The sequence below is a fragment of the Ochlerotatus camptorhynchus genome, unplaced genomic scaffold, assembly GCF_037179485.1.
Source record: "Ochlerotatus camptorhynchus isolate MF236.1 unplaced genomic scaffold, CSIRO-AGI_Acam_v1.1 ptg000108l, whole genome shotgun sequence".
Lineage (NCBI taxonomy): Eukaryota > Metazoa > Arthropoda > Insecta > Diptera > Culicidae > Ochlerotatus > Ochlerotatus camptorhynchus.
Genome location: NW_027040598.1, coordinates 450,576 through 508,747, shown reverse-complemented (window position 1 = coordinate 508,747; position 58,172 = coordinate 450,576). Strand labels below are relative to the sequence as shown.

The window sequence follows — 58,172 nt, the reverse complement described above, 5'->3', positions numbered from 1 at the left end:
TCGCGAATGAAATCGTCAAACGGTGCGGATCCATCCATGAGTGGTTTGGCGATTTCCATCGGGACGAGAATGGTCATATTGAAGAGGCAATTTTCAACCAGCCCAGCCAGATGGTAATGCTCACAGGACGCGTCGAAATCGTTGCGAGGAAGAATCTGAGCGATGCTCAAGCCATTCTGGGCGAGTTCGTCACTCAGTGCGACGTAGTAGGCGTTTAACAGAGTGGTCAGATGTTTGGCGCGAAACTCACTCACGCTGCCCAATGAGATCACAGTGAAAACGTCCAACGCCGGTGGTGCGTAGCGCGAGAGTTGAAAGTCCAATAGCATTCCAGCGGTCGGGATCGGTTGACGGCCTGTACGATTAGAAACTAGCAGATAGGAGGTGTCAATTTACAAGAATATAAGTATCAATCAAATCGGACAGCAGATCCGCCATCATGAATCGATAATTTTCACAAGTGTCCCACGCTTTTATGCCCATATCTGAAATGCAATTTTCCATCAAATTTTCAAACGAAACAGGAACGGGACATTCCTTGCAGCTCGACACCAGGTCAGCCGGAAGCAGCGTCAGATGCCGAAACAGAATACTATCAATCAGGCCGGCCAGTTTGTACTCCTCGCAGGATTCCCGGTAGTGATCCCCGGGAAAAACCCCATCCACATCAATTTGGAGCCACTCCAACTCACTGCGCAGAAACTCGTAGTACAATTTTGATAACCGATCCATGTAGACGGCCCGAAAGGCCCGGGTCGTGGTGGTGTTCAACAGGGACATCACATCGTACGCCGGCGGGGAGTACCTGGCAATTTGGAAATCTATCATGACGCAACTCCACGGCTCTTGGCACTCGTGGAAGGGGGTGTTCTCAAAGTTGAACGGATTTGGCCGCACGATGTCGGAACGCTTGCGACGACGCTTCTCACCGTTAGCAACACTCAGTAGCTGTTGTTGTTGCTGCTGCGGCTGACCGTCAGCACCGCTCTCGCCTGCTGCTGCATGTGAGAGAGAGAAAAGAGTGGTGCTATTATCAAAACCTCTACTGTAGTGGCAAACAGAAAAGCACATTTGTTAGGTTTTCGCTTTATAGTAATGCGCTGGTTAACACTGACTGCACACAACAAAAAGTGAAACATGGATGCAATTCTAATAACATTTATTATTTAATGAGTACCAAACATTAAAGTTATCAAAAATGGTGCAATCAACCACATGAAATAGGTTGAAATGGGTTGATAAAGGTGAATACCCATAAACGCATAACAGTCCCATGTGATTTTTTGGAAAAAATGAGGTATCCATTGTTGACTACCTGTACTTTACAATCGGTTTATAAGATTTGTTATTCATGTACAAAGATGCTATAATCTATACTTACGAATGTATCCTTGGAAAATTACAAACTTTGGGCACGTGTAGTTTATCACGTTGTTTTGCGACTGTCAACAAACGCAGATCGCCGTGGCCGAGAGCCGAGATAAGAGAGTCTGTTAGACAAAGAGCGCTCATCTTAGGGTGATTACAGTAGATTTATCATCACCGGGCGAAGCGATAATATACGATGAATAACAATGCACATTTCATGGAAAAATACTAATGCCGCGGATACACTTGGATGACAAGCGATGAGCGTGAGCATTATTTGTATAATAATTATGAGCACTATACAACAACTATGCAAAAACGATACACTTCCATCGAAATAAGTTGCTGCATCTTGATTGTGACTGGAATAATTTGCACACAAGTAACCACAATTGTTCAGTACCAAGTGTGCTGCTAGGGGATGTGCTCATAATTTACAATGCTCATGTTCATAGTTTCTCATACAAGTGTATTCACGGTATAACTATCTCAGAAGCAGAATAGTATAAATATTTTCTGGGTTTTTATGGCTGTACGCTTGACATGTCACTTTGTTAAGAAAAGCGAGATTTTCGACGAAGTTCAAACTAAAAAATATGTCGAATGCAAGAATGGCGAAAATGGCCTGACGTTGACATTCATTTCATAGTCGTGGTCAAAGTATATTAAAAGCTACAAAACAAAGTCGATAGGAACACAAAATATGAATATTTAATTCTATTCTTCTGAAAACCAAAAGTCACCCTTCTACCGAATCTATTTTTTCTGCCTTCAAACGTATGACGAAGTGAATCCAATGACGTTTAAATGTGTTTGGGACACAATTGAAACTCGTATGACGGATTTGGAATCAAGTGTGTGAGATTGTTATCAGTATCTCAACAATGTGTGACTGTTTATTCAGGGGGGGCGTCTTTATCTAAGGTCCAGGATAAAATCGCTTTGCTGCTATGAGATGCACGCACGCTTAGTAGATAGAAAGAACAGTGTTGGCAAAATCACCAATCAAATTATATTTTTCCGCTCTCATACGCTCTCAATATCACGCGTGATATTTGAACAAAATATCATGCTTGATATTGATTTTACAAGCTCCTTCGATATTGCGAGACTGTTCACAACGTGCACAAATCAAGCGGAGAGTTGACTAGACACAAAAATGATTCGTTCTCTTAGAAAGAGAAAGAATAGTTTGCTATCTCTTCTTACTGTTCACCGATGGCAGACACGAAGTGACTGCTGCCAGTCGTTATGGAAGTTTCGGTTACGTTCGGGTGTAAAGCAAAAACCATTAAGGGGAAGTTTACCGGCCCGAAAATAAAAAATATTTTCGGTACCTTTATACTTTTCTAAAAATATTGAGAAAAATTATCAAAAATCCAAGAAAATCAGTTTCTTCCTTAGATTTTTGTCAATAATTACATGTAAACATAATTTTTTCTATCTCATCATGAAAAAAATGCACTCTCAGCAAAACATAAAAGTCGATGTTTTGTGGTTTTTTGAGTCCAACTTTACGTCATAATGACTTGTAAAAATTGTTTTTGCACGTGAATTTACTTTGAAAAATTAGAAAAAATGTGATGTTCTTAGATTTTTGATACCTTTTTCCAATATTTTTAGAAAAATCAAAACGTAATTATTTTTTCGGAGCGGTGAGATTTCCCTTAAACTCAATCTCACAGTTTGGTGAGATTTGCAGATGCTGAGTTTCGTTACCTCGATATTCCGAGCTGCGATATCACAGCTTGTAAAATTGTGTTACTCTTTAAAATCTTGAGCATAATAAAGTTAAAAAAAATATGCAGTTAATAACTGCCGGTAGTCACAAAAAAATTGCCGATACACGGTAAACATTTTTTCCGAAGGCTTGGCAAAAAATTTCAACTGTGATAAATTTTGCTTTGCCAATCTCATGGCAATTGAAGGTTTTACCGAGATGCTTGCCGAAGGTTCGGCTATTGGATTCTCAGCAATCTTTTTTGACAAGCTCTGCGAAAAAAATTAAGTGTGTGCACACTCAATCTAGCTCGATAAAATCTCCAACAGCTGATTGTCTCGGCATTTACTTTTGTTGATATCTCTGCAAAAATCTAATTTGTTAGCTGAGTCTCGACAATTGTTTTGCTGAATCTCAGCAAAATAAATTGCAGAACTACTCGACTGTTGAAATGTTGGCAAACAAAATTAAGTGTGTAGATTCTTGTAGGGTATCTAGTAGTTTTTTCGGAAATCATAAGTCACCATCTTGAATTCCAAAATGACATTGGACATCGATATTCGGTTTCCGCTCGTCTTCCCATGCCGTTAAAGAAGTTCACTGCCACAATGGGGTCATGCAGTAAGAGAATGTTCAACTAAATTCTAGGTAGAGCCGGAATTAGAGCGTAACAGCCTTTGTAAATAATGACTTCTATCGATGATTTCTAGGCACTCAAGGCACGCCTACGCAAACCAATAGGACCTTTGTCTTTCCCTACCCGATGGTGTGGTTGATTTGCGTTGGCGAGCCTTAACTTTCTAGAGATCATCGAAAGAAGTCATTGTTTACAAAAGCTGTTACGCCCTAATTCCAGCTCTATCTAGAATTGTCCACTAACAGAGAGTTAAGATAGACAGCACAGAACAGAAGTGGATGTGTGAAATATTAATTAGTGTATCGAAAAGTGGGAGAACAATTTTGTTCATCAAGCGATGCTTCTGGATGCGCTTCACACCATCAAAGCATCTTGGATACAACATGTTCACTAACGCCACATTTTGAAAACAATAGTGCAAAGAATTATACGCTCTGCGGTTCCACCATCTGGAATGTCTTGATTTCTCGAATAACTTTGCCGAAGACAGCAGATTTCTAGATGGTCTGAGTTTGGGAAGGAATTCCGAACTATCTGGAACTGACCATACATAAGGCATTGGCCCCCCTGAAGAACTTTACCATAGACGGAATCTTTGTAGACGGTCAGGATTTTGAGCTATAGGGATGCACATGTACGTGATATACATGTAGGGGAAAGTGAGCCAATTTCACCAATGGGGCAATGGGCAACCCGCTTAAAAATCAATTCATTGGACATATTTTTCAAAAAAAAAACAATCTGTTGCAGGCTTCATGCTTGAAGCCTAGTTGAACTATTCATTTAACATATTAGTGTAAACATATTAGTGTAAAAAATACTCTTCTCTAATGCGAATATTTTTTCATACGGTGTTACCATTACAACGTCATCCCATCTATCTGTGAAAATCGCCGAATTCTGCGTATTAAAGATATATAGAGATTAAAATTGAGCATAGTACATCATGGCGCTTAGAAAAATCGAGGGTAATTCGAGATTGGCGTATTATCCTCGATGGAGCTTATAAGAGTAATTTAGGGCGAATTTGACACCAGTGGAGAGTTGGTAAGAGCGACATACTTTGGAGAGATTACGAAATTTATGGACATCCAACCAGATAACTCAACGCACCAAATCCGAATTTTCAATTCAAACGTTAGATCTGTGCATTTTAACGCCAGCGAGACGTGGTGTATGTTAGCGGATAACACTCAAAAGTTGCAGGTCTTCATCAACAGATGCTTGCGGTATATAATTCATGCCTGGTGGCCTCACAACTGGATATCGATGTAATCAGAAGCCGAAATCAACAGAAATTCGAGAACGCAAGTGGACGTGGGTCGGCCACACACCACGAAGTGATGGAGTGGAATCAGGCAGAACAACTCAGCAGAGGCAGACCCCCATAGCCTCATAGCAACGGAGCCTCAACAAGGAAATACAGGAAGACAACAGGTCAAGGCAAAAACGAGCAGCCTCCCAGGATGGAAGTCTTTCACTTTGGCTCTATGCACCACTAGGGGTGTGCAGTAGACTGATGCAAAATTTGAAACTTCCGCTCCACAATTTACAAATGATTCCAAGTTGGGTAGTGGTTGGCCACCGAAAATTTGAACTCATTTAATTAGAAACTGACTTAGCACAAACCATTTGAAGGAAAACCAAAGTTTTTGTTCATATCTATCTCAAAATCCATAATTTTACTATGCTTTTAATAATGATAGCTGTGCTTGTAGGAAATTTTCCCAGCTACAACTTTGTTCAATACCACTTTTCGATCAAATGTAAAAAATAAACATTATTAATTATTCAAGTATGACCTATACCTAGATATTATCCATCTCATATCTTCCCTCTCCTTGAGCATGAGCATGAGCTTGATTGACCGCCCACGGTTGCTACTCTGTTATTGCCAGACCAGCTGTAATTACACAGAGAACCAATAAACGATGCTTGGAACTAGCAATCATCCTCAATGTGTAAAAACTGGTGATCTCGAATTAGACAATACCAGCGCCAGCCGCGCCTGAACGCAGGTCAAGAAAGGAATGGGTAGGAATGTGTTGACGTGACACTCGCTTTGATGGAAGCCGAGGAGTCCTCTGCACTTCCACGAGGAATCACAGGTATGTTGGGTAAGAGGGTTGGGTTTGCAGCAGGGTTCATTTTGGTAAACGATAAGCTGAATTGATGTCCTAACGATCGTATAACGCGAAGGAGCTTGGGATTGAACCCACGGTCTTCTGCTCAGTTAGCAAAAACGTTTGCTACTAGGCAAACGAGCTCCTTTTTAATCATCGAGTTGCTGTTATTACCATGTAGTCATATTAACAAATAACACGATGGACGAATCTTGATGTGGATGGGCTTGAGATTAGACTCAGGATTCTGCTCAGTAAGCAAAAACGGTTGCTCTAAGGCCACCGAGCTCCTCATATCACATCATACCGTTACTCAAGTTGTTATAACTATTCAAACCCGGCACCGACGACAATGAAAGGTTTAGCAAAATACACGATAAACAAGCGATCTAACCATACATTTTTAATATGAAAGGACCTGGGACCACGTTTTTCTGCTCAGTAGGCAAGCCACTGCAACCGACGATCTTTCAAATCCGAAAACAAAAGACTACGAAAAAGTATTTAGGACTTGATCAAATTCCATTATCACGCGACGTTTAATGTTTCAATTTGCTCTTTACGCATTGTTCAGGCAATCATAACAAGCTATAACCGATGTGACGATTGTTTAAAGTAATATGAGTAATATGAGTATTACTGTACAAATTACAGTACATTGTAGAAGTTACCTCATTATTCTGCACCGCCATCGGTTTTTATTTCTGGATCTTGAGTTGTTTTGGTGATATAATTACTTGCGGCATACTATTTTGGGCGCCCATATAGGCGTGTACTATGTAGGGTAGCTCAACTCTCGTCGTGATGGTGGGATATAGCAGACAAATTAGAGACGAAACATTAGAGAGGAAACAAAGAGGTATTAGTATTAGTTATATCTAAACAAACAAAACGATGTCAGTCAAAATTGGATTCCTTAGCAACAAAAACAAGCAATGACACCGATAATGACCATGCATCAGAACCCTAGTCTTAACTTCTTCAACCTAGGCAATAACGAATAGAAGATTAGGAATCACATAGATGAAGACTAACTAACTCATTTTTTCCTTGTTTCAAGATCATCCTCGGTGGACAAAGCCGAGTCTTGTCACTATCAACAAGGCATAAAAAGTAACAAGGAGTAAGATGTGTTCATTGGATTACTGAAAAATCCTGTTCCCCTAGTTTGAAGTAGTAAGGACTAGGAATCGGTGGTAGATCTTACATCCCGTAACGTACCACGGAAAGGTGATCTACCCACGCTACGGGGCCATCTCATATCTTCCCTCTCCTTCGGTACAAAAGTTATTCAAGCTTTTTTTTATTATTATTAAATTATCATTCATATTTTAGTTACACCCTTAAATGCACCATATTTATGTTTATTTCAATGAGTTTACAATCAGCACATGAATTATACATAAAAAATGTAGTGTCAAACAGAAAAATTACAATCAATTGCTTTCGATATGGTTTAGTATGAATCTTTGAAGACTCTAAATCGGTACTATATGGCCGTTCCAAATTAACAACGTGACATATGGGCATCGTCTTACTTCGTTCCGTGATAATCATTTTCATTTCATTTTCATTTTCAAGCACAGAAGGGGGTCATAGGGCCAAGTCACCAGCGAAAAATCGCTGTCCATACTGCACCAGGGTAGAGGTATTAGATTTGGCATCACAGAATAATAACCACGGGGTCAAATGAATCCTGTTTACGATACCGGATAGTAAGGAAAGCTGTTGAACATAGTAACAGAGTAACAGCAATAATAGTGAAAGTTAGGAAAATAAGCAGGAAGAGATGGTTGATTTGCAATGGCTATCGACTCTGTTATATGGCCTACCGTATCAGATTCAAATTTAATGTCGTTTAATATTGCGCTTATTACTTTTATCTTTATTCTAAGCAATCTCCTTTCATACTTGTTTGTTTTAAAGTGAACTGGATGAAATGATTGTTTTATCAAAATTATGTTAAAGTTAACTACTATTCATATTTGCTAAATAATACCTAAATGTAATTTTTAATTTTATGAAGATAAGTTGCTCAGAATAGCAGCCTGTAATTCCGTACCAGAATCCGCCTCCAATTTAATGTCTTTTGTGGATTCGTAGTAGCAAAGTTGTGCTAAAAGCTAAATAGTTACCTAAAAATACTACCTAAATCGTTCACAATCAGAGCCGGGCCACTGATGAAAACCAAAACTACAACCCTGAAAAAACGAATCGATATTTTCGAAGGCGAACACAACCTATTCTTGCTAGTGATTCTGTCCAATTGTTAGGTATCCAAAGTATAGTCATTCGTAAATTTATTATTGAATATATGGATGAATTATCTATCATTGAATAACTATTATTTACGATAATTACATGAAAGAAATAACATATAAACTACAAACAAAACGTGACTACTAAAATCTCAAAAAGATATTCTCAAGTATATTTCACGCAACCAGGAATCTCAAAACCATTAGACGCTATAATGATACTCTGCACATGCTAGACACAAGAAAAGGCCAAAAAGCAAGCGTCCGACACACAAAACCCGCCAAATCCACTGGCAGTCACAATCAACGATTCTACGAATCGCGAGCGCTCACGAATCATAAAACCGCTGACTGCGACACTCTGAAAGCGAAAATGACAGGCTCTATGCGTCAAACACTCGCCCTCCAATCTCCACCCGCATCCAACAGCACAAATCTCCATTACAACATCTAACGAATTCAAAACTCCGAAAATCACTCATCTATAGCAAGTGAGTGGAAGCAACCCTGCATGCAACTATTCTTCATGATACGCTTTGTCTGTCTATCTTTCTATTAGGCCTGTGGACATGTGTTAGCTTCGAAACTTCTAACCAAACTAGGAAAATTTTGAAATTACAAAAAAAAAATATTCAAAGGTAATTACAAGCAAAATACATATTGATTATTTTACGCAAAACCGAGCAAGTAATATTAAATCTCTTGTATTGTATGCTAATGCTAATTGACTGTAACAAAAATAATATGCTTAAATAAAATAAAATATTAATAAAATGATATGCAAAATTAACTAGAAGGTCATTACTTTATTGGTGAGAAGTTTCTAATAAGCCCTCCCAGTTCCTCTGTATACAGAACAAATCTGATACTATAATCAGAATTGCTCAGTCTGCATGAAGCAGCCGATTTCATCAAGGAAGTTCTATAAACAACCAAGAATTAATCGTTTGAGGTATACTGAAGCATTAAGAAGGTGATATGTGTCACTATGGGAAATCATCATCGTTGCAAATATAAAGAAATTAAACATAACCCTTTGCTTCAGTACCGTCAACCTCCATGTCCATGGGAGGGTACTTCGTTCCGTGATAATCAAGTTCGAATTGAATATGCGTAACCTAAGTGTCCCTGCATATGATTAGTGTTCAAAAATCAAAACAATTCAAGTTTAATCATGTGCATAAAAGCAACACGTAGCACTGACCCCTACTCCAAATCTTGCCACCACCCTTCAACCCCCCCATGCTTTTCTAGTGAACGTGACGGAAAAAACGCTCCAAAAAAGCGAAGACGAACTGAAAGATATCATCTTGAATGCGATCTTTCTCAAGCCAATTGCGTCGATCAAAAGCTGCAGCATACTGCACTCGGTCGAAGATCTTAGCACCGATTCTACCGTTGTGTCTCACTCGAACCGGAACAGCAAACGGTACATCGCAACGAGGAGATGTACAACCGGATCAACGTCATCCTACTACCACCTAAGACGGAGCAGCAACAACAATGCCTTAATATTTTGCAAATCCGTCCTCACTCGCATTCAGAACTGCCGTCCTGGTTGCGTTCCTATCCTGTGGCAGTGCCACCACGAGGAGACGATTTTTTTTTTGCAAATCGGTCACGTTCAAATTTCCAATTTTTCTTGCAAGTGGGTGATTTCCCCTTTATTACCTAACAGGAGGTCTTCAAGATTCCAGGATCGCCAGAAATATGAAAATCTGACGTTATAATTATAGGCAAATCACCCACGACGCAGCTAATAAATGTTCAACTTACCCGTGCAGCAGCTTGAATCCAAATGTGAAAGGCCAATTGTCAGGAAATGTGTATGAAAAGTCATAGCCTACCTAGTTATTATCCATCTCACCATATCATACCACCGAATGGGTTGTCAAACTGTAGTTATTATTTAATGTAAAACAGCACACAAGATCAAGCCAAGTAAAAACAATTAAATGTATAGGCTAGTTTTACACATAATTTTTTTGGCGGGATAACTACTTTTTAGTTGGAATCTCGAGCAAAGTTTGAGATCAAATTTAAATCAAAATTAGCTGTTATGGTGTAATTTCTTTTTATTACTCCAGATGATCTAGTTTTATATGGATTAACGATTAACACAACAAAAATGAAATATTTTTTTTTTCTTCGGAAAACTAACGTTGCTTTCAATTAAATCAATTTGATTTTGCATTCATTACGTAACTGAATACGGGCCTGTCATAAATGGTTAGCATACATGCTTCTCATGCTGAAAGACTTGAGTTCAAATCGCACCCCGGACAAGTAACGAATGACCTAAAATGTGTTAAACAATACAAATAAACAATCACCCATATTCTCATTTTCGTTCGAACCGTATTTTCCATACAAAAAGAGGGTTTTTAGTTGAGATGAAATTAAATTAAATTTTCAACAATACGTTAACAGCAAACTTGAGGTTAAGTTGCTTTCATTTAAAAAACTCTTGACTACATAATGAAAGCACAATATGATACAACAATTGAAATCATGGTGAAGTTTTATTTTGATAGAAACAGCAAACTTTAATATCGGTTTGCATTCATTTAGAGTCGGTTAACACTTTACTCGGAATGACATCCAATTAGCGAACTTACAACTAAAAAGCACCCAAATGAGAAAGTCCCTAATGAGCGAATGATAATTGTACTCTGTCCCAGGAAAGTTGAAAAAATTATCAACGCGTGGTGCTGGGAAACTACAACCCTAAGGCTAACGAAGGAACGAAATAAACATTTTTTAAGTCTCAGTTGCCAATCTTTTTTTCCCCCAAGAACAGCCAATCACAATCGAATTTATTCTACAACAAAGCGAACATTCTGTATTCCCTTTTTTTTTCATTCAACCCAACACGTACCCATCAACGATTTGCATTATCATATCACTTATCCGATGCCGATAGTCCTCGTACCGCTCGAACCCATTCAGACTGGCTTGGACGAAAACTGCCGGCTTTCGCGATTCGTCGAACCAATCGGCACCGTTCACTATCTCGTAGCAATCCGGCGTCGGGGGCCAGTGAAAGTACATGCAACTTTCAATCAACCCCGCCAGATGGTACTCGCGGCACGATTCCAGGAATACTGCCCTTGGCAACAGATCCTCCACGTCAATCGAGTCGATTTCTGCTAGAAGGGAGCCTAACTCGTCGTAGTAAATATTTTTCCAAGCTTTGAGGTGTTTATTGCGGAACGAACTAAGCGTTGATATCATGATAAGCGACATCACATCGTACGCTGGTGGAGCTAGACGAGAAAACTGATAGTCGACGAGGATTGCATTGACGGGCACTGGAAGAGACCGGGGTTAGTTTTAAGCGTTGTGAGTGGTTATGTGGGGTGTTAGGTGGATGTATTTTACCTGGATCGCTGTTCGGTGCGGTTTTCTCCGGTTCTTCATATTTAAACATTAGATTATTGTTCCACAAATCACCATGGTTGAAAACATTCCTGTACTCTGTTGAAGGTCGGGCAAAGTCGTAAATTTTTCTAATCACTTCTGGAAACTTTTCCAGAATAAAATCTAGTTTATCGGAATTCTTGTATTTATCAATACGTTTTATCAGCTCACACAAAGCTTTGATTGCATTGTCCAGATTCGTTTTGCGGACATATTTATCGTCATCTATGTAGACATTCTCGTTCAGATGAACGGAGTAGAGTTTCATGATTGGCTGCTTGGTGCGTTCTTCCAGCACAAGAGAAGCAGCATGCAACTTGGCAACGGTTTTCAGTGCTACTTCCAAATGTGCAAAATCTAACAAACTCTTATTGTTCTCCAACATTTGATAGCCTTCCGCTTTAAGATTTTCAAAAACAAGCAGTTTTTCGCCTTTTGTAAGGTATGCCCTCGGAGCGAAAGGTTTCGTTCCTATCGTAACGTCCTGTAGTCTTGGTATAAGGTGGGTGTAGAGTTGAATTTCCTTCCTGAAACAGCCCATTTCCCGTACGTAATCTGCCAGTTTTGGCACCTGTTCTGGTAAAATTTTCAAAAAGAAGCTGAGATATTCTTCCTCCGCGTATTCTTCTTCCTCTGCCGAATAATGCACCATTTTTTCCCGCAACACCACATTCAAGAAGTAATGATCACCGAGATAACCGATAGGCTCTTCGCTTAATCGCTTCACATGATACGACAGAACTCGGAACTTCGCGTTATATTTATCGCGCTTCTCTTGAAGATAACGCTTCACAACCAACTCGACATCCTCTTCCGTGAGACCGAGCGCGACGGGATCGACCATGATAGCGGTGGTAGATTTGCTACGGGACGATAACGGTCGTGTGCCGAAACGTGTTCCTAGTACGGAAGCTGCTGCCGAACTGATAACAAGATGCCCTGGAGCTGCACCTTTTGGATAAGTCTGGAATGAGGAATGGGAGGTGGTAAATATAAAAGATAAAATACTTCAGTAGCGTCTGCTGGGGGTGGGTCAATGATAAGAAATGACAACTAGATAAGGTAACAATTGATAGGAAACTCATTCATAAATTCTACGAACCTAATCGTTCTTCAAATTACCTGGCAACATAATGTACTCATTAGAGGGTTTTCATTTATCGGTTCGTTAATCGATTAGTTGATTTTCCGAAAAAAAAATTAATGTTAAACATCATTTCAAATAATGAGACAATTTGAAAGGGACCGGGACTGAACACAAATTACGTCCCCTTCTTCTTCTTCCTCTTCGCATTTCAAGCTTATTGCTTATGGCATATTAGCTTATTGCGTGCTCTCAACTGAGTGTTCTAGATGCACTTCCACAGTTATTAATTGAGAGCTTTCGATGCTTGCTACCATTTTTGCATTGGTATAATTGTGTGGCAAGTCCAATCATACTCTATGCCCAGGGAGTCGAGAAATTTTCCAACCCGAAAAATTCCTAGACCGGACCGGGAATCAAACCCAGTCACCTCCAGCATGGTCTTGCTTTGTAGCTGCGCCTTTACCGACTGAGCTAAGGGAGGTAACTGAAATGAACACGAGAGCTAACCGGTTGGCGAAACTGCCCCACTTTCCCCTAACTATATTTAATTTAATTTAAATTTACTTTTCGTTTCGAAGGAAGAAACGGCTGCAGAAAGTTACAATTTCAAAGAAGTTTGAGCACAAACAAAACTGATTCAAACAAACATTGATACCGAAATCCTAACACGAGCGATAACTACTGTTTTCGGGTTTCAAGACTAACAGATCATCGGAATGGTCAACGGACCATTTTAAAACAGGGCGATGAGGTTTTAAACATTATTTTAACTGCTAAGCAACTTGCGCTTCACAAATTCAGCAAGATTTGAAATATCTTTGATATCGTGTGTGTGTTTTGCGTTTGGTTGGTCCGGCTTTTTCAATTGTTGGTCTTAAAACAGAAAACTTGAAAACCAATTTTTAATCCTTCTACTTCCTGACTTTCATGCTCTTACGCGAGCTTTCGACTGTGTTCTTGAAGCACTTCCACAGTGTTTAATTGAAAGCGATAAATCCTGAAATGATAAATTGTGACAATGCACTTCACTTCAAACATTTGGGAATCTCTTTTCAATTGCCACAATAATTAGGTATTTCGAAAAAAATTAAACAACCCAAATCTGTACAAAAAGCTACACGGTCATTGAGAACAACCCCAATTTGAGTTCAGTTTACTCATAATCGCCAAAAGTGTAGGAACTCAGCGATGAGTGAATTTGTCACATGTTTTTTTTTCTGTGGAAAACTTTAATGAGGAAAATTGACGAAAAATTTCACTCAGTCTAGGAGTAGTACCAATAGACTGAATGAATGCAATCTTTAATTTTCTCATATTCGGGAATTTTTTCCTGCACAAACCTGGAAAACTTGAGGCAACTTTACTCATGGCGGCTATAGCCAGTCGTTCCTGCACTTTGTGATTTATTCGTAAACTAAACTCAAATTTGAGTCGTTCTCATTGGCCGTATATACCTACACCTAAACGGGTCCTCCGCCAGTCGTTTTTAGCCGAGACACGCACTGATGGAACTGTACAAAGTGAGTTATCGCATCTACCATTGCCTCGCGCCAGCGAACCTGAAATTGAACAAACCTTGCTGCTAAATACAACACGACCGACTGTCAATGACAGCTGATAAGACGGCAACAAATTTCGTACGGAGCTGTGACATAATTACTCACCCCAAGAATGATGACCCAGAAAGGTTCCCCCGGAGAAGGAATTTCATTCGATGTGGCCTTGAATTTGCTATCACAGACCTGACGTAACCGATCCGCAGGCTCTGCCCACACAGGAGCGATATCACAGCACTACAAGGCAACCCGTGCACTCTCACTGCAACCAGCAGCTGGAAAATGGAAATCCAAGTAAATTGCTTACACCACCGATGCCTCCTCAACTCAGCGACTAACACGTTGCCGTTTGAGAGTTTATTTACCTACCTTGCAATGCACTACACGCTATCGAGAGAGCCAGTCAGCTCTCTCCGTCTTCCTTCCCCCTCTCTCGTGTTGGCACACGTGCAAATTTTCCACAAACTGAGTGATTGTTTTTCCTGATGAGAAAAACTGTGATTGCGATCGCAATGCACGATCTCTATGAACCAAACCGACCGACGACGGTGGGCACTGTTTTCGTTATGTTGTTGCTTTCGTCTACTACGAACTGAGCAAGTAGTAGAGCAACTCAATACGAAACATGACACACACAAACAAAGGACGCGCAAACGGTTTCATTCAATAAACACTGATGAGGCACTGATTGGCATGCGCAAAAAGGGAAATGCTAGTTAATAGTAAATGTATGTAGTAATTATTATGGCATACATTGCTTTATGAATTTGTATGCGTTAGGGTTGGCGGTTTGGTAATTATTAAATTATTTGCTGATTCATTGATAGGATCGATGAAACGGTGTTGAATATGATGCAATGTCAAAAATCACTGAAGTCAACCAATAAATTGGAAGTCATGCAGAGAACAAAATGGGTATCGTTGTTTGCGGATGGAATTTTAGCCGGTATTCCTTTTTTCCCAATTCCTTGCTGCCTGAACTGCGGTAGTCAGAATACTGACTGAATGATATCTTTATTACCAATCAGACTGAGATAAGAATACGACTACCATTAACCAGGTATCATAAAAAAATAATACGAGCTAAGCCTTCATCCGCAAACAACGGTAACTCTCTGTAATTCAGTAATCAGGGACCATACGTAAATTATGTCACGTGAAATTGAGGTCATATGGATCAAAAGGTTTGATGATGCAGAATTCAATAATTTTGCACGGTGAGGAACATTTTAAAATGCTTCTATTTCTGAAATAATTCGTTTAATTGATTGTATCAATGATTCTACGGGGGAGGAACAGTCAAGGGCTACTCAATAGACGTATTATATTAAATATTCTAAGTATTCCAAAATATTTTATGAAAGCAGTAGAAATAGATTTCAATATTTCTTCCCCCACAGTAACATTCAAATTAGTTGAAAGTACTTCATTTGAAAACTATAAGCATTTTAAATTTTCTCTCCCATACCGTGCCATGCAATAATATTGAAATCAAGCCTTGTTTCAAGATGGCGGGTTTTAGAGGCCTATACCCAGGGGTTGAAACGGTCGACGTTTTTTACTACACTCGCTTCGTTGTCATGCGCGACAGTCTGTTTGTATTCATACTCTCATGCGCTACCGTCGTCTCTCTTATACAACACAAACGGTAGAACAACATTCGAGCAAAAAAAATTTATCAAATAACTATCATATGATAATAACTATGTGTGATTTCGTTCTAATTCCTCAATTTGGTGTAAATTAAACCATTTCTGATCAGAAATGTTATTATTAAGACATCATTGCTTGCTATTTTCAGAATTCACACAAGCACAACATCAGCAGCTTACGAGAAAAACTAAAATACATACATTCGTGACGATCTTCGGTGACAGTGTCGTATGACAGAGCTTGTCATGACATTTTAGTTTGGTACTGTAATTTGATTGCTCGTTTTGCAAGTGTTGGAAGCAAAGGCTGTCGATTATCACAGAAAATGTGTCGATTACGGTGACCGCTTACAAGACTGGTCTTGAAAACTGAAAATAGGTTTATTCAGTATTATTTTGAAGATCAGAAACACTGCTTCACAGAATTTCACATGTCTTCAAAATTAAGACATATCTTCAAAACGAATGAGAGCTCCATTGAACTTTAGAGAAATTTAGCAAACTTTGATAAAGTTAGATGGTTTAGTTAAAACGATCGGGGAACTTAGGTGAAGTTCAGGGAATTTTCTCCAACTCCAGGGAACTTCGTAAAATGTAAATGACTTCATAGAAGTTCAATGAATATCACAAACATTCAGGAAACCTCGTATACATTCAGGGCACTTCGTAGAGCATAAAAAAGCGTCACTGGAAATCAGTAAACTTCGTTGGTGTGGTAGCTTTGAAGAAGTTTAGGGAATTTCGTAGAAACTCAGGGAACATTGTTTAACCCAGACCAGTATTTTTTCTTCTATAATCATGTTAATCTTAAATCTTTGCGAAGCCAACGATTGTTCCGTAAACCTGAAGCTGCTGAACGCCGTCAATAGGATTTGATGTGTGGAACTGCAAGCTCAATATCTCCATCTATCGGCACTTTTGCTGTACCACCTCCTAGGCAGAAGTTTTGGCTCTACCTTTCGCGTATTTCTCGTGGCGTCACAGTGGAGCAAGTACGTGAACTGGCGATGCAGAGGTTAGGAATGAATGACGTTGAGACATTCAGACTAGTCGCCAATGGTAAGAATGTCAGCAGTCTGTCATTCATTTCGTTCAAACTCGGTATGAGTCCTGAGCTGAAAGCAAAAGCTCTTTCGACTGCAACGTGGCCAAAGGGAATACTATTCCGTGAGCTCAAGGACAACAGGAATGTTACAAATTTTTGGAACCCTTCTCGAACGCCAAATGCCAATTTATCCCACAGCATGGAGTCACCCAATTACCCGGATCACCAAGACAACGCCATGAAATAATAAGTGACAAATCCCATCGCTGCACAGAGCTCGTCAACCAACCTGTTCCTGAATGGCCGGTTTCGTCATTGCCACCTCTTTGACACATGTTTCACTTGTCTCTACCGAACTTCATCCAAACTCTTTGCCAGTCCAGCAAATTCCATTTGGCTTTTCTTATCAGCCACAGTTAGGCAGCTGTACACTGGGACGCACCGAAGTTGGCTTCATGGAAGCCCTTGTACCTCCCACCACAGTCAAGCCATTCCAGCCAGCGTTCAGCAGTCGTCCCGGCCCTGCGTGTGGGAGTAGTGCAGGGGTCTTCCAACTCGACAGCATAGGCAAGTCAACTTCTGTTATCGATTCAACGACTCCTGATCCGCTCTTTGTCTTCCAGCCAATATTCGCCTGCACCATCAAGGCATCCTTCGCAAGTTGCTCAGACTCTTGAAACTATACTTGCTCCTTCAGACTTGCTGCTGTATTTTCAGAACGTCGGTGGTATCAACTGTGTCGACGATTTTCGCGTAGCTACCTCGGATCTTTGTTACGACATCATTATTCTCACGGAGACATGGTTGGATTCACGCACGCTCTCTCGTCAGGTGTTCGGCGACGATTATGAAGTTTTCCGTTGCGATAGGAATGCTGCTAATAGTCGGAAAGTTAAAGATGGAGGTGTTTTAGTGGCTAAAAATTCTAGGTTTAAAGCAAGGTTACTAGAAAATAATGCTTGGACATGCTTAGAGCCGAGGGGGACGACTCTATCTACGATGCAAAAAAGATTGTGATTCGCTAGTGTGAGATTTGTTGACCATCTAAACTTGAGATTTAGATGTGTCGCCCCCCTCGCTTAGAGCAGGTGTGGACGTTAATTAAACTGGGCGATCGTACCTTGTTTCTCTGTGCGGTTTACTTTCCTCTCGACTGTATACGGGAGCGTGACCTCATCGAAACCCATTGCCAATCGGTTTTCTCTGTTCTGGATACCGCCAAAGCAACCGATGAAGTTATTGTGTTTGGTGACTTCAATCTCCCGGGGATTTCATGAAAAAAAAAACTCACAACGGCTTCGTCTATCCTGACATGAATCACTCTGTCATCCATTCCTACGCTTCGCTCCTTTTGGACAATTACAGCTCAGCCACTCTTTCTCAAATCAACCATATTATTAACCAGAACAACCGCAGTTTGAATCTTTGTTTTGTAAGCGCCCAGGACATGGCTCCTTTCTTATGCGAGGCGCCCACTGGTGACGTTAAGTACTAAGCTGATGCATGATTTTAATATTTCACCTGCCACCGTTTCCTACGATTACCGCAACGTCGACCATGGTAGTATCGCCGAGTTACTCTCCAATTTAGATTGGGACGACTTATTGGACACCGTTGACATTGAATCCGCCGCTCAAACTATTTCCAATGTCTTGGCATATATCATTGACAGACACGTTCCGAAAAAGATTCATCATCATACGACCCATCCACCATGGCATACGAGCGAATTTCATCGACTGAAATCCAGAAAGAGAGCCGCTCTTAGGAAGTTCACCAAGCACCGCACACTATCCCTTCAAAGTCTCTATGTCAGGATCAATCACGCATACGAGTTGCGAAAAGGTGCTTTCTTCAGTATCGACGTGGATTGCAGAGACAGCTTAAGTCACGTCCCAAGCAATTTTGGAAGTTTGTCAACGAACAACGTCATGAAACTGGTCTGCCGTCGGCTATGACACATAATGGTAACTTGGCCTCATCTACGCAAGATATCTGTCAGCTGTTCTCTGAAAAATTTGCTAGTGTCTTCACGGACGAGAGACTGAGTGACGACCATGCCCGATTGGCTGCCAGTTACGTACCACTCTCTGGCCAAACCATGAGCAGAATTGACATCAATCCCGAGATGTTTTTCAGGGCTTCCTCGAAACTCAAGTCGTCGTACAATCCGGGTCCTGACGGAATTCCATCGGCGTTCCTCAAAACGCACTTGGACAGTTTGTTGTCTCCACTGCTGCACGTTTTTCAACGGTCTGTGGACGTCGGAGTTTTCCCATCCTGTTGGAAGCTAGCGCACATGTTTCCAATACATAAAAAAATGCAACAAACAGGACGTTGGCAACTACCATGGCATTACTTCGCTTAGCGCTGTTGCTAAATTGTTCGAACTCGTTGTTATGGAACCGTTACTCGCTCACTGTAAGCCGTATATTAGTATCGACCAGCATGGTTTCATGGCTGGTCGCTCCACTGCCACTAACTTGCTGTGGCTTACTTCCTACATCTCTAACAGTATGTCGGATCGTGCTCAGACGGATGTCATTTATACTGACTTATCTGCTGCCTTCGATAAATTGAATCACCGCATATCAATCGCTAAACTGGACAGGCTTGGTATCTACAGCTGCCTTTTGCAATGGTTTCAGTCATACTTCACCGATCGCTATCTTACTGTTGTCATTGGTGATCACCAGTCCCATACGTTCGCTGCCACATCCGGCATACCCCAGGGTGGTCACCTGGGACCGCTGATTTTCCTGATTTATTTCAACGACGTGAATCTGGTAATTGAGGGACCACAATTATCTTACGCAGATCACTTTAAACTCTACCTCCGAATTCACTCAATTGAAGAGTGTTGCTTCCTTCAACGTCAGCTGAATGCTTTCGCTGATTGGTGTATTCTGAATCGTATGGAGGTTAACCCGTCCAAATGCTCGGTTATCTCTTTTTCGCGCAAGAAAGAGACTATTATGTTCAAGTATGTTTTTTAGGCACTGAAATTGAGCGCGTCAGCCAAATTAAGGACCTAGGCGTGATTCTGGATACAAAACTCTCTTTCAAGCAGCACATCTCTCACGCCGTCGACAAAGCTTCCAGAATTCTAGGGTTTATCTTAAGGATTGCCAAAGACTTCACGGATATCTACTGCCTTAAATCGTTGTACTGCTCCTTGTCTCGCTCCATATTAGAATACTGCTCGGTTGTCTGGACTCCTCACTACAACAACAGTGTCGAAAGAGTTGAGTCTGTTCAGCGACGGTTCCCAAGATATGCGTAAACTGCCGTGGACGGATCCCTTCCGATTGCCTAGCTACGAAAGTCGTTTGCAACTGATCCATCTGGAGCGCCTGTCGGTCCGAAGAGATACAGCAAGGGCATTGCTAATTGCGGATATTTTGCAAGGACGCACCGATTGCCCTGTCCTCCTTGAGCAAATTGACATCAATGTTCAACCCCGAGCCCTACGGAATAATTCAATGCTGCGCCTGCCCATGCAGCGAACTAATTATAGCATGTTCGGTGCAATCGGTGGTTTACAGAGACTTTTCAATAGGGTATCCGCACTGTTTGATTTTGACCTGACTCGCCAGCTGCTTCGCCGGAGGTTTAGTTCGTTTTTTTCTAGATCAGTTTAGTTTGTTTAGTAATGTTCCTTTTTTTACGAGATGACTATCTATGTACTTATTGATGTTTTGTTTTAGTACTTTTCATGTTCAGTTTAAGTTACATCATTGGGGCAAATAACGCCTGTTGATGTTCAGTCATATAAATAAATAAATAAATGTCTTAACAGAAATTGGGAACGTTAATTATGTTTTCAATATTACTAAAATGATCCTGGTGGTCGAGGACCTGCTGTTAATTTCAGGGCTCTTCGTTGAAATTTGATGGACTTGAAATAGTTCAGGGGATTCCGTACAAGTTTAGGAAGCTTTACAGATGTTCAAGAATATTCGTTGAAGATGCTCTGAAAACTCCTGAGAAGTTTATAGATGTTCTGAGATATTGGTAGAATAAAGAGAGCTTGAAGAAATGATTATGAATCTTGGAAGAAAATCAGTTAACTTCGTAGAACTTGGGAAAATTTTCAAGAAGTTGAGGTTGTAGATATTCAAGGAAAATTTTAAAATTATAGGGAATTTGTTCAAGTTTAGCAAAGATTGGAGAAATTCAGTGAACTTTTCAGAAGTTTCGGAAACTTTGTGTGAGCAATTTAAAAATTCTTGAAGTTACGGAAACTGCGAAAAAATCGACGGACCTTTCCAAAAATTGTAGTATACTTAATCTGGTACAAATATAAAATTTAAGACAAAGTCACAAAGAACGTGAGACCCTTATCATTCACAAGTTCAAGAGAAGTTACCATGCATATAATAGCACTGATCTCGATAAGAATATCAAATTACAAGAAAACCGAGGGGGACGACTCTATCTACGATGCAGAAAAGATTGTGCTTTGCTGTGGCTAGCTGCGCGCACGCTGAGTAGACGAGTAGAAGATTGACGACGATTCTGAAGATTTCCTGCAAAAAGATGTTGCGCGATGCAAATAGATGCGAAAAATGAAAGAAGATTTTTTGAAGATTGATTCGCTAGTGTGAGATTTGTTAAGCATCTAGAATTCATATTTAGACACATCCCCCTCGAAGAAAACCATGTTTTGCAAGTGGGTACATGTAGCTCATTATTCAAGTGCATCCACCCTGGTCGAAATTCATAAGAAACTTTTTTTTTCCTATTTTCATTGCTAACGCATGTTTTGATACTACGTTCAATAACATCCGTTACGCTTTACCACTTGAAAACGAAACAGAGAAAACAACAGCTCAAATTACTACCCGCTACATTTCATGCAGTTCAATACTCACCCGACCTACATTCTATGTTGTGATTATTCATCAATATCCATAACCAACAAGTCGTGTGCGTATGTGACGCTTCTTGAAAACACACTTTTAACTAATAGCCAAATCGAAGCTGATTGGCTAACCAAATAATACAAAGTAACTCCAAGCACCTCCCACTAGAAAAATTATTGAATGGAGTTGTCAAACAATTAACAAGTTTAGAGAACTATACAGAAATTAAGGAAAAAAAAGTACAGGAAGAATTGATTGAGTTCATATGGAGCTGAGTATAAGTTCAAGAAACTTTAGGGAAGTACAGTCAACTTTCGCTCGTTCGGCTAAACCCAAAGCCCACTTAGTGAAAGGCTTTCGTTAGTTGGATTGAGCTGTCAAAGCGGAAATTTTTTTGAGGGATACACCGATTGTTTATTATCATCAGAATCGTTTAGCAGCTATCCAAATTGTTCATCCATGAGCCCCTCGAAAATGAATCAGCACTGTCAGAAATGACGTTTACGTTCGACGTAGGTGGGCTACAGCCAGGCATGGAAAATCATTTACATTCACTTCATGCATTTATTTACATTCATTTGCCTCTAACTTTTTTCATCAACAAAATTGGGTCATTGCTGTATTACTCAAAAAAGCAGTAAATCATTTTAAATGCATCCGATTGATAGTTCACGTGTAAACAACGAACAAAAAGAAGACCACAAAAATCTCCGGGCGTAATTCCGCTCTCACAAAATTTGCGAACGAAGAACCAAGGCGAACAACAAACCAAAAATCCCGAGGGTGTATTTCCACGGCGTATCACCAGTGTTGGCAGTTCAAATGGTGGAATATTCGGGGGGTAATAACATGTAAGAATTTATCAGGGCGTATGATGTTTTCTTCCCAATTTCACGGAAAAAAAAACTTGTTTTGAGTTTTAAGTAATGCATGATGATAGATTACACTAAAGGGTGTCCCACATCAAATTGCATCACGGAAAAAAAACGCTGTAGAAAATTACTTATTGACCGATCCTTTTCAAACTTTCAGACAATAAAATATAACCCACTAGTAAGCTTTTGGTATATTTATTTCATTCAAGTTCAATACAGCTCGCACCTTATGCTTAACTCCACTCATTAGGTTCTGTACAACATCTGGCTGCAGCTTCTTCTATACGGAAACCCACTTTTTCTTCATGTCTTTCTCAGATTTGACCTCCTTGGAATGCTTCCGTAGTGCCTGCTTCATAATATCCCAGTATTTTTCGATGGGCCTTAGTTCCGGTGCGTTGAGGGGGGTTCATGCTTGGGTACGAAAGTGACCCCGTTGGCTTCGTACCACTCCAGGACAACATTTGAATAGTGGCACGAAGCTAGATCCAGCCAAAAGATCGTAGGGCCCTCGTGTTGTTTCAACAGAGGAAGCAGACGCTTCTGTAGACACTCCTTGAGGTAGATCTCCCCGTTTACAGTCCCGGTAGTCACAAACGGTGCAGTCCGTTTGCCACATGAGCAGATCGCTTGCCAAATCATGTATTTCTTGGCAATCTTTGAAAGCTTCTGCTTCCTTACTTCTTCCAGAACATCGAATTTGTGCTGGGCGGTGAAGAAAAGTAGCCTCGGAAGCTGCCGGAAGTTTACCTTGACGCAAGTCTCATCATCCATGATGAGATAATGAGGCTTCGTCAGCATGTGGGTGTACAGTTTCCGGACCCGTGACTTTCCCACCGTATTTTGCCGTTGGTCACGATTTGGAACCCTCTTCACTTTGTACAGATGCAGTCTCTCCCGGCCCTTGGTTTTCTGAGCGAAAGGACAGATTCAACTTTTTGGCCACATCCCTGACCGAAGCATTGCGATTCCGCTTAAACGCTTTCACGACACGCTTGTGATCCTGATCACTAATAGAACATCCATTCTGACCGCATTTCTTCTTCTGTTCGATGCTCAGAGTTTCGTAGTAACGTTTAATCACACGACTCACCGTTGAATGCACGATTCCGAGCTGTTTTCCAATGTCAATGAGAGTTGAGGATTTTCCAGGTGCTTGCGCAAAATCAATTCGCGATGTTGCTTTTCGGGTGACGCCATTTTTTCCAACTTTCGAAAAACTGACAGCGATAAAAATACAGTGTAAACACTCTGAACTACTTCTACCCAAATTTTCAAGAGAAAATACCTAATGGGTAATTTTCGAAAACCGTTTTTTCCGTGGTGCAATTTCATGTGGGGCACCCTTTATTAACTATATGTCAAGGTAATAAAAAATCCAGAAAATGGAAAGTCGTGAAATAGGATTAATTTTTAGGTGATCAAAATTCGGAAGCGATTTTCTCGATATGGTGATTTTGGAATTCCACCCTTTTTAAATGTTAATCTGAAAATGTATCAACCGCAAAGTTTGTTTACAACAATATATTTGCACCCGGCGAATGTTCTTAGACCATTACACAACATTCACTTCACTGAGGGAAACCGTCATTTGTGTATGAGTGTGTAAAACGAAGCAAAAATGCATTCGTATGGGCATTTTTGTTATTGATCATAGCGATGACGAGTGTAGATTAGCAGTTCTCTGAATGTCGCCTGTAGGGTGCCTCAAATAGCCTAGGCACTAAATGCACGGTATTACTAAGCCGAAGACGCGGTGGGTTCGATTCCCGGGTTGGAAATTTTCTCGACTTCCCTAGGCATAGAGTATCATTGTGCTTGCCATACAATATACAACTTCATACACTGGTTGGCATAGAAAGCACCCAACTGTGGAATTGCATCTAGAACACAAAGTTAAGAGCCGGCAGCAGCGTAAAAAACCTAGAAGAAAAAGAAGCATGTTGCCTGTTCTACAGCAGTCAATAGTCATCGATAGTACGAATCACGATGATTAGTTAACGGGAATGGTTGCATCCAAGTTTCATCTGTGTACAAATCATTTGCAACTATCGACGCGTTTCGTTTACACAATAGTACAATGGTTACTACTGCTAATGAGTATTGCAATATCATCAGTGCCTCTGAATGTGAACAAATCGTGATAAATTCACTAAGTCACCGAAACATTTCCATTCGCACCTATAAGATTAGAAAGATTCCCGGACATCTTGGATTTCTTGGAGAATACTTCCAATTGGAGATTGTGGTGGAGGTATGGAACTTGATCAATTTTAATATACGTCCATTTAAATTAAAACAAACTCATTCATCTAGGAGGGCGAAACGCAATGGAGTGAACATTATTTCCTCAAATCGCTTCCCATTGCTGACACAGCGCAACGAGCCATGATGGAAGGGCTTGGATTTTTCCGGAAGGAGGTCCGGATTTATTCGGATATTCTGGTGAACTTAAACCAGCAATACTGCAGGTGGCACCCGGCTTGCTACTACACTAGGGACGATTTGATCGTAATGGAGGATATGACGCTGCGACACGGATTTAGAATGGTTCATTTCAACAATTCTTTAGAACAAGCACACATTTACGTTGCACTGCAAGCGGTTGCACGGATGCATGCTGCATCACTCAACTATGAGGTGAATCATCTCAGTGGAAGAAGATTGGATGATGTTCACAGTGAAGTGTTGTTTGAAACAACGGTTTCGCACCAAAATTCTTGGTTTCTAGCGGGGTTAAGTGTAAGGCGAATATGCATTTTTTTTTATCCAATATATTCAAGTTCTTTAGCTTTTAGGCAATCAAGGCAGTCGCCTTGAATGGGACTAGGTACTGCAAAGATCCCGACAAGAAGAAAATCATAGAAGAACAGCTAGATGCCAAGTTGGATCGCGTCTTTGAAGTAGTCAAACCGACTGATCAATTTCAGAACGTTCTGGTACATCGAGATTTGTGGCACAACAACCTTATGTTCCGGTTTGAGAAGGACCCCTTAACTGGTTCGAACAATTTGGATCGACCCAATGCCTGCGTTCTGGTAGATTTTCAAATCTGTCGCTATCTTCCACCGGTGGTCGATTTCCTTCAGGTTCTTTTCCTCACCACCAGAAGATCGCACCGAGATCAGCATTTTCAGCACTATCTCGAGTTTTACCACAGCTCGTTGACATCTGAACTTCGACGGTTCGAGCTTGATGCGGATCATATTCTCAACTGGAACCAACTGGAACGAAGTCTGCATCATTATTTGATTCTCGCACACATCTTCAGTGGAATATACCTTCAGGTGACGAACCTACCGGAGCATCTATTGGATGAGCTTCACCGGAATGATCCCGAGTTGTACAACCAGTACTGCAACGTCAACCGGGACGGATTTGTACTGAAGTGCCTACAGGAGGACGATTTCTACCGGGAAACTTTGACCGAGTGTGTTGAAGAGATGCTGGAGTATATTTTTGGATTCTGATTTAAATACAGTACTGGAAGAAAGTTTATCAACTCGTGATTTTTTCTTTCGCTTCAAAAAAGTGCAATGGGCTGTAACCAGCGAATCCAAACACATAAAGCAACCAACGATACAGACAAAACGGTTGCTACGACTACCATGACAAACTCGCTCTGTAACATAGCTCGATCGGAGTGGTAGAAGGATAATGATATATTGTTTGCCTGCTTTGTTGCAATATACACGGATGAGGACATAGCTTGCTTGCATAGCTGAATCGAGAGAAGCAGCTTGCCAACTATTTGCTAATTTTCTTCTACCGTCCCGAGTGAGCTGTGTCGCATGGGCTGCTTGTCATGTAAAAAAAAGAAGAAAATTATGTCATTATTGCTTTCCACTTCTGACATAGCGTTATCATTCGATTCGTTGATTGCTTGTCATTTTGTCATTTGGAGATATTCTTGATTCCTTGGCTGTAACTTTTCAGGATGTCTAATCTAATGTAATCTAACAAGAACACAGCCAGTTCACGAAAGCATCCTGGAAAATGATAGATATATCTCCATAATTTTTCCTGTCTATTTGGTATATGTTGCACATCAGATATGCGCAAAATATGCCAAAACTGGCCAGGGTGTTCACAGTTAAATTACATCACTTAGAAGTACTCGCCAAAAATAAGTCTCTACACCGATTGTCATGAAATTGTCAGGGAATGTAATTGTTATTGTTATTGTGCCATACTGGAGGGGGCATTGAGCCTGGTCGCAAGTGTAATGTTGATGACCAATTATACACCTTCCATGCAGCAATCAAATAGATAAAGATGAGATGGCTCTTAGATAATGACTTATGCGAGTCGATTGAAATCAGCCGAATATAAAGTAAGAGTTAAGTTGACCCTTAAAATAGAAGCGTAGATGCATAGGTAAAAGATAAGAGAAAGGTGAGGTAAAGGTGTAGAAATGGAGAATTAGATGTCGTCGAGATTGAATGTATGTTTGAATAACGTTGATCCAGATACCTATCATATAAATTTGCATATCTAGTTATGATTATTGTCAATAATACTTACATTTCGATAAAGATGATGCTACCTATTTTACCTTTTATGTGATGCTCATCATCATAGAATCCAACCTTGAATCGTAGACCAGGTCCATCAACAATACACTCGTGCCGAGAAGGGGCTCATGGTCATCTTCTTCTTCTGCAGGATCCCTCATCACCCGGAATGAAGGCTCGGTGCGGTTAGTAATATCAAACAGTGTTAAATGCAAACGAAAAAAAGATACAACCAGGATTAGTTTTTTAAAGTAATAGTTTCATCTGAATACCCAACTAACCATATCTCAGTGACATTGTCTCACTCTTAACCTACATTTAAAATTATTTTGTGATTATATGGTTACTTTGGTACTCAAATGAAATGTTGCGCAAGTACCACAAGTTCAACAACGCCCAACTATGGACAGCTCAATTTTAATACCATTTACTCTTTGAATCAGTGTACACCAACATGATAATCTGCTTAGAAACATCTAAGAATGTAAAGAGATAAAGCTCAAAAATACAGTTTTAACTGACCCTGCAAACACATGGCGCCTGCACGGTAATGTGGGCCGTCAGAATGGTTCATCGATTGCGAAGTGAAGTGCTTCTCAAACTGAAGCGATACATTTCTCATTTTTTCAACCGTAAACTTAATATTATCACCCATGTACCCGTCACGCCCGAATCCCATCCACCACACAAAATCAAATAAAAATGTTTCTGTATGGCAAACACGTCTAGACATAAACGAGAATATGGGTGTATATCTTCACTGTAACAACTACGGGTAATCATCGAAAGTACTTGCATTTTACTCAGGCACTTTTGAGCAAACTGCAATCACTCTCTCAAACTCGAAATGTGCCACGACCAAATTGGCACAACGACGCCCTATACGCTATCTGACCAAAGCGCAGTGTGAAATTGCATCTTTATCCATATCTTTATTTCACTCTATTTCTTCACCAAATCCAAATGCCCGAAATTTCTTATTAATTCAAAAGTGATTTGAGAAACGGAAGCAGTCGTTTTTCATTCATCTAGACTTGGACATTTACGGTCGTAGTTGTTAAGGCCGGCGCACAATGCATCATCTCTCTTTACCAAACTCCCCCTTTGGTAAGAGTTTGGTAAGAGTTTGGTAAGAGTTTGGTAAGAGTTTGGTAAAGAGAGATGAAAAAACCGGTTTGTACCTTCCTTAAAAGTTGTCCTAGCTCGCTATTCTAATATCTATATACAATCTTCACACTGCCGTACTCCACGGGACTATCAACTCTATGCTTTCATCTACTCCATCTATCGTATAAAAATTACCACTACAGTCTGTTATTTGAAATTAGCATCTTCAACTATGTAAATCGTTGACTACACGTAGAAGTAATACTAAAAACATATAGTCAAAGCACTTTTTCTTGCACTCACTTGCTTCCGATCGACAGCTAAACGTTCTCCGAAACTTTTTATGACACGAGAAACAGTAGATTGTTGGAGTCCCAAAATCTTTCCGATGACTCGGTGTGAAAAAAGTGGGTTGTTGAGGTGAGTGTGCAAAATTTTCTCACGCATTCGCTGTTCCTTCGACTTCATTTTCAAAAGTACTACAAATTTCTCAATGAAAGGCTAAATGTTACAGTTTTTTTTAATGATGCAATTTAACTGTGGACACCCTTTATGCAGCATTTCAGGGGCAAGATAATTCAGAAATATCGGGTCAAAGATTTAAACATGATGCTTCATAATCCAATAAATGGATGACAAGTGTACATCTCGTACCGTACGTTCCGTTGCATTGTTATTTGTAAATTATTGGTCGTTGGAAGCATCTAGTCTAAAAAGGTTAAGTGATGCTTCATTTTCCTCTAGTGGTCGGGACATTAGCACTAACTCTTGTCCTAACGCAATATGGCTTATGGTTATAGCACCGACAAACCGACAGGACACTTAATTCTGACTTATACCTGAAAATCGGAAACGACCGATTTAAATGTGCAGTGATCCGAACTGTCAAAACCATAGAATGTTTTGATCTAGATAAAAAAATAATTTGTCCAGAATAGATCAGACACAAACCAATTTATAACTTTTGCATGCGGGTTCATGGCTTCGTAAAATATTTCCCACGAACACGGAGCCAGATGTCAGTACAGTCGGAATTCGCTGGTTGGGCTTTTAATACTTGGGCTGCTTTTTAGTTGGGCCTCCGCTAGTTGGGCGGTGACCCAATTAAAAAGCAACTGGATGTCAAAATCTCTTGTCAAATTGCAGTTGACAACCAGACGTCAATTCTTTCTAGGGGTGAGCAAATGCATTTTACATTGCGTATTGTGTTTAATGAATGTTTATTTGAAATTAATACAAAAATAATTAAAATTGCACACATTACAGGTTTCGTTTTTGCCACTCAGCTTCAATCAGCTTAGTTCTCAAGGATCTGTTCATGGGACATTCCTCCCGACACTGCCTCTTCAATAATTTTTAATTTGTCCGCCAATGATAGTGTTGTGTGTTTCCGCTTGGATCCCGATCCATACTCCATTGTAGAATGCTGAAGATGAGAGCATTTATTTACATATTTAACATAACAATAAGTTCAACTTATTACATACCTGTTTTGAATACGATGTATGTAGTATTACGCAGAGTACCACGCTTCCAATGAACAAGTACCATTAATTCCGCTTTTCGTAAAATTTACACAACCACAACAAACAATGCGTGCACCCCTCAAGAAATTTCACTCTTCTGTCAGTTGGCCCAACTAACGAATCGAATTCGTTAGTTGGGCCGAGGTGGTGGCCCAACCAGCGAATTTCGACTGTAGTGTGCTTTAGTCAGAAATTTTTTTGTCGATGCTTGTTCTACGAATTTTGACAATTTTCATGTGTCCATGGTTCAACTATTCCAGAAGTTGGCATTTTTCCAAGGGGTAAGATAACTGAGAATAAAATTACAAGATCCAAAATGGCCAAATATTTGCTAAGTGTGAGTTTCGACTCACTTGCTATAAATAATATTCGGAATTATAAAATCAATAGATGTTAACCCAAGCAACCAAAAGTCAATCAGCTATTCGAAGGTTTATGAAGAGAATTCTATTCAGCTTACTTTTTAAGTAATTAACCGAACTTCCGAGTTCATATTCGATGTTTAAGCTTCTAACAAAATGCTGTTTCACTTTTAAAAAGAACTTGAAAGTTCATAAAAAGTTCGTTTAACCGTTGGAAGGAATGCTATTCAGCCCAAAAAGAAAACTTGAATGAAATCAACAATCCAAAATAGAAAACAAATATATCTATTATTTTGCTGCTTACCAAGTTCTCTTCTAATTTGTTATGAGCTACTGCGTCGTCGGAAGATAAGTGTTTACAATATGGTCAAATATTTAATTTAAATTACATGTTTTTAAATTACTTACCGCAAGTCTCGAACTCGAGTCCTACTCTTTGAAACCGAGATACATACCACTGCTCTATGTGAACGAAGTGGAATATCATATGATTTTACTCGATACGTTGATTTCATTCATAAAAATGGTTTTCTGAGTAGGCCTAGGGCTATAAATACATATTATAATATAATAATGAATAACTACTGCTCACAACTAGGCTCACTATTCATTACTAAGTAATAATAGGAATATTTAATCAATGTCACCAAGCTCTAAATTTGTGTTCATAATTTCACAGCCAAACAAAAATCAACAGTGATTATTCTTGCTGTGGCAACCGAACCTGAGGATGCACTGCTCAAGCATTAGTCAGTTTCGTACTCTCTGGAACTCCATATGACAACCGCAGACATGGCAAAATAATTTATGTTTAATTATCATTAAATTTTATTCTCTCAGTGAGTTCACATTACAACGAGAAATTGCAAGTTGAATATGTGTTTATTTTCGGATTACATACTTTTAAAAATGTATATCATTTGAGCAGAACAATTTTCTCCTGCAAACTCTTCTTTTTGAGCATCTTGAGTTCTCGGAATCGAGAGCTTCTTTCATACGACGATCCTTGTCTACATGGAAAGCGAATGCGATTTTTCGAACTCGCTGAATGAGTTCATTCGAAATTTGAACCTGCCGCCTGCATAAGTAACACCATCATAGATCTCACGCCGTGCTACGACTGAAGGCCCAAACGCAATGTGGGCGGAAGCGGAACAGAAACGGCAAGTTTGGCAATTCTTTGGTACAACCAATGTAAATATTTACCTTATTTGACAAAACCCAGGTAATCATGACAGCAGTAGGCCTCTTTTCTTCATAGCATTAAGTTCTGTTTGTACGTATAGTGTCTTGTTAATCAGCAAGAAAGTTCCACGGAACTAAATTTGAACAAGATGTGAACTTTTGAGTTTGTTTCTCAAGTAAAATCCGAACTTGAGATTCCTTGGGAAAATCATATTTTGAACTTTTAAGTAAAAACAAAAGATTGTAAAGTATATGTTTGACACATGAAACCTGTCAATTTAGCTTTCAGAGTGTCACAATCAGCGATTGTATAATTCGTGAGCGTTCACTCACAAATTTACTGGTTTTATGTATGAGACACTTGCCTTTCAATTTCTACTTGTATCTACCATCAAATATCATTATAAAGTCTGGAACGCGCAAAAATGGGTCAACTTCAAATTGGTGTATTTCTGTTAAAAATGCATAAAAAAAAAACCTGAAAGCATTTGGAAGTTGAGTGTATCTAAGATAAGAGGTGACAATACGGGGGCGAAAATGAACCACTTTTCTGTCAAACGTGAACCAGCTCCTGATTGGCCGATTTCATGTGCGTGACATAGAGATAAAGATAGATAAAGAGAGAGAGATAGAGATAGAAATAAAAGAGGAAGAAGCCAATTGTCTTCTCTTCCTCTTAGGAGTGTATATACAATGGTTGCTATGATGAGTTTTCACCGTTTGCTCTCCAGTTTTCAAAATGACGTCCAAGCAAGAGGAGTCAAAATTTTGCTCGCGCAGCAAGAAAATCCGACGTTCTCACACGCCAAGTTGGCAAAATTGCTGGATGTGGCCAAATCGACCGTGACAAAGGTTTTAGAAGTGTTCGGGGAGCGTCTGTCGACCGTCAGGAAGCCTAGAAGCGGCGGCATTCGTAATCCGGACGTAGCAGCGACGACGAAGTAGGTGGCGGTGAAATATAAGCGGAATCCTAACCTCTCCATCCGGGACGTCGCTGGCAAGCTCAATGTCTCCCATACTACTGTGCAGCGGGCCAAAAAACGAGCCATGTTGTCGACGTTTAAGAAGGTGAAGGTGGCGAACCGAGATTACAAACAAAACACGTCGGCAAAGCAGTGGTCCCGAAAGTTGTATACGAATCTGCTCACAAAGTTCGAATGTGTCGTCATGGACGACGAAACTTATGTGAAGGTGGATTTCATGCAGCTTCCGAGACACGAGCTTTATACCGCATCAGGAGAAGGGAAGGTGGCTGAAATTTTCAAAACCATTAAACTATCGAAGTTCCCGAAAAAATATCCGGCAGACCATATGCACGTGTGGTCTAAAAAGCGGCATTTTTATTACTACGGGAACCATCAATCAAGAGATCTACGTTCAGGAGTGCCTGGAAAAGCAGCTGCTACCATTCCTAAAGCAACATAATAGACCTGTGCTGTTCTGGCCGGACTTGGCGAGCTGCCACTATGGGAAAAAGGCAATTGAGTGGTACGATGCGAACAACGTGGTTGTGGTACCCAAAGACCACAACCCTCCCAACAGCCCAGAACTCCGCACTATCGAACGGTGTTGAGCCTTGGTCAAACGGAATCTAAAAAAAACTAATAAATCCATGGAAAAACGAGCAACAGTTGAAATCTAACTGGCGTTCGGAGGCGAATAAGGTCGATGAAACCACTGCGCAAAATTTAATGGAAGGGGTTAAGCGGAAGGCACGGCAGCTCGGATTTGGGAAACCAAAAGAATAAACGAGCATTTTTTCTTTAAATGTATGATTTAAACTATCAAAAGAAAAATAAGAAGATTAATTTGATATGAATTTTGACTGAAAGAAACGATTTTTCTAGTCGACCAATTTTTGCGCGTTCCAGTCTTTAACATCGAACGATTCCAAAATTCCGAAAATCCTTTTTTTATAGCAAGTGAGTGGAAGCAAGCCTGCCCATAGCAAAACATATGTTTAATCTCATGCAGATCTGAGAAGGCCGTGTCTATTTTTTTTATTTGGCTCTGTGCAAAAATTAAAACAAGGTAGATTTTTTTAATCATTACATCGGGGTGGTGAGCTAACACACTGAAAAGAAGAAGAAAATATTTTAAAAGTTGAAACATCTCGGATTGTAGTTATCCATTTCTTAATGCCACTCAAAGTGTTTTTATGTTACTTCATACGCGAAGTTCGCAAACTTGAGAGTTGGTTGAAAATGCTATCGAACATAAAGCTTTTATGTGATAATTTATTAGCTAGAGAATGGTCTTAGAAGAGGGTAGGTAGATAGCTTCTAAGACCATTCTCTAGCTAATAAATTATCACACTAAAGCTTCATGTTAGATGCTATCCAACCAACCCCCCCCCCCATTTTATAATGTTATTCAATGTTGGAAAGGTTACTTTCTGAAATGTCTAATAATATGTTGGTCATGCTACATGGGTTTTTAATTGCACCGTTAAAACTGGATTATCATATTTTATATTTTATATTCGAGAGCCCATTATTCTTTCAGCAGTGCAATTACAAACCGGCATTCTAATAGATATTTTCGTACAAAAATTTGAAATAAAAAAAAAATATTAACAGTCGTACCAACCACCATGTGACATGACCAATTGAACCATAAGAAAGGGAAACTAATATCCTTTATAGGGTAGGGAACTACTTCGGCCTAATCGCCCATTTTGGGCCTATCGATCAGAAAACATCAAATAAATCCATGATTTCAGAGTTAACAAGTCAAGTATGCGTTTGGTACGATACTTTAGTTAATAAGCTACCGAACGAAGTCAATGAGAACGCGTGGTATGAAGGTTTGCACCTATTATTCCCAAAAACAAACAAAAAACGCTCCGACCGAATCAATTTTTATCATCATCCGATAGGCCGAAGTGAATTCAGTGGCGTTTCAATGGCGTTTCAATGCGGTAGGCCGAGTTTAGAATCCGTAAGCCGAGTTTGGCGTCAAGAAGCAGTTTTAGACTTTTGACAATATCTCAACGATTGGTTTCTCTTTATCAAATCTTACGGTACGTAAGGAAAGGTAAATAAATTTGGAAGCCATCAGTGATAATAAAATTCCAACAGGTGCTAAACTGCGCTAGATTAAGAAAGACTAAAAGCGGGTTGTGCTTAATAGGCCGGAAATGGGGTTGTTAACCCTACCAAGATAAAAGCATCAGAGATCCGTTTAAAATTACCGTAGAAATTACCAACATAGCGAAAAACATGCTTTTGGTATGGTGCTCGAAAATTTGTTAAGATAGCTTAAATGAATCTGATAATAATTTAACCATTATCACTATACCTATGTACTCGTTCATATTGAGACGAGTCCCAATTTGCTTAGCATTTTTTTCCGCGAGTCAGTCTCACGCGATCAGCGTCGCACGTCGCACTCGCAATCAACTGGATTCCTGTTTGTTGCCTGCGCTGTGCTATTAACGGCGAGAGGAAATATGAGTAGCTCAAGTTGCCTCGGTCAAGGTCAAGTGAGCTACCAAAAGCTAATCAGTGCCGAAGAATGTGAACAAATTGTGCGAAAATCACTGGGATCGGGGAACGATGCCACGGTGATTGCGTACGAAATTTCTAAGATTCCCGGACATATTGGGTTCCTGGGGGAATATCTACAACTTGAAGTAACCGCAGAGGTATGATTGTCGAATGCTGATAGATAATGTTTTGATTGAATTTCCAATGTTCCAGAACGCTGGAATTCAGTCCAAGGAGCGCTACTTCCTGAAATCGCTTCCACTGTCGGACAAGAACCAACGAGCCATGATGGAAGAGATGGGCTTCTTTCGCAAGGAGGTTGGCATCTATTCAAAGATATTGACCGGGTTCGAACATAACGAAGCACCATCCAAGTGGCGACCGAACTGTTATCTCACTCGGGACGATCTGATCGTACTGGAAGATCTAAAGTGGCGTCAGGGATTCGGAATGATGCATTTTCAAACGGCACTGAAGCAACCTCACCTTCATTTGGTACTGGCGACGGTCGCCCAGATGCATGCCCTGTCTCTGAATTACGAGTACAATTGCGTCGGAGGCCAACGCTTGGACGAGCTGTATGCGGATGTGCTGTTTGAGACGTCTGTTACACGAGATAACAGCTGGTTTATGGCAGGCTTGGCTGTAAGTAAGCTTGAACCCTAATTTGCAAATGAAGACAAACATGACAACAAATTCATCACTTCAGGGTATTAAGGCAATTGCGCTGAATGGCACCAAGTACTGCGGTGATCCAGTGAAAAAGCAAATAATGGAACAGGAAATTGACGACAAACTGAACCAAATATTTGAAATAGTAAGACCGACCACGACATTTCAAAACACACTGGTTCATCGGGACATTTGGCTCAACAATTTGATGTTCCAGTTCGAGGGCGACAACCTGCAAGCACCCAAAACTTGCATCCTTCTGGACTTCCAAATCTGCCGCTATTTGCCACCGATCATCGATTTCCTGCTAACGCTCTATCTCACAACCAGGAGATCCCACCGGGACGAATTTTTCCAACATTATTTCGACTTCTACTACTGTCAACTGGCGAGCAAACTGAGACAGTTCCAGTTGGATCCGGATCGGATCCTAAGTCGGGACCAACTGCAGCGTAGCATGTGGCACTACAAAATAGTTGCACACGTTTTTGCGGGAGTTTACCTAGCTTTGACCAACCTGCCGGCGACGGTGCTGGATCGGTTGCATCAGGACGACCCGGAACTGTACCATCAGTATTGCAATGGGAATCGGGACGAGTTTCTGCTCAAGTATATCCGGGAGGATGAGTTCTACCGCGAGACGATGACGGAATGTGTGGAAGAGGCTGTTGAATTTTTATTTGGCTTTGAAGAGGATTCCGCGAGGGTGCGTGTTGATGAAGATCCGTGAGCTCAGTATGAATTTTATCGAGTTGTAATAAATGAGAATGTGAGTTGAATTTTAATCTGACGCATGTAATAAGAGCCACAGCAATTCACTAATTTATTCACAAGGAAGATTTGTGTCTTCCGTTAACAGGGGGTCGACTCAATGAAGAAAACCAAATTCCCAGATTGTCCTTGATTTTCCAGCAATTAAAAAAAAAGTCCAGGTGCAGTGCCTACCCGGTTTTGGCAACTATTACAAATCTAAGTACTAGTGCTTTCTGGATATTTTTTTTTCAAGAAATACCACATGGGTCTCAAACCCATGAAGAGTTGGTTGGTTGGTTGTCTTTATTAAGGAGATTTTCAGCCAGACGCTGGTTAATCTCCGAGTCCATGAAGAGTGGTACTGTACAATCTCAAATTGAATAAAGCATTAGATACATTTTACAGAATGCGAAAAAGACAGAAATCGCGTGTTGCCAAAAACGGGAAGGCACAAATGTTAAACAAGGTAAGCGTCTGGTAATCACCGAGATGTTACTATGATTGATAGTGACGTGTGAAGGAAACTGTGAAAATTCTACAAAAAAAAGCGTTGCTTAATCGCTAAGAGTTTTCAGAAAGTTCGAGAACCGTTTCTTACTTTGACTTACTCCATGATACGAGAAGAGGTCCTTGGTATGGAAATTTCCTCACCCTTGGATATTTTTGTCTGACTGTTTTCGAACTCAACGCTAGAGGCATAAATTCACTCAGTTCTGCTACATATTACATATGAAACACTTGTCTTTATTCCCATTATATTGTTTATCCCTTGAGTACATTTTGAGACCCAGCTTCATAAAAAAATGGTTCCGGATAATGCGCTTAACCAAACGCTGATTCGCGGCCGGATTTCTCCGACGGAAATTCGTTAGAACAGCGCTTTCATCTCAAAAATTCTGTAAGTTAATTCGATCTTAATTGCAAAAGTAGCAACATCACAATACTAAAACTTCACTGGAAAGTTTATTTTCCTAGTTAACCAGGTTTACAATGAAGGCCTAGAATACTAGCTAAAGCCACTCTATGATACCAAGACAATGCTTAAAGTCATAAAAGTGCTACTGCAAGCAATCAAAAAAAAGTAGGAGGTTGTATCCAAGACACAACCGTAGATTTGGCGTAGGATTACGTACTTGATATTAATATTCGGCGACTGAGTTAGGGAAACCACGGAAACAAAATTAAGCACTTTCCAACCAACCGGACATCATCATACACGGTGCTTAAATAACGGTGCAGCGAGACCGGGTGGAATTCGATTTTGAAATCTGTGTTAGGGAAAGCGCTTTTTGCAGGTAATCGGTGATAATTTTGATCACCATTGCAACAGTTAGACATTTGTGTAACTTTCAATATTAACCTATTGAACATTGGTAAAGTGTTCATTTAAGCAGATTCGTAGAAAAATTTCCAATCGTTTGGCTTGCTTAGAATTAAAATTCATCCGCTATTGACAGAGTTATAAGTGGGAAAAACCTGACCACTTATCGTAACGCGGTCGATTTTGATTATTTAAAATTGCACCCCCAATATGCTGCAGAAAGACGTAATCCTACGTCAAAAAAATTCATCCAAGCAAGACCATTTCTCCTAGCTAGTCAGGCTGTTAAGAACAGAAAAGAATCATGCTCTTCTTTTAACTCTTTACCATTCTTGCATTTATTCAAAAGCGCTCAAAGGACGGTTTTTTTTTGGACACAGCTGGATCGAGCAGACGCACCAATCTACTTGAAGGGTAAATTTTGTCAGACGCAATACGCAATTAGGTGTAACATCTATTAAGAGACGCACATACCCATTTAGAGCTTACATCTTGCAAAACTAACGACGTCTAGCGTCTACGAAAATGGATGTTTATCATTCATCAGGATTTTAGATACTTAGATATTTACCCCTCATCGTCGCTCTCCAACGGGGGAGTTTGGTAAAGAGAGATGATCAACCCGATTTGTACCTTCCTAAAAAAGTTGTTTTTGCTCGCTTTCTACTCTCTATATATTGTATAAAAATTACCACTTTAGTTTGTTATTTAAAATTAGCATCTTCAACTATGTAAATCGATAACTTCACGCAGAAGTAATTCAAACAAATAGTTAAAGGATAAACACGTTAGAGATTATTTATTTATTGTTTAATAATTTTTAAATAAGGTTCAATCTTCTTACACTACTTACTCTATTTTAAATCCCGCTTGCATCAGGGACCCCCGTCGTAACATCCTACCTGAAGCATGGAAGTCGAGCAGCGATAAGATGAGAGCAATAGACGGCACCGTTGAGCGACTTCAAGCGTTTCGAGTTCAAGCAGACGGTACCCGAGCAAAGTCGGTTAACAAAATGAAAGCAAATCGATATTAAAGTGTGCAGTTCCTATCATAATGAAAACTCATTTTGATTTCAAATGTTGCGACATAAGTCTGATATCATATTGTGCTTTCATTATGAAGTCAAGACGTTTTAAATGAAAGCAACTTAACTTGAAGTTCTGCTGTTTACGTCTTGTTTAAAATTTAATTGAAATTCATCTGTCGTTGAACTAATGATTATCGTTTATCTGATTTGTTTAACACATTTTAGGTCATTCGTGACTTGCCCGCGGTGAGATTGTAGCCTAAGTCTTTCAGCTTGAGAAACATGAATGGTAACCATTTACTCTAGGCCCGTATTCAGTTAAACATTATGAATGCAAAATCAGTAATCAAATTGATTTCATTGAAAGCAGGATTAGTTTTCCGTTTGCTTCAACAGTGTAAAATTTTGCTCTCATTTTTGCTGTGTTAACCGTTAAGTCAACCAAAATGAGATCAACTGGAGTATTCAAAATAAGTTACATCATAACAGCACATTTTGATTTCAATTTGATCTTCAGCTTTGCTCGGGTATCTATCGGGATACGTTTGAAGGATCACGCCACGGTAGATTCCTGAGCAGGCATGGAAAATCATTTGCATTCATTTCGTGCATTCATTTACATTCATTTGCCTCTAACTTTTTTTTTTCAACAGCATTCCGCAAAATGATGTGCAGAGCTTTTGTAGGTTTTGTTATTAGCTACAACTTTTGTTAACAAGTGAAATCCGTATCTCTTATGCATGACGAAGCAGAGCGAACAGAAGCCACTACTGTTTTTCAGTGAATGTATTTTACATTCACTGAAAAACAGTAACAAGTTCTGCCCGCTCTAGTTCATGATGCATAAGATATACAGATTTGAGTTATAAGCAAAACTTGTAGCTAATAACAAAACCTACAAAAGCTCTATACATCATTTTGCAGAATGCTGTTGAATGTAAATGAATGTATGAAATGCGTTTTCAAGGATTGGTTGTACGGGGGAACAATACAACGCTTTTAGACAGTGTGGATCTGTGAAACCCTTGTCTATTTTGGAGTTTAGAGTCCTTAAAGATGCACGTTTTCAGCTGATTCTAGTCATTCATCTGAAATTAAAAACACCGTATAAACCGTGTGACTGCTGTTCGGAGCAGGGGTTGAAACAGTTGACGTTTTTTACCACACGCGCTTCGTGCGCGACAGTCTGTTTGTATTCGTACACTCATGCTCTACCGTTGTCTCTCTTACACAACACAAACGGTAGATCAGCATTCGAGAAAAAAAAAATGCGACGAAATAGTGTCATGTTTTGAACGCTTACAACATGGTCATTTATGAATGAAATTCAATTTTAACTACACCATTTTATTCAGATGTAATGTAAGATTTGTTTGGTATAAAGATGATAGTTGTTCATCAATGGTTAACTATTGTTCAAAGTTTTCAGACTTAATCAACCAATCACGTGCTCGCTCGCTATGACTATCGAGAGAACAGAGAGACGAGTCGGTGCCACTCAATACTTATTTATTTGTTTTTCTTTGCTTTTTTACATGCATTGACTTACATCAGCAAATTGCAGAAAAAAAAGTGGAGCTGCCAATATAAATGTAAGGGAAACGCAGAAAATTTGACTGCAGTCATCGTTTGGCTGCCGCGTGCTATAAAGGGATGTTCGTTTCGTTGAACACTAAAAACGAAACTAACTCAGAAAGTGACTAACTTTTACTCAGTTTTGAGTCACTTTTACTTATTCGTATGGAGAAATTTCTAAAAGCATGATTACGCTCAGCGAGTGTTGCCAGGTCATTTTCAAAAAAAATTCCCGTAAAAATCGGTCAGTATAATCATCAGGAATTAATTCAAAGTACCAGAATGTTTATGAATTACATGTTTAAATAAATTATGCAATGTCTTGTCCCCCCGTCTCGATGAGTCTCATCGTCGCCCACTGGTCACCATAGCCGGTCGAACTCCAGACGAAACTAGAACCGCACTACCGTTAATACTGGCGACAACGCTCTGATGAGAGAACGAAACCTTACCCCCAAGCTCCTCCTCTGATCCTATCCTTCGACAATGTACCTCTCTAACCTCGAGTAAGCCGCGAGTATTCGGTCCAACTCCTACTAGACATAGAATTAAGAGAATTTTGTTACAAACAAAGAACAATGAACTATCGGCTCCGTAAAGCTAACGCGATTGAGCCTTCCAAATAAACGAACTAGATAAAAAAAAAATATGTTAAGCAAATAACTTGTTAGCATTGCTAAAATCAAAAGTTAAGAAAAGTATTGAAACAGTGTGCCCAAACAGTTTAAATATTCATTAAGCAGAATTGCAAAAAATGAGTTATATTGTGGGTGAAATAGGGTAGAGAACTACTTCGGCTTAATCGCCCATTTTGGGCCTATCGATCAGAAAACTTCACATAAATCCATTATTTCTGAGTTGACAAGTCAATTATGCGTTTGGTACGATACTTTAGTTAATAAGCTACGGAACGAAGTCAATGAGAACGCATTATTCCCAAAAACAAAAGAAGCGCTCCGACCGAATCAATTTTTATCTTCATCCGGTAGGCCGAAGTGAATTCATGGACGTTTCAATGGTGTTTCAATGCGTTAGGCCGAGTTTAGAATCCATAGGCCGAGTTTGGCGTCAAGAAGCAGTGTTATACTTTTGACAATATCTCAACGATTGGTTTCTCTTTATCAAATTTTACGGTACATACGTAAAGGTAAATAAATTTGGAAGCCATCAGTAATAATAACAATCCGTTTGGTGCTAAACTGCGCTAGATTAAGAAAGACTAAGTGCGGGTTGTGCTTAATAGGCCCGAAATGGGGTAGTTAACCCTACTGAAGAAAATATTTACTGTAACCTTTTTAAACAGAATGAGAAGCAATTGATCAAGCTACTTTGATGTAATTTGTACTTTGTAAGGTCCCATTCTTTATACCCTTTGGAGTGTTGGAACACCCTTCATAAACACCGATAATGACCATGCATCAGAATCCTAGTCTTAACCACTTCAAACTAGAGAACAGCGACTAAAGGATTAGGAATCACGTAGATGAAACATAACTACCTAGATAATTCTTTCCCTGCTTCAAGATCATCCACGGTGGACAAAGCCATACAAAGTAAAAGGACTAAGATGTGTTCCTTTGATTACAAAACAATTCTGTTCCCCCTGTTTGAAGTAGTTCGGACCAGGCTTCGGTGGTAAAGGTAATCTACCAAGCGTTAATGGACCCTTAAATTCCATTAGAATATTCTTAATAATTTTCTTGGTACACTCTTCAGAATGACCGTCGCATTCTTTTCAAATTTATCCAATAATTCTTTTTAGAATTGTTTTGTAGGTAAGGTCAGAATTGTTTTGAAATCCTCTTCAATATTTCCTATAAACTCAAATACTTTGTTGAAGATGCTTATTTCAAATAACAGACTAAAGTGAAAATAACAGACGATCTCGAGGGGACACGGGTGGGGTAGGTGCTGCTACTGTACAAGTCGAATACTTTGTCAAAATGGCCTTGAAAGTATCCCAGATATTGCCAGATTCTTGCATAATTCCTTTTAAATTTCTCAAAATTTCATTACAATGAATCTCCATGCAAACATTAGACAGACATTAATTGAAATTATTCTCACGATTCGCATCAGCATACTCATTGAATTCCTCCCAGATTTCCTTATAATTTTTTTCCAGCAATTCCTTGAATTTGTCATCAACGTTCCTTAAGTTTCATCTTAAGAATTTTCTATGATTTCTCTTCGGATTTCTTTTTCCGTTCTTCACAAAATCTCCATGCAATTGTCATCAGAGTTTTTAAAAGACAAACTGAATACTTAACACTATGCAACGGACAACATACCACACCCAGTTGACCACATGGGAAATTTTCAGGTTGCGAAAAGTTCCACCAACTGGAGCGGGAATCAAACCCTCACTTCGGGAATCGAACACTCACAATACGCCTAAACGACGAGTGACGCCGGCACAGACCACAAAGATCGATGGAACTCTAATCAGAATTAACTTGAAATTCTCCTTTGGTTTCGCTAGAAATTCGCCTCACACTTCACTGTAAACTATATTTAGAATTGTAGTATGTATGTAAGGTAGCCACCATCCCTTCGAAGATCTTGTCTTGTATGCAGCTCCACTTAATAGCAAGATCAATTTGAGCTACCGATCTGAATTCACAATATCGCTGTATGAAGGGCCAAAAACGGTGGGGTGGACCCGTAAGCAGAGACACTTACGCGAAATCCACGGGAATTTAAGAATCTCCTTCCAACGATACGATCCAACAAATCGAATAACGCAATTCGCAATACTTATTAAGCTTCCTACAGGATGGTTTGTTAAGAAGGGCGCGTCAATCTCACTGAAACTGTTGGAGTAGAATTCACACCATCACAATCGAATCGGTAGGATAAAGAAAATGATAGTGTTTATTCCCTCCTAGACTCCGGTTGTCATACCACTCCAATCGTCCAGTTTCAGGTCAAATGATACCCTGATGCTCCCTCCCAACCCAGTATTTATTTATATATATAGTAAACATATGTAATGGAGAAATGAAATATATCAGAACATTAAAATACGTAATAATGAAAATACATTTACATGGATAAAAAAACTGGTATTCCGCAATGAAAATAATAATTATTTTACATACAATATGATGCAGCTCTATGTCCCCTCAGCTCCCTGAAATTTCCAACAAAAGACACAGAAAAGGAGATTTTGTTAGTAAGTTGGGTTCGTTGGATCAGGATTCACCTTGATAAGTGATGCGACCATGGTTTTAAATGAATCAGTGTTATCATGCATTATACTTGGATTTGCCCGAAGCCAAAACCAAATGGTGTATCATTGGGCCTTATTACGGGTGTCACTACACGGTGATAAGAAAGTGATACTCAGAATAAGAGCCGTGATTACCGTACAAATCAAATGTGAATCACTTCACCGTGACGACAAGTGACAACTTTTCACCGTGATGTGACATCCGTAATAAGCCCCCTTATAATATAAATCTGAAGACGTTCCATCATCGAAATGCTGAAAATGAACATAGAGCATGAGCATGAGCAAAATTGATCGCCCGCGACTGCCAACACCAAAGAGCTGAAAACCAATTCAAACAAATCAAATCAACAGACAAAACCAGGGTGAAAGCTGTAAGAGTGAATCATTACAGTATAAATCTAGTGATGTTCCGTCATCAAAGAGCTGGAAGAAAACTCAAATAATTTAAATCAATATATCCAGTCTGAATGAAGGCTGCAAAAAGAGAATAATTATACAGCAATGACCCCATTTTGTCAGCTAGCAAAGTATGCGTATCTTAAACATTCATCTTGAAGGAGGAAGGTATGAAATTACAATTATGTGGAATTATTGAAAAATAACAGTCTGATGCGCGGAGAGATTGACAGGATCGGGTCATAACTGTAATGTGAATATTAGGAAGATTTATCATCATCAAACTATTCTTGAATTGACCTGGAAGAATGCTTGTGAATAATTGTTATACAGATAAATTAAATTGATAAACTAAATGGTTCAAACAACAACTCCAGCCTGTAAAAAAGCTGAAAATAGGGAATCTTTACAATGCGGATCCCCGACGGTCTTCTACTCAGTAAGCAAAAGCGGCAGCCACCAGGCTAGTCGATCTGCTCAATTTAAATATTGAAACCTTATTTTATGAAGTTCTTAAGAATACCAATTGAAACACAATGTAAACAAATAAAAGTTAAGAGTCTCATCCGAATCAAATGATTCCAAACGATACGCATTCATAGAAATTAAGTTTAAATAGACAAAAGTAGAAAAATGGAACAATCTCACCAAATCAGTCCAACTGAATCCCTTGCAAGCAGCTCTGTCACGCTTGGTGTAGTAGCTCCGATCATAGACCCGCCCTACGGGGATCAATCCTCTGGTCGAATGTAGTCGATTGCTCCATGACGCGAACACGAAGCGACCGCTCACAAAATCATACAACGCGTAAACAAACTGAAATCAAAAATTATCACACGCGACGCCACAAATTTCTGTACCGGGAGCACAAGCGAAGAAAAAAAAACAAACAACGCAGATAGCGACACTTCTTCTGATGCCTGCAAACATGATGCATCACGTTTTCTTTTTCGATTCCAAAACTTCTCGGAAAGCGAGAAAACCACCAATCACGCACGTATAACCGTCCGGGAGGCAGAGTGCCAGCGCTAATCTGGCAAAATCAGCGAACGCACGCACAAAACAGAAATAAACTTATACACAACCGTATCCGAACAGGTTCGAAGCTGAACTGACTGTAAACTATATTTAGAATTACCTTAAAATTCTGAAATTCTAGGGCAATTCAAACTGCTAAGGTAACTCAATATTCACAGGTACTTTGAAAAAATGCTCCTATGCGTCTCGTATAGCGAGAGAAGGGGAGAAAACAAATTCGGAGCATAGGTCCTTGGATTTTATTAAAAGAAGGATTACAATTAAATCTGGGAATAACTCCAGGACATCTGTAAATGAGTTTCGAAAAAATTCAGGAGAATTTGCCAAATAAATTATGAGAAGAAATCTAAGGAATTTGTGAGTAGAAATGCTAATGAATTCTTAGGAGACTTTCAATGTGAGAAGAATTCCAAGGGAAAGAGTGAGATTCAAAAGGAAATCTGAAATATTCTGATAATCTTTCCAAAGGGTGTCTTATTGTGGAGAATTTCAAGGTAATTCCGAGGAAAAAAAAATGAAATCGGAGGATAGCTTCATCGAAATTTCCATTGAATATGGAATTGACTATTCTGAGAACTTCCCAAATTTTCCCTGAAGTTAATGAATCTGCCTTGAAGTTCTTTTGTAGTTTGAGAAACTAGCCTGATGCTCACAATACTACTCATTAAAATACTCACAATTCTTAAACTTCCCTGAACTTTATAGGACTTCCGAAAGTTTCCTTAATTTTTCTAACGATCTCTTCTAAACTTCTCTAAACTTCTTTAAACTTTATCTGACTTCTCTAATGTTAACGGAACTGCTTTGAGGTTCTCTGTTCATTTCTGAAATTCTCAAACTGCTCTAACGTTTTTGCAGTTCTCATGAAGCTCGTTGTACTGCGCTGAATTTAATTGAACCGTCCTTAAAATGTTTAAGCTTCACTGAACTTTTGAACTTATGCAACGACCTCAAATAAATTTTTAACGTCTCTGAAGTTATCTGAAAATCTGGGAACTGCTTTAAATTGCCCAATAATTTTCTGAAACTAGTGGAACTGACCTCTCCCTGAACTTCCTCCAATTTCCAGATCTTACTTCTTTCAAATGATCCAGCATTTTGCTAATCTTCATAAAAATTCCTGTTCGCGGATCTCCGCTTAAGCTTCATAGATTTCTATGAAGTTCTCGAAATGTTTCTGAAGACCACTGTCCTTCTGTGAAGTTTTTCTAAATTTATGGAATTTTTGTGCTCCCACAATTTTTATGGAATTAGAACGAAATAATTAATAAAGTTTTATGATTTACACTGATTTTTCTGAAGTTCATGAAACTTCCATTAATTTATCGACACTAATTTAAAACTTCTTCAATAGTCTAGTCTAGCTAAAAAAAAAGTTGAAAATAGTGACTGATTACAAGAAAAAGTGACTTTAGTGACTTGACCTTAAAAAAAGAAACTTTTTAGTGACTGGCTTGGAACTAAAAAGCGACTCACTACCAGACCTGCTGTATAATAAGACTAAACCAACTAACTCTTTTTTTCAGTTCAAATGATGTTAAAAACGCAAAAGCAAAGCCACCCAACATGGGTAGTAATGTGTGGTTGTTTAGTATAATCATATTCACCTACTTTTGGCTACAACTAACTTACTTTTGGGTAGAAAGCGAGTGTAAAATTCCATTCGAATTGCACCCAAGTAAATGAAAAACAACTTTGGTCCGCTTTACCTACTTTTTGCTTCCTGCACTACCCGAGCAGGAAAACATTACTTATTAATACCAAATTCAGGTATGAAAATAGCATAACTGGCAACCTAAATATGGTATTAGTGAGGCTGACATAAGAGGTAAAATACCAAAAATAGTACCTCAAAAATATTCTACGCACAACTCGAAGTCGTGTTTTTCGATTCAACGAAAATGGAGGTGAACCAACGCGAGTTGAGAGAACAAATTCTTTCCAAACACCTGGAATTTCCTGACCTGTCGCACCGGCAGTTGGGAAAAATGTTGAACATTCACCATTCAACCGTCTCCAGAGTGTTGAAGCGGTTCCAGGAGCGGTTGACGTTGGACCACGGCAAAGGAGCTGGAAGAAAACCAGGACCGGAGAACAAAAAGACGGAGGGAAAGGTGAAGCGGATGATTAAAGCAAATCCCAACGTCTCAAGCCGTGATTTGGCTAAAAAGATCGGCATGTCGCAGAGCTACGTCCAGAATGCAAAGAAGAGAGCTGGACTACATACATACAAGGTACAGAACTTCCCAAACCGCGATGAGCGGCAACAATCGACGGCTAAAACTCGGGCACGGAAGCTCTACGAGAAGATGCTGACAAAATATGGCTGCTGTGTGATGGACGACGAAACGTATATAAAAGCCGATTTTAAGCAAATTCCGGGGTTGGAGTTTTTCACCGGCAAGAGCAAGTTCGATGTGGACGACAAATTTAAGAAGAAGAAAATGTCGAAGTTCACCTCCAAATATCTCATTTTGGCAGGCCATCTGCTCTTGCGGACTGAGGAGTGAGCCTTTCGTGACAAAGGGCACAGTAAATGGCGAGATCTACAAATCTGAGTGCCTCGAGAAGCGCCTTTTGCCGTTCTTGCAGCAGCACGACGAAGCTCCGCTATTTTGGCCAGATTTGGCATCATGTCACTATTCTAAAAGTATCCTGGAGTGGTATGAGGCCAATTCTGTCCATTTTGTTCCAAAGGACATGAATCCGTCAAACTGCCCGGAGCTGCGCCCGGTGGAGCAGTACTGGGCAATAATGAAGCGGGAACTTCGGAAGAGCAAGAAGACAGTCAAAGACGAGAAGGACATGTTAAGAAAATGGAAAAAAAAACTGAGAAACTGGTACCGGATGACACTGTAAAGACTTTGATGGAGGGCATCAAGCGAAAATGCGTTCAATTTTACACTCAAGGCTCCATCGATTAACTTTTCTTTTGATTTTTGAAGTAAATATATGTATAAAACTACCCTAAAATTTTGGTTTGGTTCTAAACATTATAAGAAAATTGGCATGACATTTTCGGTGTCGCAATAATTTCGTGTTCGCCCTTTATATATGGTGTTTAATCCATTCTATTGGGAGTTAATGCTACAATGAAACAATCAACAATGACATTCCATTTATTCAACGTATGCAATTTTATATATTTTTAATTGAGTCAGGTAAAGATAAGCTTAATTTAAATTTACTTAAATATGTTTTAATTGAAAGCCGCTTGTCTGTCTTAGTTTTGCAACATAAAGATTTGCGATTTCGGGTGCATTTGATGTCTAAAGTTATGTTGCCATGACTACCATTAGTAAGCTTCCGAAAGTTGGGTGAACACGTTTGGAACCTAATTATGAATAATAAAGGAACTGATTGTCTAATTTCAAAAATTGAATTTTTATTTTAGGATTTTTTCAATAACCACCCTATTTTGAATAATGAATTGTTCATTTTGGAGTTCAATTTTTAAACCATTTATTTTGTTATTAATATATCACTAAAAGGAGCAGCAGAAAAATATTATCTCATAGTCCTACACTGAGATAATTGTTCATATATCGTTTATGTGTGACACACATAAATTTTTGCAATGTGATTACACAAATGAAATTTATGTGTGAGACATATAATAATTGTTATCAATCGAGATCCAATAAATGTTATGTGTGGTCACACATGGACATGATAGTTTGTTGCAGATGAATGTTATTTGTCGATTAATATGTATTTTTGTTTATTGATATTGTGTAAAATGTTCGGAAATTATTTACTAAGCGAAAAAATGCAATTTATCAATATATATTTTCTCTCATCTCTACAGTTAAGGCCCAAACGCAATGTGGGCGGAAGCGGAACGGAAATGGAAAGTTTGACAGTTATCACAAATCACATCAAGATGCCTAGCCGAAGTCAATTTGATTCTAACTAGTTTTCAATCCGACAAGTAGGCTTACTCAGATCGGGCTTTTCCGCTGCCGCTGCCGTTCCGCTTCCGCTGTCATTGCGCTTGGGCCTTTATTCTCATAATCATCTTTTCATGACTTTTCGTTCTGGTAGTCTTCCTTCAGGTAACTGATTAAAAATGTCACGACCTTCTTACTTATATACTGTTTCAGCACCGGAAGAGGACGACGACAATTTTGACGATTTTTTGGGCTCCCTTTGTCATCGTCATCGATCTCTCGTCATCTATCAGGTTCAGAGCAGTCAGTAGTAGTCCTTCCGCTCTTTGGATGATGGCTATATAGCAGCGTTCGATAGTGAGTAGTGATTCCGGAAGCTGAGCGTTCAACTACAACTGAAATTAGAAAAGGTGTCGAAATTAGCTACTTTAAACTCAAAATTCATCCCCAAACTTACTCTTTCTCATTGATGCTGTACTTGATCCGAGACTTGATCCTCGATGTCCAAGCTGCCGTCATCGGTAAATTAATCCACTTGCTTCTCGTTCCACCTGGCCCCATCGCTCTACTTGTTAAAGTTCTTCGTAAAATTTTCCAGTCTCCATTTTGAAATTCACCTCTTCCGCGGTCAGGTAGTCGGGTGTATATATGTTTTATGTGTACCACATATATATTTTTTTGCCATGTGACACAAAACATGACGTTTATTGGAGATACACATATTTGGTATATATAGGACACATATCGTGTATATGATATTTATAAAATTTATGTGTGGGGTGTTTTATGAAAGCTATGTGTGAAATCACATAAATAAAATCTTTGCTGTTTTATCAGTGTACGTCCACATTGGTCGTGTTTTGGACACAACCCCTTAAATTTTGTTTTAAATTCAAGGACGCCATTTTGAAAATTTTACAAGATCAAAAATAACCAAATTTTAGCAACAAAGTGAATCATTGCCCATAGCAAACAATTACCCAAAATTTCATAAAAATCTGAGAAGGTCGATTCAAAAATCCTTTTTTTTTGCTATTTTACCTGGAACTGCTCAGTATTAAGATAACAATACAATTTGCGTTGCAAAAATGCAAATCATTCCATATCCCAACACAAAGAGACTCTTATGGGACATGGAATATGGCAGCGGACCTATGCAAACCTTTTTGAGTCTCAATTTTATAGAAATGATAAGGAAGGCACAAGTGGAACACGGTGGAAATACATACGTCGAATGCTATGCAAACACCGTTTCTCTGAGCAAGAGATAAATTCTGACTAGTTAGCACATTTTTTTCGAGTGCACATAGTCTCAATTGAGCGCTCAAAGATACACATTCATTCGTCCGAAAGCGCGCACGCCGGGTGGATAGGATTTCAAGAAAAGCAGAAAGATGGTAAATTTAAGTGACCTCATTTCAAGTGACGAGTGCACCGAGGTGGTGCGAAATTCCTACGTACGAGATGGCACATTTCGAGTGGTCAACTACCGACTAGATAAGGTAGCCGGACAGCCGGGATATTTGGGTGAATACGCTAATCTGGTGGTTACCGTAGAATTGGTAAATCCGATCCGTGTTTGAATCAGGACCATTTAAGAACATGCTCTATTCCAGGACAATAAGCAATCACGAGTCTTCAAATACTTCATTAAGTGCCTCCCCTTTACGGATCCAAAGCAGCGTCAAGTTATCGTGGAATTTGGCATATTCACTAAAGAAGCCGTTTGTTATCGAGAACTATTTTCAGCACTCGAACAGAATCCAGAAAGGGTAACCAAATGGAGACCGGCTTGTTGGTTGGCGCGGGACGACCTGATGGTGATGGAAGATCTGATGGATAGCGGTTATCGATCGATGCCGTTTCAGAGACCATTTGGTCAGACTCACATGGAGCTGGTATTGGATCGAATGGCACAGATGCATGCCTGTGCGTTGGATTTGGAGTACAACCGGATGAATGGGGAGAAGCTGGGAGATAAATTTGGAAGTATGCTTTTCGAAACGACGTTCATGAGGGAAAGTGTGTGGTTCATGGCAGGGCTAAAGGTCAGTATATTTCAGGTTGATTCGGAGAAATTCAATTTGGCCATTTTCAGGGGATTCTAAAAGTGGCACTGGAAGGGTCCAAATACTCCCAGAATCCAGAATACAAAGCAAGCATCCAGGCAGATATGCTAGGCAAAATGGATCGAATCTTCGAACTATCGGAGACGACCGATCGTTTCCAATCGGTCATAGTTCACAAGGATCTTTGGTATAACAACATGATGTTTCGATTTGATCACGATCAAGCTGGATCAGTCAACTACGATAAACCGTTGGATTGCGTCCTAATCGACTTCCAAATAGCTCGATATCAACCACCTGCCATTGATTTGCTATGTACCATCTACCTGCTGACCCGGAGATCCCAGCGAGACGAACTGTACGACTTCTACGTAAAATACTACTACGAACAGTTGAGGGACAAGCTACAGAAGCTCAACCTACAGATCGAGAGTATCCTACCGTGGGAGCAGTTACTGGTCAGTTTGGAGTACTACAAATTGGTCGGCCTGCTCTGGTCTGGAGTTCTGCATGCGTACGTGAACCTCCCTGAGGGATATCTCGCGGAACTGCACGTCAAGGATCCAGAAGCCTATCACGAATTTGGACTCATCAGTAGGGATACAGTGCTCATGGAATTCTTCCGTACGGATCGCTACTATCGGGAAACTCTGCTGGATTCGGTTGATGAAACCCTAGAGTATTTATTCGGATTCAAATAAAACATTCTGAATTGATGACCATAAGGATCGTTTATTGTTGTAGAATTTCGGTATCGATGAGTTCGTCTAGCATATCCAGGAGACGGTTGCGATAGGGAATGTCCACTTGGAAGGCTTTCAAACAAATGGAAACCTTCGACTTGGGCATGAATCCGCAACTGGTATCCGGTTGGGACACCACTTGTTGCAGGTAACTCTGAGGAAGCAGCACTTCGGGGCTGATCAGACAGGTGTGGATTATTCCAGGTGAACGATAGAACTTGCACGACTCCATAAAAGCTTCCCGTGGAACATCAATCTCATGAGGCGCCAAGAGCTTCCGAAGACTTACAAAGTAATCCATCACCAAAGCTTCAAAATGTTGCTTCCGAAAAATTCGGAATGTTGACAGACCGATCAGTAGGTTCAGGTCATAAGCAGGAGGAACGTATCTGGACATTTGAAAATCAACCAGAATGCAATCATCTACGATACCGGCCAGCGATCTGAACATGAGATTGTTGTTCCACAAATCTCCGTGGCAGAGGGCATTCCGAAATTGTGACGATGGTTTGACATACTCATAAATCCGTCGAATCGTTTTCGGGAGATCACTCAGGATGACGCTCAGTCGCGTTGGGTTCTTTTCCGAAAACTTGACCACCTCACACCAGAAATAGATCACATTTTCTACATCCTTCCAGCGTACACTATTTTCGCAATCAATCCAGGCATTCTCATCCAACACTCCGGGGAACAACTCCATCAAACTCTTCCCTTCTTGCTTCTCGAGGATCATCGATCCGGCATGCAAACTTGCCAACGCATCCATCGCCTTCCGTAGCTGAAACCCATCCAACAGTCCATTGTTTCCCGTCACGATATCATAACCCCCCACCTTTAGATTTTCCATAACGATCAACCCATTCCCTCGGGTCAGAAACACCTTGGCTACGAAGTTTCTCCCGTCCACTGCCTTTTGTATTCTAGGAAGCACCTCTTCGAACAACGTAATCTCCTTCCGGAACGTCCCAATGCTCTCCAGATATTCCACCAAACATGGATTCCGCTGTGGAAGCGCCTTCACAAAGAACGATAGCTTACGATCGCTTTGATCCGGAGGATAGTTCGCGCAGCGAACGTTAACTCGAAGCGCATAGTGCTCCGCGAGAAATCCATCTAAGGTCGAACTGAATCCCTCCACGCTGTGATCCTGAATGGTGACCAAGACCCTTGGATATCCGATAGCGCTGGATACGATCGAAACCAGCTCATCGGCACTGAACTCGGGAACTGTTACTGTGGACTGCATTTTCTTCCTCCCGGATCTACTGAACTCGCGAACGAACTCCCGTTCCTTAATTTGAAGCCAATTATATTGCGGTAGAATATTTACATCTTGGGAAAGATTTACAAGCTTGCGCCACTATCTTATACGGTCCGTCAATCAAGATCTGTTTGCGTCGTGCTGCACGGAGGATAGCAACTCTTGAACCATGTCCAGCATTCGTATGCGATAGCTTTCGTCGGTTCGGAACGCATTCAGGCAAATGTTTACCTTTGGAAGGGGCATGAATCCAGCGCAATCGACTGCCAGGGCGAACACTTGGTCTATGGAGGTCGTAGGAAGCAAGACTTCAGGACCGATGATGCAACCGTGGATTTGACCGGCTAGCCGGTAGTATTCGCAACTGTCCAAGAATGACTCTTTCGTGTAGATCGTGGATGCGTCGATTCCTTTTCCAGACAACACTTGTAGGAAGGTGTTGTAGTAACCGTCGAGTAGAAGGTTCATATGTTTACATCTGAACTCGAAAGTGGTAGTCAACGATAGGAGCAGATTAATGTCGTAAGCTGGAGGAGTGTATCGAGATAACTGGAAATCAACCAAGATGCACTCCTGTGGTTCTCCGCTCGACGAAGCTTTGAACATCACGTTGTTACTCCAGAGATCACCATGGCTGAACACATTTCTCCATTTATTTGAAGACTTCACGTATTCATACAGACTTCTTATCGTATCAGGAAGTTTTGCTAGGATGCCTTCCAATTTAGACGAATCTCGCTCCGTAACCCTCATAAATTCGCACCACAAAACGATCACATTTTCGACGTCCCTGGTTCGGGTACTGCCTTCTACTCCCGTCCACGCATTCTCCGTCAGAACGCCGGGAAACAACTCCATCAGCCCACGTCCTTCCTTCTCCTCGAGCAGCATCGACCCCGCATGGAACCAAGCCAACGCCTCCAAAGCCTTTCTCAGATGTGCATAGTCCATCAGTCCGCTGTTTCCTTTCAGTATATCAAATCCCCTCATCTTGAGATTCTCCATCACGATCAATCGATCATTTTTAGTAAGCAGATACCGTGGAACAACTTGCCTTTCGGTAATCAACCGTTGAACTTGAGGTATCACCTTCTCACAAAGCGCCACCTCTTTCCGGAAGCTCCCAATCTCGTCCAGATACTTGGCCAGACTGATGTTCCCTTTCGGGACGGCCTTAAGGAAGAATGAATACTCTTCCGGCTTAGATCCGTTCACGTTAACGATCACTTTCAGTGCAAAATGATCCGCTAGGAAGCCATCCGGGCTTCCTTCACCGAATCGTTCGATTCGGGCTGCTTGTACCGTTGATTGAGTTGTAGCGTTTTGAAAGTACCGCCGAATGACTTGCTGGACGTCGTCGTCGGAAAGATCCACATCGGATGGTTCGAGCATGGTGAAGTTGGATGCGTACCCACCGCGAATGGGTGTAATACAGCTTGGGTGGTTAGTTTTGTGCTTATAAGTTGGAGGATTTATTATCGCTGTGCCATGATTTACGGAGACGGTGTTGAAGATTAGGTAAGCCCGCTGGGTAGCTCTAGGGTGAAAGCGTAATTAGAAGATCTAATACCGTTTGTTATCTTTTCCCTTATATAAGGGAGGTACGTCAAGAACAATTAAACAGATTATGAGATTCTGCGATGAAACTTCAAGTACAAGGTTGATTAATCCGCAAATGGCTGTTGCCATGGCTGCTTTGCCTTGTATAATCAGCCATGATAGTGGCCATTTAGGGATTCTATCAATCTTGACCTTATGGTATTAAAGAATATTACGATTTAATACGGTTACGAAGTAGATAAAATGGATTTGATATTCTGCTAGTTTCTACTTATAGAACTGCTCATGTTTCGAAGACGGAGAAATTTAATATGAAAAATCATGGCACCCAGCGGCGTTGGAAAGTTCATTTTCAAAAAAAGTTCATCCGTTGTTCTCCAGAGAATCATTTCGCTGAACAATGAGCAACAATCGTGAACGAAATGAGAATAAAAGTTCGCAGACGAGATGTGCAAACGATTCCGAAAGAGAATTCCCGTTCTCGTTCTCTCAACTTATTTCACAAAAAAACGAGAAACGAGCTAGTTGAGTTTCTTGTATCCTATGTCATGTTTCGTCGGGGAGTGATATAAAATCCTCTCGCTGAACTTCTGCCACTCTTCAGATGCTCCATTACGTGTTATGCTTTATGTATGATGATATGTAAGTTGCATACATGTAGGAGTAACTAGTACGTTATTATTGGTGAAAGTATACGTTTAGAATGCATTCAATACCCATTCATGAGTTTCTGTACCTCTTGTTTAAAGTTACGCATATCAGAAATTCAAACTTCAATGGCTGCTAAGGAGTTACCAATAAAGAAGTTCACGAGTTACTGTTCGCGATCTATTTCATCATATATCGGGAACGTTAATTTGTGTAAGGAAGTTAGACCAAAAAATATCTCGTAACATAAGTTCTCTCGCTGGTGAGTCAAAGCGGGAGTGATATTAGTTCAAATTAGATCAAATATATCATATTAACAATATGATCCATTCAAATGTTGCAATGGCGACCTGCAAAATATTGCTTCACGCACCATCTAGCGTTGAAAAAGGTCAGCAACAATCATTCAATTACAATCGAGGGGTGCAAATATAGCACTTATTACAAAAGTAACAGTCAAATTATTTTCATTAATTACATTGTGTATATTGCTTTAAAATTTATCTGACATGTCACTGTTGTCATCAAAAAAATAAAATGCTGAAATACATTCATTTGAAATATTAAACAAATTTTCATTTGGTTTACCCCTCGTGACGATAAACAAATACATTGGTAGCCTTTTTGGCCATCATGCTTTCATCGCTAAAAAATCGGTTCGCCAGCTAAGTGAAAGAGTGGATCATATTGTTAATATAATATATTTGTATTAGTTCCTCTCTATCTCAAGTAAGAAAGTTCGCTCGAGAAATAAAGCTTCGCGAAATTCGCATCACACAGTTCCCAAGCGAAAACAGCTCCCTTGTGATAATGAACTTTTGACGATATTTCCAACACTGGGATCCACAATCTTGAAAAATTCTCCAAGACGGTTATTTTAAATCGGGACTAAGTTCGGTATCCAATTTGTGTTTCATGCAATGTGATTATAATATTTTTCAAAGATCCAAGATCTAAATAAAAAACAAGTTTCAAGATATTGTAGATTATTCAATGTCCCAGTGTTGAAAATTGTTCCAAAGGGCATCCTAAGTTTAATGTTCCTCATTCGAACTTATGGCGTTCAGCCAGTGTCTTATGGATTAGTTTTCATAGTGTATGTCTCTGTACGGCGCCAGTAAGTCTAAGAAGAAGGGCAATCTAGGACAAACATTAATATATTGCGAATAATTTATTTGAATCCAAACAAATACTCCATAGTTTCATCAACCGAGTCCAGCAGAGTGTCCCGATAGTACCGATCCGTGCTGAGAAACTTCATGAGCACGGCATCTCTGCTAACAGATACGAATTCGTGATAGGCTTCCGAATCCTTCACATGTAGTTCGGCAAGATGACCTTCCGGGAGGTTGACATACGCATGCATAACACCAGACCACAGCAAACCGAACAGCTTGTAGTGGTCCAAACTGTCCAGGAACTGTTTCCACGGTAGGATACTCTCGATCTGAAGATTGAGCTTCCGTAGCTTCTCTCCTAGCTGTTCGTGGTAGTACTTTGCATAGTAGTCGTACAGTTCGTTCCGCTGGAATCTTCGAGTCAACATGTAGATGGTACAGAGGAAATCGATGGCAGGTGGTTGATACCGAACTAATTGGAAATCGATCAGCACGCAGTCTATTGGCCTATCGTAGTTGTCCGCTCCGGTTTGATCTTGCTCAAATCGAAACATCATGTTGTTATACCATAGGTCCCTATGGACTAACACTGATTGAAAACGATTTAATGGCTCCGATAGTTCGTAGATTCGATCTAGTCTGTGTAGCAACTCCGCCTGAATGATTGCTTTGTATTCTGGATGTTTAGCGTACTTTGATCCTTCCAATGCTGCTGTCAGAATTCCCTGTATTTATTCAAAAGTAAATTTCCAATAATTGTATTTCGCCCATCTCGATAACTGACCTTTAACCCTGTGACAAACCATGTGTTCTGCCTCGTATAAGCCGTCTCGTAAAGCATTCCTTCAAACTGATCTCCCAGCTTCACCCCGTTCATTCGATTGTATTCCAAATCCAGCGAACAGGCGTGCATCTGTGCCATTCGTTCCAATACCAGCTCCATATGAGTCTGGCCAAATGGTCTTTGAAACGGCATCGATCGATAACCGCTATTCACCAGATCTTCCATGACCATCAGGTCGTCCCGTGCCAACCAACATGCCGGTCTCCATTTGATCACCTTTTCGGGATTCTGTTCGAAAGTTGACAGCAGTTCCCTATAGCAAACAGCTTCCTTAGTGAACATGCCGAGATCCAGAACATACTGGCGCTGCTTTAGATCGGTGAACGGAAGACATTTTAGAAAGTACTTGGTGATGAGGGTTTGTCCATTTTCCTAAAATAGAGTAAACGTTTCATTGAAATTCCATACAATCTTAAGTCGGACTTACCAGCTCTACGGTCACTTCAAGATGAGCATATTCACCAATATATCCTGGTTCTCCTTCAATTTTATCCAATCGATAGTTAACCACGCGAAAAGTATGATCATGTACGCGAGAATTTCGTACAACTTCGATGCACTCGTCACTTGAAATGATATCACTCAGCTTTATCATCTTCACAGATGCTCCGATTAAGTCGATCAATGCGCACGGTGCTCCCGATTTTAGAGGAATGGCTAGAATCTGCTGAAAACGTGTCTTTTTTTAACTTTATTTAGGAGATTTTTAGTCACGGGCTAGCTCATCTCCGAGAGAAAGTGTTTCTTTAACTAAGCAGTACGTGTGAAATTCGAATGAATGACTTGGAAAGGGAAGAATTGTTTTCCTCTGCTATATAAATCCGTTAATCTTTCCATTCCCAGATAAAGGTTGAACACGAAAAAATCCGGACACATTAAAAACACTGCCATTAAGGCATTTTTTTCAAAAATTACACTGAATCAAGCTAAGAGTGTATAGAATCACAGTAGGCACTGGTTGTCTGGATAAGTTCATTTGTTTACATTATGGCTTCACCGGAGCAAGCACGTCGCGATTCGATCCTGCACGCTCGAAACGAAAATCCCGGTCTATTGCGTGGTTATGAACGACGAAACGTACAGCAGTTGTCGATCAAATTCCGGTTGACCGGAAGAATGTAAAATCAAAAAGAAGGTGGAATTCCTCAAAAAGTTCCAAGTATGGTAAGCAATCTGCAGTTGTGGGCTGAAAAGCGAAACTTTCGTTACTTCTGGGATCATGAACCAG

General features: G+C 40.0%; 6 protein-coding genes across 6 annotated transcripts; 3 read left to right on the top strand and 3 right to left on the bottom strand.

Moving 5' to 3' along the window:
• Positions 1-294: 294 nt before the first annotated feature.
• On the bottom strand, positions 295-54,180 carry LOC135699440 (uncharacterized). Its single transcript, XM_065219705.1, has 5 exons — positions 52,898-54,180; positions 14,278-14,444; positions 14,072-14,192; positions 11,488-12,490; positions 295-998 (listed from the first exon to the last, which is right to left on the bottom strand). Exons 1-5 carry the CDS (start codon positions 54,164-54,166, stop codon positions 388-390), a joined length of 3,171 nt encoding a protein of 1,056 aa, XP_065075777.1. The 5' UTR covers positions 54,167-54,180; the 3' UTR covers positions 295-387.
• On the top strand, positions 24,609-26,148 carry LOC135699431 (uncharacterized). Its single transcript, XM_065219696.1, has 3 exons — positions 24,609-24,860; positions 24,923-25,348; positions 25,405-26,148. Exons 1-3 carry the CDS (start codon positions 24,687-24,689, stop codon positions 26,074-26,076), a joined length of 1,272 nt encoding a protein of 423 aa, XP_065075768.1. The 5' UTR covers positions 24,609-24,686; the 3' UTR covers positions 26,077-26,148.
• Positions 34,674-36,234, top strand: LOC135699429 (uncharacterized). Its single transcript, XM_065219694.1, has 3 exons — positions 34,674-34,946; positions 35,002-35,433; positions 35,498-36,234. The coding sequence occupies exons 1-3, from the start codon at positions 34,752-34,754 to the stop codon at positions 36,188-36,190; spliced, it is 1,320 nt and encodes a 439-aa protein (XP_065075766.1). The 5' UTR covers positions 34,674-34,751; the 3' UTR covers positions 36,191-36,234.
• Positions 50,041-51,483, top strand: LOC135699430 (uncharacterized). Its single transcript, XM_065219695.1, has 3 exons — positions 50,041-50,260; positions 50,315-50,746; positions 50,797-51,483. Exons 1-3 carry the CDS (start codon positions 50,093-50,095, stop codon positions 51,466-51,468), a joined length of 1,272 nt encoding a protein of 423 aa, XP_065075767.1. The 5' UTR covers positions 50,041-50,092; the 3' UTR covers positions 51,469-51,483.
• On the bottom strand, positions 51,480-52,871 carry LOC135699433 (uncharacterized). Its single transcript, XM_065219698.1, has one exon. It carries the CDS (start codon positions 52,757-52,759, stop codon positions 51,500-51,502), a length of 1,260 nt encoding a protein of 419 aa, XP_065075770.1. The 5' UTR covers positions 52,760-52,871; the 3' UTR covers positions 51,480-51,499.
• A 1,973-nt stretch (positions 54,181-56,153) lies between the features above and the next one.
• On the bottom strand, positions 56,154-57,539 carry LOC135699396 (uncharacterized). Its single transcript, XM_065219640.1, has 4 exons — positions 57,372-57,539; positions 56,885-57,316; positions 56,691-56,825; positions 56,154-56,639 (listed from the first exon to the last, which is right to left on the bottom strand). Exons 1-4 carry the CDS (start codon positions 57,537-57,539, stop codon positions 56,154-56,156), a joined length of 1,221 nt encoding a protein of 406 aa, XP_065075712.1.
• Positions 57,540-58,172: the final 633 nt, after the last annotated feature.

Bases quoted from the DNA above. Each gene is read 5' to 3' on its own strand.
- LOC135699431 (XM_065219696.1), top strand. From the start codon at position 24,687: ATGGTTACTACTGCTAATGAGTATTGCAATATCATCAGTGCCTCTGAA. The intron at 24,861-24,922 runs GTATGGAACTTG...TCATTCATCTAG, and splicing joins AATTGGAGATTGTGGTGGAG to GAGGGCGAAACGCAATGGAG. The intron at 25,349-25,404 runs GTAAGGCGAATA...TTTAGCTTTTAG, and splicing joins GGTTTCTAGCGGGGTTAAGT to GCAATCAAGGCAGTCGCCTT.
- LOC135699429 (XM_065219694.1), top strand. From the start codon at position 34,752: ATGAGTAGCTCAAGTTGCCTCGGTCAAGGTCAAGTGAGCTACCAAAAG. The intron at 34,947-35,001 runs GTATGATTGTCG...CCAATGTTCCAG, and splicing joins AACTTGAAGTAACCGCAGAG to AACGCTGGAATTCAGTCCAA. The intron at 35,434-35,497 runs GTAAGTAAGCTT...TCATCACTTCAG, and splicing joins GGTTTATGGCAGGCTTGGCT to GGTATTAAGGCAATTGCGCT.
- LOC135699430 (XM_065219695.1), top strand. From the start codon at position 50,093: ATGGTAAATTTAAGTGACCTCATTTCAAGTGACGAGTGCACCGAGGTG. The intron at 50,261-50,314 runs GTAAATCCGATC...GCTCTATTCCAG, and splicing joins TGGTGGTTACCGTAGAATTG to GACAATAAGCAATCACGAGT. The intron at 50,747-50,796 runs GTCAGTATATTT...GGCCATTTTCAG, and splicing joins GGTTCATGGCAGGGCTAAAG to GGGATTCTAAAAGTGGCACT.
- LOC135699433 (XM_065219698.1), bottom strand. From the start codon at position 52,759: ATGCAGTCCACAGTAACAGTTCCCGAGTTCAGTGCCGATGAGCTGGTT.
- LOC135699440 (XM_065219705.1), bottom strand. From the start codon at position 54,166: ATGCTCGAACCATCCGATGTGGATCTTTCCGACGACGACGTCCAGCAA. The intron at 14,445-52,897 runs TGATTGACGGAC...TCCATTTTCCAG, and splicing joins AGCACGACGCAAACAGATCT to CTGCTGGTTGCAGTGAGAGT. The intron at 12,491-14,071 runs GTAGGTATATAC...TCCTCATTCCAG, and splicing joins GGCGGAGGACCCGTTTAGGT to ACTTATCCAAAAGGTGCAGC.
- LOC135699396 (XM_065219640.1), bottom strand. From the start codon at position 57,539: ATGATAAAGCTGAGTGATATCATTTCAAGTGACGAGTGCATCGAAGTT. The intron at 56,826-56,884 runs GTCAGTTATCGA...GAATAAATACAG, and splicing joins GGTTTGTCACAGGGTTAAAG to GGAATTCTGACAGCAGCATT. The intron at 56,640-56,690 runs GTGTTAGTCCAT...TTTCGATTTGAG, and splicing joins CATTAAATCGTTTTCAATCA to CAAGATCAAACCGGAGCGGA.